At 42.8% G+C, this 72,089-nt stretch overlaps 1 protein-coding gene across 1 annotated transcript; it reads right to left on the reverse strand.

Moving 5' to 3' along the window:
* Positions 1-43,972: 43,972 nt before the first annotated feature.
* On the reverse strand, positions 43,973-60,290 carry LOC146358900 (cysteine-rich venom protein-like). The gene is made up of 8 exons (XM_084808718.1): positions 60,129-60,290; positions 57,902-57,952; positions 55,888-56,010; positions 54,393-54,483; positions 53,592-53,740; positions 49,468-49,562; positions 46,703-46,794; positions 43,973-44,557 (listed from the first exon to the last, which is right to left on the reverse strand). Exons 1-8 carry the CDS (start codon positions 60,288-60,290, stop codon positions 44,430-44,432), a joined length of 891 nt encoding a protein of 296 aa, XP_084664844.1. The 3' UTR covers positions 43,973-44,429.
* Between the last annotated feature and the right edge of the window lie 11,799 nt (positions 60,291-72,089).

Here is a 72,089-nt window from a genome sequence, read left to right on the forward strand (position 1 = left end):
AACCTGGATTTGTTACACCTTCACCCACCCCAGCATCTTAATCCTCCTCACTACCCTAGGGACCAAAATGTAATTACCACCCAAAATAACTCTGTTGAATGAAACTGAACTGATGCAATGAAGACAGAGAAAAAAGATTTCTTAAAAAAATTGCTGTCCCCACTGCAGAAAAATAATAATTTAGGAATAAGCCCTAAAATTAAGGATGTATGAAACTCTTACCTGGCTCTGCACCGGGCAATCCGCAGTGGGGGGAGGCACTCCATCCCTCCCCCCATAATCCTCCATGGCCAACTCTGCGGAGCTGCCAGCCGGGGCCACCTGCAGCCAGACATCCAGCCGCTGGGCTGCACAGGGACGCAAATGGTGGCCGCCATAGCTGCTGCCATTTGCGTCCGTGTCTTTAGCCGTGATAGGCTATGTATATATTTACGCAGCCTAGCATGGCAAAAGACAGGGGCACAAATGGTGTAGCGGCCACCATTTGAGCCCCTGTCTTTTGCTGTGCTAGGCTATGTAAATATATACGTAGCCTATCACGCTGGCATTTGGCCTCCCTGGAATCCATGGCAGAATTCTCCAACATCCCTACCTAAAATAGGCTCTAACCTATGTTAGGTCAGATTTGTCTTGGATTTTTCTCTGCTGTTGTTCTAAATGTCTGCCAAGGCACGTCATTGCCCTAAGCTCTTGGAAAACTGGGGAACTTGTGCCTTGTACCGAGCTGAGGATGTTTAGGAGTGATCAGGTCAACCATCTGGATCATTTCATCATTCCACAACTCAAGCAGGGCTTCAACAGGATCACCACAGTGGGATCTTCACAACAAAGGAATGAGCAGCATGTTTGAGTATCACCCGGATTTTCATGGATTCCGCTTTGGTCCATCAGGGACACACAAAGCAAGAGTGTAGCATACCCTTAAAATCCAGTTTTCAGGGGTCACACAGCACTTGAAAGGAACATACTTCTGGGTGGGGTGGAGGGTGTGTAGAACTGAATGTCATCAAACTGGCATGGGCTGCTCAGCCAATTAGAGCGACTTGTTTCCCACCCCACCCCCCTGTCCAGGCTCTCCCCTACTACTACATTATTATGAATGGAGAGCAACAGATTTTCCCCATGTGTGCAGATTTCCTTGAAGAAACCAAAATCCCCAGTTCTCGAGTGCAACACCTGAAGGCTCCCCCTGAGCGCTTCCCCCCACCCCAATTTCACCGCATTCCAGCAATCTGCCATGGAGTTATTGCTCCCATTCCATTTTTCCCCATGTGGGCACTTTTGCCTATTATTGCTTCCACATACAGCCCTTTCTCCTTCTCCCTGCTCGCAGTGAGAAGCTCCTGTAAACCCAAAAGATCATTACTGCGGTAAAGTGGAGAAGGGACTTTACATAACAACAGAGAAATGATTTTACATCAGAGAAACTACAGAATATCAAAGAAGCACAGCATCGCACTAGTGATTTTTGAGAGCATTGGAGAAGTGAAAGAGCACTTTTGGGCAAGTTACTAAAGTTAGTCTTTAACCTTTTCACTGCAGGGGAGCAAGATTTATTTCTTACATCTGAGTAAACATGCACAGAAGGGGGGAATATGTTAAGTATTAAAAGAAGGCTACCTAAGCTGAATGAGTGTCCCCAGTATTGCAGTAATGTGAGGAGTTGCTGCTGCATTCCTGGGGATTGTCTCAATGGAAAAAACTGCTTCCATTGGGGAACCAAGAGGGAGTGGGTCATCCCATTCCCTTGACCATGTCACTGCCAGGTTACAGACACACACCCAGGATTTAATGCGGGGTGGTGGTGGTGGCATGGCACATTGGTAAAAGAGGGAAGCAGCTGGCTGGCAGTGGATTGGTGATGACGTCATCTATCATGAAGGAACTCAGACTGCTCTAACTTCACACTAAATTGTTTGTGAAGACAGCCCCCAGCTCTAGTGACTAGAAAATCCCCCACCACATTCACAAATCCCTCAGGTTCTATTAGTCTCTGATGACAGATCACTTTAATAGGTCCCCCAGTCCTGCAGGGGTTAAGAGTCCCAGTGAATCTAAATCCTATTAGGTAGTGGTCTGTCCATAACAACAGAATTTTCTCAAATAATACCCCTACCAGAGTGAGAGTAAACACCTGATCAAGTGTGTACTCTGCCACATGTGTAGAGCCAGACATTAACTGAGACAGGCCCATGGTTGTCATGGAAGCCATGAAATCCTGAGCCACTCCAGAGTGTGCATCAACATGAATGTTGAAATCCCCCAACACAATCAGTTTTGGGGAATTCAGCACACCCCTAAGACCACCTTTACCAACAGCATTCCTATCCTGAGCATATGACACAGCCCAAAACTTAATCTCTGCGCAGTGATAGTAACTCTGTGTGTCTTCTTTTTCTGTTTAGGCCCATTTCTAGTTGTATTCTCACCACTGAAGATATCTGTTTGTATGGATATGCTGGGACAACTCTTACACCTGCAAAACAGGAGGCATTGATTTATGTGAACCTATTCACAGGAAGCTCTGGCGTAGGCTGGTCCATGAAGTCATGAAGAGTCAGAAGCAACTGACCGAATAAACAACAACAATTCACATCCTATTATGTGAACCAAGCCCTAAAGATTAAGACTTATACTTCTTAAATATTATACCAGAATTGTTTTGATCCAATGCAATCCTAGGAATGTACGAGAATTTCATTTTGATCAGAACTTGCCCCATTCACACCCCAAACATGAGCACATTTTTTTGGGCAAAGCTCACATATTCACAAGATTGCAATCGCATTTACAAAATGTGTTTGATAGAAAAATGTGCACCTTAAAAAGGCGCATTTTGAAAACACACACATTCTCATGCCTTAGTCAATGGGGGAAAGTACACATCTTTGTTGTTCAGTCGTTCAGTCGTGTCCGACGCTTCATGACCCCATGGACCATAGCACGCCAAGCCTTCCTGTCCTCCACTCTCACCCAGAGCATGCTCAAGTGCTTTAAAACATTTACGCCCAAATGAGCAACAACAACAAAAGCTCGCATTTGGGAACAATTCAGCTTAGATTCATGCACTGGACCTCAACATTATATGCAAGCTACTTTTAACAATTTGGTTCCAATTCAAGAGTTTCAACTATTGTGTCTTTACATGCACCATGAGAATATACTTGTTTGCATATAACTCTTAAAATCAGATTCTGCATGTGAAATGGCAATATGCTTTCTTAAGTGTGTTACAGGGTGTTCCATGAAAATTCCATGAAAAATAATATTCCATGAACCCCATGCTGGTTATCGTTTGATAGGTCATCACAGAAGATGTAAATTCAGCTAAGGGATATCATTACATAATGTAGAAAGAGGGGTTGCAAACATTATTACAAAGTCTGTGTTAAGCCAGCAGGCAAGCATGGCTGCCATATACATAGTAACAATATGAGCACCAATTCAGGACTGAAACCTTTTGCTTCCTTTAATGAAAAGATGTGACATTACAGAGCTAGTAAATTGGCTGAACTGGGTTATCCACTATTCCACTGTGAATGGGTTTGAGAAATAAACCTACAAACTTCATGCTTATAAGTAAGTCACTCACCATACCTCAAAATACGGGGGTAAGCCCTACTGAATTCAGTTGGGACTTGCTTCTGAGTAGACATGCATAGGATTGTGCCCACACAGCTCAGAACATTCGACAGAAGTTCAACATTCACTTCAGTGTTCATTTATGACCAGATTCTCCATCCTGTTACCAAAAGCAACGTTTGCCTTCTTTTGGGTTAGGGTTAGGTAGTGGTTATGGGTTGTAATCAAAGAATTATATTATGTATCCAGAAAGGCCTATTTATGAACCAAAATTCCCATGGGAAGCATGTTTTCCTCGTTTCTTGTGCCTTAGGCAGGAGAACGTGAGTTTCCACAAAATACAATTATGGTTATACTTCTTCGCCAACTTTCTAACATGGACATGTCAAATCATTGCACAGTAGTAAATTTCTATGTTTCGACCAACAGAGGTATTAGTATGGTTCTGTCTCATAGGGATGTGGTAAGGTGCCATGTTAACAGAGAATACATGGCACATAACTTAATAGACAGGGGGATTCAGTCCGCTTTTAAAACTTCCTTCAAGCAGTCAGGTAGAAACTTCAGCACTGCATTCTAATTCACAGCTAAAATCTTATGAGACTTCGTAATTCCCCAAACACTTTTGTGTAACTCATATAACTATTGCCACTGATTGGATCTCAAATGCTATATTTGACATGTCAATCTTTTTTTTCTGTGTTTTCCATGCCATATGAAATCTGTCCCGTTTAGCTGGTCCTTTAATAGATGATTTGGGCCGTAATCCTATACCCACTTATCCGGGAGAAAGTCCCATTGAACTCAATGGAAATTACTCCTGAGTGGACATGTATAGAATTGCACTGTTAATTTATAGTGTTTCATTTTGTCTTCATTTCACCTGTTCACTTGATTCGTTTTATTAGTTTGGCTTTCCACAGCTGGAATTATTTAACTGCTGTTTTATTTGTTTGCAACACTGTGTTCTTTTGTTTTATATGCTGTTTTATGTTTGTCATGATTGTTTTGATATTTCATGAAATGCTGGGAAACTGCCTTGTTTTTCAGTAGATCTAATTGAGTGCTATTCATGGCAGGAAGGTGGCAAATAATTTTTTAGAGATACAATACATCAGAGTAAGAGAAATACTTTATAGTACTTTTGAAAAGTCTTTGTGACAGGTACATTTAATAGGACATAGTTCCTTGAATTGGACACCCTAAGGAAAAAAAAAATTGGACATCTGTACTTTTCATGACAAAAAGCAGTGCAGTTTCTGGAACTTAATACAAATAAACAGAAAGAATCATTTAACATTAGCTGTATACAGTCAGACATCAGGTTAGCATTGCCATACTGAAATGCTAACAACAGCTATGTTCTGACATAGTATTTGGGGGAAATTAGCATTTACGAAATATTCAAAATAATTAGATCCTCCGAAAACAAACACACAAACATTTTGATGTTAAATAACTTAGTATAAAGTTGTTTCCTGCCTAATAAATAACTTGGCATGTAGTAGGTGGATGGAGGAGGAAATTCAGAATGCAGCTTCTTTTCTTACAGTAGACCGCTGTTTTAAAAGGCTTACAGAAACGATGCACTCAAAACACCAGAAACGATGCACTCAAAACACCAGCAACAATTACTAGATAACTTACCCTCCCTCGGCTACGCTTTACTGTCTTGGTTTAACCATTTCTCAGGGGGTTTGAAAAAAATCATTTCTGCAAGAATGCAATCATGCTACTTACAAAGAACAGAAAGAGCTAAATATTATTACTTTTAACATATGATTAAGACATGAAAACCATATTGAATGTAGCCTTTGATGGCAATGATTTATATTTATTTCAGGAAAATGTGAAAAGAAAACCATCTATATGACAATATAATTCTATAAATAGACCTACAGTTATCAGCTTTAAAAAGTGCAAAAGTTAGTTCCTGCAGAAAACTGCCAGGCTGTGTACGATGGAATCTGGAATAGCAATACCAGAGAGCTGTCAGTCAGCCATCCATCCATCTAATTGCCTTCTTACCATCTTTCCATCATGTTTTTTTTATAACTGGTCGCCTCTGGCTAAAATGCAAATCATGAAGAAGAGCCGTCTAGAAAAGCTGCTGCTTTCTTAATTATCTGTCAGCGTATGGACCAGTGGACCCTGGGCCACAGGGTACAGTTATGCTAAGCAGAAAAGCATCATGGGAATTGGAGTGACAGCTCATTTTCCTCCTGTGTTTTTTTCCGCGTTCGAATGACAATGCAGAAATGTGGATTTTTCCCACACTTTCTCTGAACACCTGGGCCAATGCTCAGGGGAACACAAAGCCAAAACTGTCACATTTCCAGACATGGTCTTATTGCTGTCACTGTGACAGGATTGTTGACAAATGCCAGCAGTCATCTCAGCATCTTGGGAAATGTCTGCCGTGGTTGTGTCAACAGCCTGACAGAAATTGTTAATGTTTAAATTTCTTCCACTGACAGAACCCTGTCTTGCTGACAGTATTTGTCATATGAAAATCAATCTTTGTCAAACTTGCTTAAAAATTAACACTTCCTCTATTTCCTTTGCAGCAAACTGCCTAGCAGTACTCCCCCACCCCCACCCCGCTTTTGAAATAATATCTTAGAAGGGTAATATTTTCCAATAACCAAAGTCTGCAAGGAATCCAGATGCCCCACCACATGAGGAACTTAAGCCCAGCTTGTCCTTTTGACCTCTGCTGCAGTGATCATTACGTGCTTATTTCTTGCCCATTTTTTGCCTTAGGAATCAGTGTTCTGAATTATTCAAGAGCTATAAAAATCCTATTTCTCAGTGTACAGCATGGAAAAAATCAATTAAACAGAGTTAGCTTCGGACTTATATAAAAACCATGCTGTAAGTTTGTAGGCAACATTAACTAAGTTCTTTCCAAACTTTGGGTTTTGAAGGTCAGTCTAGTTGGACAGCAAAACAACAACAAAATCATCCATACTAGACAGCATGATGGATTATTTTTTGCCCATGTGCTCAGAGGTTATACTAAGCAATAGCTAGCAATAAGGGCCTTACTACTAAGGCTGCAATCATGGGTGCAGCTGCCTAAAAGAATATCAAAATTATTACAATAGGATTTTGAGTGTTCACTTTATGCTTCAAAGTCCACAGTTCTTACTGTATGTTTTTCCTGCTATGGATTAAAGTGCAGAACACTCTGCTGTAATTTTCTTAACAGTTAACAGAAACATAGTTACTCTGTTTAAAAATAAATATATAAATTACATGGTGTTGTATCTTTAATTATTGTTATTGGAAATAATTGCAATTAAGCATCTTTGCATATATACCTGTATACAAAGAATAGCTCACTTTACCCTATAAAGTAAATATGCAAACTGTTGGGTTGATTCATAAACCTTGTTTCTGTCTGACCTTATTCAGCTCCAGGCCTAATAAAGCTATTGCTGAATATGCCAAAACAAAACCCCAAACAAAGCAACCCCCCTATAATTTTCTTCCCACTCCATTCCTGGCAATGTGTGAGCACCTTATTTAGCCTCCACCATTTTTTCCCCAATCTCAAACAATCTACAAGTGCTCGTTGCCACCATTTTGAAACAAACAACTTTGTGCAATTGCACAGGGAACCAATCCACCCTGTACTCTGGCAAACCAAGCTTCACTTCGGGGCCATGCACAATAGATGGGAAAGGCAAGAGTGGACACAGCGGTAATCTCTACACAATGAACTGACAGCGGTTTTACTGCCATGGCTAGCCCCAGTGAATTCTGGGAACTATAGTCTGAAGAGGGTTCTAAGAGTTCTGCTACATAAGTGTATGCCCCCTCACAGAACTACCATTTCCAGGTTTCAGTGAGGAGAGGGGTTGATTATTAAACCAAGGTTATGCCTGTCATGTAGGTGTCCTAAGGATAAACCAGTTTATCCATCAGGGATGCCCATGTCTGGGGTTTCTGAAGAATTCCTGTGCCCATATATTTGTTGGTCATGTTAAGTTTTAGGGGAAACATTTGCTTCTCTTCAGAGCAGCACAAATTGAACCATGCAGGCACTGCTTCAAATAGTGCGAACACCAATTTAAAAACTTCTTGAGTGTAGACAATGTATATCAACTGCTGTCAGGTTTCCAAGCAACCAGAAAAAATACATTTTCCTGCTTTCAAGTCAACTGCCAGAAAACAAGGGGCATGGTTGTTCCTCCTCAGCCTCCTTTTACAATTTTAGCTGTACATCTTAGGTTAAAGGGAAGGAAAAAAAAAAAAAGCTTTTGTTGACCCCAACAAAAAGTACAGGTTTTGTGGACCCAAGGCAAAGAAACTGGCCCATGATAAAATGATTTGGTTGGCTAGGTCAGCAGGACCCTAAGAAACCGTATTATTTCTGGAGGCTAGACTAGTCTGAGCGCATGACATGTAGTTTCCAAGCACTAGACTCTGGAAGCTCTGCAAAATTATATACTAGAAATCCTAAACCAGTGTTCCATGACACACAACTCCAACCATGCAGACCTTTGGTCAATCATCCAGAATATTTTGAAACATCTGGAGGGGGGGAGAGAGAGAGAGAAAGAGAGAGAGAGAGAGAGAGAGATAGATTTTAACTTCCTAGAGAAATCCTTTTTCAAGTATGAATATAGCCCAAATAATTCAGACATGAAGCCTAACTTAATCATTTGAAAATGTTGCAGGCTAAATTGGACCAATATTCTGTTAATGATTCCAAGTCTAATTTCTGGATGTTCTTTTTAAAAAAAATATTGACTGCTCCCCACCCAGCCCCATGCTAGCAGTTTCATCTCTTACTGTTCTTCAAGTCTCCTCATCATACCGTAGTCTCTTGAAGACTCTTGTTTCTTGTATGACACAGAAGAAGAAGACATAACCCCCTATGTGCTTCTTCTGGATAACCTGGAAGGGATTCATTCATGTGACCTCCCAACAGAAAACCTGTGCCTTAGACACCCTTTACATATTGACCAGGATGTGGATGTGGAGAGACAAAGCAGGAGAAGACATTGGTGATCTCAAGCCATTCTTGGATTGGGTGTAACCTGAAGGTTTTCATTTTCCTCTCAGTCCCCTATCTAAGGATGGTCAACCGGCAGCCTGCAGACCAGAAAGAGCCCCAAGGCCCTACCAAATATTAATCAAGGTGTGGTAAATCTTGCTCACCACCACGTCTAGGGAAAAGAAGCAATGAAATATGATGTGCATTTACCATAAATGTTATTGTATTACTATCATGAACATTTTGGAAAGGAAAAGGACACTGCTTATCTGCCTCTTGAGAGGACTTTTCAGGAAACACATCCATTCCATGGACAACCCCTCCCATCACCAGATTCAAACCAAAGAAGAACCTGTGCTTTTTACGAAGCAATGCCAACGTAATTTAGTTTATTTTAAACATTTCTTAGCCTTTTTTCTATTGAACTGTATTCAAACATCTTGTAAAAACAATATAGTTGGTTTGCTAGAAATGGCTGTTTTGTGGGTGGGGTTTGAAAAAGTACCTCTTAGATACAGGGTTTGAAAATGCCAGTCCTAAATCAGCTAATACATAATGTTTCAAATGAAGTGCCAACTATTTTTTTTAATTATGTGCCTATTTGTATTTGGCAGAGCTTGAAAAAACTAGAACATTATGAAAGTCATCTCTCAAGTAGCCTTCATGGCGTAACATCAAATTATACCAGGTGTTTCCCATTTATTCTCATTTTGTTTTGTTTTGTTTCCAATGTTTGAGCCCCTTCCATCTTTCCTTCCTTCTTTACCAGTTCTTCAAAGGCAACAAGAGGAATTATCTTCTGAGGGACAGAGCAGTGGTTGTTACATTCTATCTTCTTAGAGTTTTCAGCCAGACACAAAGCTGAAGCTCTCCTCTTTTTATAGAGCTTGATCATATATGAGGTGGTAGCATTGTTTTGATCAAGCACAGGGGGAGTACAGTGGGCCCTGAAGAAACAGAGAAGTTAGTCATCCCTGCACTATCAGGCTTTTGTTTTTGGTACTCCAGGTACTCTATTGTGCGTTCTGGTGACCTGCGCACAGAAAGACAGAGATGCAACAGAGGAGTGTATATGGGTCATTTTCACAGATGACATTTCAGATCTGTGGATTGGATCCAGACTTAAAGTAGACCCATTTAAACCAACGGGACAAGTAAGTGGGGACTTACTTAAGTCTCAGTGGGTTGCATCCAATGGTGTCATTCTTCTAGCACAACGTTTCTACCACTTGCAGAAATCCCATTTCCATCTTTGCATGTATGTCAAATCCAATACTTTGATTCTGCTTGTTCAAGCCACTGCACAAGCCATTGCACAAAGTAATGTGCAAGTTATTTTGCAAGTCACTGCACAAGGTATTCTGCAAGCAGTTCCACAAAGTGAGGAACAGTTTGCAGAATGCCTTGTGGAACATCTTGTGCCACTGCTAGCAGAACAATGGCAACTCTTCTATTTTTTCTGCTGGCATAACACTGGCTATAACCCAGTGATTTCTATGGATCTACTCTAAGCATGATTACAACTGGCTCCAGCCATGCATCTCAATTTCCCAACCTGGAAGTTATATCCTAGAGCTACATTGACTAAAATGTACAATCAACTTTTTTAATTACTTCTATTCTTGCTTTGCTTCACACATAACATTCAACAAGTGATGCATTCGAGGCTAAACAATATTCTCAACGTCATGTAAAAAACAAAGCACCCGTGTGCAATTATTCCCTCATATAAGGACATGTGATGAAAGGTAAGCTGGTAGCAATAGAAATATTTTTTTGAATAAAAGGAAATAGACTATGTGTAAGTGCATAGATGTTCAGCATACGGGAAGGACCCATTGCTAAAGGATATGATCTAGATAAGGTATTCTTCTCCCCAGCTGTGCAAGACAAAAAAAACCCTCTCTCTAGTATACAAAAGTCTCTCCAGCTGCTGGCCTGGAGAATTTAAAAAAAATGCTGGACATCCATACACATTTCCTAGTTATTTCACTCATAGGCAGAATCTTAAGACTAGATCCGGATGCTCCTTATCCACCTTTTAAAACCTGATATACATTCTCAAACCGGCAGCCCATCCATGTACTTGGCCTCCTTGGGGATCACCTACCTGGAACTAAGTGGAAAATCCTTCATTCACCTTGACAGTGCTCAGATAATACAAAAGGGGGGAAGGATATAAAAACCTACAAGAGCAGGAAGGGTGCAGCTGTAGTTTCCCGAAAAATAATTATCTCCGGGTATTGTATTATTTGCATAATTAAAAAGTTTGGTTGAGTTTCTGACATGCTGTCTCCCGCATTAGGGATGTAGTGGGGGCGTGCTAATCAGCAGAGGAAAGTGAAGGTTAATGAATTGTTATTCAGATGGTACAGGCCCTGTGAGATTTGTGGATAATTGACACCATTTGGGAGTTAAAGCAGAGTGGAAGAGGAGAAAGAGGAGCTGTGGCGGCAGTAGCTGAACTATGAGGGGAGGGGAGAGTGAACAAATGAGAGGTTAGCGCCAATTATAATTTTGATGGACTTATTCTCCCCCCGCCCCCCAAAAAAAAATTAGCTGGAAGAAGCTCACGTAGAAGCGAAAGAACCCCTGAAAAGTCAAACAGCTAATAAAAGTCAATATATATGACCAGTGAAAGGGAAAAGGACCACATGCTAACATTGTGGCTGGCAAAAATGTATGGTATGCCTCTCAGTCATTCAACCTGGCTGGCCCAAGGCGTTTTGCTGCCTAAGGTGACACAGCAAATCCACCACCCACCTCTCAAATCCAGGTACCTAGTACTCAAGGCTGGCCAAGTTGGCGCTAGAGGCAAAACCCCCCAATCCTACAAGTGCCTCTCCCTGCCAGTAAAAACACAACAATAAGTTAAAAAAACTAACAATTTGCTGCTCCTACATGTGGCCACTTCACTCTGCCTAATGGTAAGGCCATTGACTGAGGATAGAAGCAGGACAGACCAAAGGAAATAATACTTCTTCACACAAGACATGATTAATATAGAGAACTCAGTATCACATTTGGTGATGACCATTAGGTGTAGGCTTGTTTAAAAAGGGAAAACTGGTCAGCAATGTTTATTAGCCATGATAAGTTCAGAGGTGGCCCATCTATATAGGCGAACTAGGTAGTCACCTAGGTTGCCAAGTTAAGTGGGGCACCAAATTCGGAGGGGAGGGAATACCAATTTAAAAAATACAAAAAAAATAACAAAGATGTTGTTGTTTCAACTCCCATGCATGTACAGAGGGAATATGACCGAGGTTGTGGAGGTGAGCAAGGGACCAACCAGGATTGATAGGGGTAAGCCAGGCCGCCCGCCTGCCTTTGGGACCTGGTCCTCCCTCAGGTGATGCAGGACATCCTCTTGCTCCGCTGCTGCTCTCAGTTGGAGGCAGGGAGTGAGATGCTCCCCTGAAAGCAGCCTCTTCCTTTGCCTTGGGAGGGCTGAGTCTAGGGGCTGGCAACACTTTGTTGGACATGTCACCCTGAGGATGCAACCGGGACCCTTCTTCCAGGGACCTCCCTTGGGTGTTGTGAATGGGACTTCTGTCCCTTTGCAGAGGCAGGGATGGGCGAACCCTTTGACAGCCAGTTTCGGGGGCAGGTCCACCACAGGGAAATCCAGGGCATTTGGAACTTATCAGATTCCCGTGGAGCCCTCCTGTGTCTGCCAGATTGTAAAGCACTTACTTCTTTGTAAATTCCAGCTGTAAGCAATTTACATCAAAGTAAGTGCTTTATGGTCACAAATGCACTAAAATATGTAAATTATGGCTGTAATTTTCCCATGATAGGTTAATGGCATCCCCCATTAGTGTATCTTGCCTTTTTCAAAGCTGGAAAGATGCCCAGGTGAAATCTGGAGATTGCGCAGGTAAGGGGAGGGCAGTCCGCTGTGGGATCCGCAGGTCAGACTCTTGGGAATCTGGCCTCACTGGAGTCCACAGCGGATTTCTCCAGCATCCCTATGCAGAGTGGATGGCTGTGCTCATCTCCTTTGTTGTTTTTATCAGGCCCTCTGTGCTGATACAGTGCTTAGTAAAAATACCATGTGGGGTACGTTTCATTATAAAAGCTCATATTTCTGCTTCTGAAGACGTGTTTGTGGGGTGCCTCTTCATTAAATGGAAAATAGGGGCAAAATGTTACTCCGTTTACCAAAAACCTCAGCCTAGATCTGCCCTTGGGGCTTGGGGGTGGCACGTCGATTGCATGGTTAACCTAGGCCACCAGTTGCTGGCAGCTAGTATAGGGCCAGTCCTGGTTAAGTCTAATAGAGCCTCAATGATCAAAGGCAGTGCACCTCTGATTGCTGGATGCTGGAGGCAAATGACAGAGTATGGCTAGTGCATCATTAACTGCATATAAACATCTCGTATCATCATGTGACTGGAAGCAGAATGCTATACTAGATCGGCTCCTGGCCTGATCTATCAAGGTAACATTTCTATTCTTCTGTTATGTATACATCTGCATGACCACTTCTCTCTTCCACTTATTTTTCTGAAGTGGTGGGTTTCAGAACTAGTCCTTATGGCCGCCAGTAAGTGATCCAATCTTACCTGGAGATGTTTCTATATTGCTTCCCACTCCTAGTTATCGTGATATTGCTGTATTAATTGTTCTATCCCTGCCCCAATTGGGGGGGGGGTAAAAAAGCCCCCACTGACTTTAATGAAGGCTTCCCCCCCTTTTTCTTTTGGATTATGCTCTCCCTCCCCTTCTTTATTTCCTGCATATGACAGCATATGGTGCCTCAAAATATTCTAGAAGTTTCTTAAATAAAGTATTTTTTTTAATGAGTAGCAGACTTACGGTGCCCCTTCCTGCTTCCCCGAAATATAACTGTGTTGTTGTTTTCCAGCCCACTGGCACTACTGTGTAAAACTGGCAAAAGTGCATTATTTTGGCTGGCATGGACCAAGCAGAAGAATGCTAGCTCTTGGCTCGGAGGGTCTGGCTAGCTGTGTGAATGATCTCTCCAACAGGCCTGCAAAGGAGAATGAGACCTTGGGGAAGACAGCAGTTATTTAGAAGCCCATAACAAGAAAGCAGGGAGAAGAGATAACATATTGCCTGTGACTGATCCATGGCTTGAGGCAGGGCGAGGAATGGCACAGTACATAGCTGTGCTGAGGCTGTGTTCCTAGAACAAAACAGTTCCCTGTTTTATTGGGAAAACCAGCTACCTAGCATAAAACAGCCTTCGAAGAGAATCGTGGCAGAGAATGTCTAAGAAATGGTGCCTTTTGCAAAATAAAGCTATGCCCTCTCTCCTTTCATTATTGATGAAATTGATATTATTGATATTAATGACAATTCATCATTAATTGATTTACATTAGTTTGATGAATTAATTGATTTGGTTTCATTTTATTGTGCTTTGAATGTGTATTTTGTTGATTGCTTCAACATTTTGGGGGGATGAGCCAATCCAAAATTGACCAACAGAAATGAAATTTTCACAAATATATGCAAGTTATAAAATTCAGCTTGCATTTTGGACAATCCTGTCTGCTAACTGGAAATGCCACCAACCCTCCTCGCCCATTGAGTCAAGTTTATGAAGGAGCAAGAGAATTCCAGAGCCCCACATTGTATCCCACATGTGATTTGACTTGCATTGTGCTAGAGTACTTCCCTCTATTATGAGATAAAGCTCATGTCCTGTGCTTCAGCTATTAGATATTAAAATCCCCACCCCCATCCCTGGCTTCACAAGTTATCACAGCTGAAATTACACATTGGGCTTTCCGAAATATTTTTTTTTAGCCCAAAGAAACCTGGGCATATTGATATCAGTAGAAGATAGGAGCGTGGGAGAGAGGCTAATTAAACCTTTCCCCACTGATGCTTTTCAAGCTTAAATCACCTCTCCAAGCTGCTTTTTATCTATGGAAAAAGGAATGATGTTTTGTGTTTTTAACATATTGTTTTTATGTTATGTTTTAATGAAGTTATTATTTTTAATCTGGGTTTTTATTCTTAGCTGCTTCGAGCACCATTTTTTGGGAGAAAGATGGGATAGATGATAGATAGATAGATAGATAGATAGATAGATAAGATGGATGATATGGGGTCCCCGTATCTTTCTCCTGTACATATGAAAAAGTAGCTTGCTTTGGGGAGGGTGATTTTGAGCTGGAAAAGGACCAGAGGGGAAAGGGTTAAGCAACTTCTTCCCACTTTATTGTAACCTGCCTTGTGAAGAGTTAGCACTAGAAGTTTGGGTAGAAACTGAGGAGGAGGAGGAGGAGGAGGAGGAGGAGGAGGAGGAGGAGGAGGAGGAGGAGGAGGAGGAGAAGAAGAAGAAGAAGAAGAAGAAGAAGAAGAAGAAGAAGAAGAAGAAGAAGAAGAAGAAGAAGAAGAAGAAGAAATTGTCACCTTTACGACCTGATCCTTTACTCACAGCAGAGGCCTCTGACTACAGAAAATATCAGTTAAATACGCTGTGGGGGATCAGCAATATATTGCCCCTTCTGATGAGGAGGCAGTTTTGATCCTGGAAGACAACAGTTCAGGTCTAATAAAATCATGAATATAGAGTGTGTTTGATTTGTTATATTTTATATGTTGTCCTTTTTTTCTTTGCTATTAAACTGTATGAAAATATTGTCCTTTTCAATAAAAACATAGTTAAAAATTAATATGGATTTTGTAAAGTTATTGGTCTTCCATTGGGATGTGCATCAGAGCCAGACAACGCCCAAAGTCCAGGCCAAATCAGGCAGCTTTGGACTGTTTCTGGTGCTTCCAGGGGCAATGTGACGTTCCCTCCAAAGGGACAACCTGAAGCTGGACCCCGGACGAGGCTTCATTCACAATTCGGCTTTGGAAAGGCAGGCAGCATGTTTCCCAAAACAGCATCCTTTGCTTTTATTTCTCTACATGCAGATGAGGGGAGAGGAGTGGGGTTGAGTGACTTGTGCCCACCTCATAATCATAGGGCACAATTTACCAGCGGCTCTTCAGTCACTGAGAGTGGGCATGTTTGGGACTGTGAGATGGCCATTCTTCTAACACTACAATATTTCACATGGAAAAGGCCTTAAATTGCTTTATAATAATCAAAAACCCATTTCCCTGCACCTATCCTTTTTAAACTATGCAAGTTTCTTGCCTGGACCTCTATGATGTATACCATTTTAATACAAATTTTACCCAAACCATAAGGAAATGAAGGAGAATCATTCACATACACACCACACTTGAGGACTCACTTTCCACATTAAGTGCTGCACCTAGCTGCACAAATGAAAAAATGTTCGTTTTCTTACTTAGGGCCACCTCTGTGCTGTCATTCATTTTTGGAAGACTGGTCCACAAGGAACATAGGGCGATATGCACATCATATATATATATATATATACACACACACACACACACACACACACATACATATACACATACATACATATATGCACACACACACACGCGCACACACACACAATATAAATGCTGCCTTTGCACAAATATCCCCAGACCTATTTATCTGACACTTGGCAAGCATGATCCCCTCAGAAAAGACAACTATACTTGCAAAATTTATCCAGTTCTTCCAAGAAATAAAACTAGTTCCCTTTAAAAAAAAATCAAAATATAAAGGTGCATCGCACAAAAACCGCTGTACCTATTTTTCTGAAATAAAATAATCCCTTCCTGAGGAGCTACTAATCCTGCAAACTCCATCTGCTTCTAATCAACAGGAAAAAGTTATAGCCATTTATTTTTTCCCCATGGTAGTCAACAGGAGGCTTGAAGCCTCGTATTTCTGAATATCATTTTGGGTTCAGTACCCAAGGTGAAATGGATGACCTCTGAATCAGTCTGAGCAGAATCAAGCCATGCACACCTCTGGTTTTTCACCTTCCAAGAACCTGCAGGTTGCTTCACAAATACTACCCTTTTCTGATGTGGTATTTCAATCTGTGGCAGGAAAAAATATTTGAAAATTATGAATGGTGTCACAAGTGACTCTTTGGTCCCTGACTCTTTTTTCTCTATGTAATCAAAGCTCATCACTGGATTTTAATAGCATTGTAATAATTAATTCGGTATTTTGATATTTAGAAAAAAGATTCTATTTGAAACTTCGAAACTTCTGTATCACTATTTGATCTATGTCAGTTTCATTTCCTACATGTCTTTATATGCATTTCTTGTAATAACATTATCAAAACATTTTCTTCTTCAATAACCTAGGAAACTGTCATCACATCTTTCCTGAATTTAATCCTTTTACATTCAATAAAAGCTCATTCCTTTGCATGTCTACTCAGAAGAAATCCCCACAGATTTCAAGTCAGACTTACTCCCAGGTAAATGTGTATAGGATTGCAACCTTTTTATCCATTTTATTTTATTTTTGATATATAAAACTTAAAATGGATATAATTATTTTTAGATTTTGGGGGGTAAAGTAACTTCATGCAGATTTGCAGAGGAGGGGTAGCTGTGTTGCAGCAAAAACAAAGGGTCTTGTGGCACCTTAAAGACCAAGAAATTCTATTACAGCATAAGCTTTCATGGACTAGAGTCTACTTCTCTTGTCCACAAAAGCTTATGTCATAATAAAAATGGTTAGTCTTTAAAATGCAACAAGATTCTTTATTGTTTTAGATGCAGATTGAGAATATTATTCTTATTAGAAGTAAATCCTGACGTGTTGCTGTTTATGCTTTCTAATAACTACATAGCTTCATCTATGCCTGTGTGTGTGTGTGTGTGTGTGTGTTTATTCAGGTTAAAAGGAGTTTCCTATTTATATCAGATATTCCTTTTGTATAAACACATAGTAATGAATTTTAAATCTCTTTCTTTGTTGAGTACTTCCAGGTGCAAATCCAGTAATGCTTCAATCCAATGACAATTAAATGCTTTGCTAACTTACATTTTTCTCAGGATTGTGTCCTTCACCTTAATAAACTTTACAGAGATATCTCGTGTAAGTTCCCTCCTTCTTGAGCAAAGCTTGAATTTACTCATTTCTTTACCTTAATCTACAGTTCCCCCCTAACCCCAAAAAGTGTTTAAAATGTTATTTAAGGAACCCCACTATATCCTGACTCTCTGCTTCTTCTTGCAGCACCCTCAGTTTCAGATTGCTCTGTCTTGTTATAAAATCAAATTCTTCTAGTTTTGCCTGCATCTTTCTTAGGTGGGGTAAATTATACTGCTGAAATGAAGAAAGCACAATGCCTCAATACTGTGCTCAATGCCTAAACAGATACACTTCATTTTTTTGCCTTCCAATTTTCCTTTGAACTTTTATTTTTTACTTACATTTGTATCCTACCTTCCCATAAAATATATTCAAGGTAGCTAACAATAGTAAAATCCACAATAAAAAAGTAACAGAGAAAAAGCCTACAACTCCCAGCATGCCCCAGCCAGCATGGCTAGCTGGGGCATGCTGGGAGTTGTAGGCCTTTTCTCTTTCTAAATATGCATAGGATTGCACCCTAAGGGTGCAATCCTATGCATGTTTAGACAGAAAGAAACATGGCAGGCTGGGGCATACTGGGAATTGTAGGACTTTTTGCCATCTAAATATACATAGGATTGTGCCCTAAGAGTATTGATTCACTGTCTGTAAGTTTGTTCTCAAAGCCTTTAACCTGTTCCATCAACACTACATTGATTTTCCCTTCTATTTCCTCATCTCATTCCTGTATGAACGTCTCAATCCATTTTTCACATACTTTCTAGCTTCAATAAGTTGCTCTACTAACTTGTTTCTTAGATTTTCCATTTATCCTGTTCTAACATTCTATAAAAAATATAGCTTTTAAGTCATCTGCAGGCAATTCTGGCTGCATTACCTCCTTTTCATCTCTGTCCTGCTTTTTGCCTTTTTGGGATCCTAGGGTGAGGTTCTTCCATACATTATTAGAAGACATTCATGCTAATAACTTTCTCCCTTCAATAGTTGCCCAGTAAAGTTACAATTTTGAGCAATAATAAAAGATTACCATTTATTGAGAAATTATGTCAGGAAATTGTTTAGAATGGTTTTAGAAGGTTTCCTCAGGATTCTGTTCTTCACCCTAATAGACTTCACAAAAATATCTCTAGTAAGATATCGCTTGATGCAACAATACATAGTATTCAAGTTAAGAGTACATTCCTATGCATGTTTAGACAGGAAAAGAATGCTACAATCCCAGCATGCCCCAGCCCTAGAAGTCTAGCAAGGCCATGCTGGGAGTTGTAGGACTTTTTCTGTCTAAACATGCATATGATTGCACCCTTAATCACTAATCAATTATTGGCATAGGCAGGGAGAAATGGAGAGGAGAAGGGAGAGAAAGAAATGGAAGTAAATATGATACCAAGATAGAAATAGGAATAAAACAGCAGATCGTAGCGTTTTTGTAAAATACAATTGTGATTCAGTCCTAAACTTCAATTATTAATTAGTTAATCATACCATTGCATTAAATTTCATTTTAAAACCAGTTCAGTTCGAAAATTATCAGGAAAGAACTTTTAACATTGCTGGAAATTCATCAAAAGGTAGCATTCATTCTGATCAGGATGTAAATACTTCCCTGCAGTCTTAATAAACCCAAGTACTTCTCCTCAGGGTGGAGGTGGGGGTTAACTACAACTTCTATAATGGCTGGGGATGATGTGAGTTGTAGTTAACCTCCCATGATTCAAGGTGTAAGCAGGCGCTGTCAGCAGCAAGATATTGCCTGCCATCTCCTTTTGCTTCGGAGAGAAACAGGAACAGGAAGGGAGAAGGCGAGGAAGGACAAACCGGCCTCTTTCATTCAGAGAACTGGCAGCAGCCAGCCAGACTGCCTGCCTGTCCCCCTGGGAAGGGTTAGCTTTGCACCCTGAGGATGTGCAAAAGCAGAACAGGGCAAGAGAGGCCTCCTTCAGTTGGGGGGTTTGAGTTTTTGAGCACCCCAACTTGATATTTGTAACAATGCTGCAAAATAAGCAAGCTGCGTTTTGCCATCTTTTTGATAAATTATCTTTATTCTCGTCATACACTGTGTGCTTTGTATGTGTGTATACATCATGCATGTTAGTTCAGTTGGAACTTAAACAAATTTGAGTAATAATGGCTTGGAGCTGGCAGAACTTGATAAACATACAGACAAGATTCAATACAAAAATGGCCTTTTATCTTCCGTGCAAGTGGGAGACAAATGGACTCCATTTATTACACGTTGGAATAGGGAGATTGTGATTTTATAAGGACTGAACAAAATGTATTTCTATAAAGCTTATCTTTCTTGTTTTCTGTTTCTTTGTATATTTGAAAAAAATAGGTAAAAAAAGTATGGAATTTACATTTTCAGGACGTTTAAAAAATACCTTCATGTGATAAGATTTGAGGGCGCAATCCATCCCCCCACAGGCATCTCTGCATGTGGGGGGAGGGGGAATATTGGTATAGGGCCTCCTCTCTAGTTGGTCTTTACCAGGTGTGCACATATGTGCATTCTGCTATTACTTGCAACAGAAGACCAGGCCTTCCACATACCCATCTGCCAATCCTTCTCCTTCTGAAAGCTTAGCCCACTCATATGGTAAGAGCACTTTGGGCTTGCAAGCAGAGCCCTGGGAAGAAGAGAAACATCTGGAGGGTTATATGGGAAGCATATACAGGACTCCCATTGTGAGTAACAGCTGGTGCACTGTCATGTGCATGCCTAGCACAGAGCTCACCAAAGAGGAGATTGGAGGAAAGACTACTCCATTGCTCCCTGAGGTAAGGAGGATGGAATGTGCCATCATTGGGCTTTTAAAGAAACTTCTCAACGTACAATTTGAAAAGCCAATTTCAACTAAATTCAGAATTTTGAGAATCGAATTCTGAAGAGTTACTGCGTGTTGTGTGAAATTTCGTTTGAGCCTGGATAGGTAGAGATATAGACATAGATACCTAAACAGTGAATGTGTTAAACAAACCTAAGTATGTGTACATCTCTTATACCAGCAGGCTTCCCGCAGATAACTTCAACTTCAGACTGCTCTGGGCACACAGCAGATCTGACAGTAAGGGACAGGCATTAGGCACTATAGAAGAAGGCCTCTGAAGTAGAGCATTCCAGCACCTGTGGTTTAAAAACTGATTTAAAACAGCATTTTGAACAGATACTGTTTGGTCTTTCAGAAAAATAATAAAGAACAAAGGCTATAATCCTATATTTTCTTAAATTGCTGCTATCCCATTGGGTTTAAGCAGCCTGGCTGGTTGTAATCCAATGCTTCGCTGGTTGAAGGTGTTATGGCCATCTGTAATAGACCAGAGTGAAGCCATATTGAGGCGGAGTGAAGGCTGGGGCCTGAGTGTCTCCACTGTGGAATTGTCAAATGTGTACATGACCACCCCACCCTTTATCTCCAAAAAATGCAAGATCTTCACAGTTCTAGGAAGCAGTTTGCAAAATCAGCAGAAGTTTCTAAATAAGCAAGCCAGAGTTGCCTGTATGTCACTATCCCCCAGACAAACCACACAATGGTTTAAGAACTTGTGGTTACGCTAAACTTCCTTATGAGTAAACAAGCATTCTGCATATGATCAGGTGGCTGTGTAATCAATTTGTTAATAAAAGCTAGCTGCATCTAGCATGCTTTGAAGAGTTCTTGCACCTCACAGAAGGTGAGCTGAGCTCTTTCCGCTGCAGCAGTGCGCTCTCTCTCTCTCTCTCTCTCTCTCTTGCAGTAAAGGCATATTGTACCTGAAAGTGTCTTTGAGTGTTGGGTCAGGACAAAGTCAGAAGTATTACTTCACATTTCAAGAAAGTAAAACCTTAAAAAAAGAAGCTTTATTCAGTAGTGGATTCGCAGAAGCCAGCTGAATATAGACAGCGGGATATCATTTAAGATGCTAAGGGTGCAATCCTATGCATGTTGAGATAGAAAAAAAGCCCTAGAACTCCCAGCATGCCCCTGCCAACATAGCTGGAAGTTGCAGGACTTTCTTCTGACTCAGCATTCATAGGATTGTGCTCTAAATATCATAAATATCATTTAGAAACAGGTGTGGAACATAAGCAGAAGCTAAATTGGTTACAATCATATGTATACACACACACACACACACAGAGAGAGAGAGAGAGAGAGAGAGAGAGTAAAATGTACTTCTCAAGCTCAGACCTAAAATCCTAAGTTTCAACAAGGACTGAATTTTTATGGCCAAATTGTAAGGCCCTGAAAGTAGAAGTTTATAATGGAAAACACTGATAAACCCATAACTATGGCATTGCAATTGCATCACTATGAGAAAATTGGTTTGGGTAATATCTCCTTCTGGAATGACTGCCGTTCTAAATGATCCTGTATCTCCATAAATCTAAACTAACTCAGTAATTCAGAATTACTAAGATTTAAGCTTAGTACCAATAAACAGTAAACTTATGGCTATTGCTATAATAACCGCTGGTCTGTACTCCTTTATTTCACAGCAGGTGGTCTTTCAGCTGCATTCTTGCTAGAATGAAAATACTTCAAACCATTTCAAAACTAATTCCATAAAGTTGCAAAAAGACAAGCTGCTAAACTTCCTCACAATCATTTCTGCTAGCAATAGGATTATTAAAAAAGCACAAGACTACCATTCCTTTTTACAATGTTTTATTCTAATACCGCTACACTGTGACAGCTGTCTCAACATATTACTGCAATATGTCAGGAGCAATGCACAGAGGGATATGTAACGTAACTCTAAACATACTGTACTTCTTTGTACCTACTTAAAACTTTTTGCAGATTACCCAATTTTTGAAAAGATCTTCTTAACTTTTTTTTCCCCTACAGCAGACAATACCAACTACTTTTTCTTTATGCTTAGGCTTAATGTGTGTGACTACCCACAATGTGGAATTTCATTTTATAATGTTTTAAAATTAAAAGATCATGTTTCCTGTCTAATTATCATTACCCATGCTTGTCCTCCACACTCACATAGACATATAATATTATTCTCTATTAGAAATATAGAAACAAAAGTTCTGAGCAATTTTGCTAATGTTATCAAAATTGAATTGGGTTGGATCCAGGGTCTGCCTTCCATGGGAAAAGGGCTCCACTTGTGGGAGGTTCCTTCATCCGATTTTGGGGGAATCCCCCTCCCCCCACACCACAGTTCACCCCATTCTGCCAGGTCTGCTGACTCTCTGTGTACCCGTTACAGGGGGCTGGAGGGGCTGCTGCAGGAAGGAGAGGGCAGGGAAGTCCGCTTCCATCAGGTCAGTTGATCCAGCATAAATCTGGATCCAGTCCATGATTTTAACTATTATTTTGACTTCCCCTTAAATAAATGCAGATGTTTTAACTAAGCTAACCGCAGGAGCACTAGGTTCCATTGGTTTGGGGTGATATAGAAGAATGCCCTTTCAGATACATTTTGATTCATCAGCTACCCATAAAGTAAAATTAGCACCTAGAGTGTCATGACAGCATACTGATAAGTCATTTCTCAGGAAACAGCAGATGTGTCTAGAAGGCTTACACTCATCTCTTCAAAACCAATACACTTCCCACCCACCTTTGGATGAATGTCCAGGTAAACTGAGGTCATTGAAAACCCTGACTTTAATGAATTTGTACCTGTCTTCCCACCCATCGCCTCTTCATGAAGCCAATAGTGACTTTGGGAGAGCAGTAAGTTAAATCAGGGAAGGGCCAAATGAGGAAAGGGTTTGTTGTTTGTTCATTCAGAATTATGTTTTTATGCCCATTCCCCTTTTAAGTCCATCTACGTTGGTAGCCCTTACCACATCTTGTAGTAATGAATTCCATAGTTTACCTATGCACTGTATGAAGGGCCTTCCTTTTGTCATCCTGAATCTCCCACCATTCAGCTACATTGGAAGACCTCAGTTTCTAGTATTATGAGAGAGAGGTGATTTTTACAGAGGATTAGTATTTCTCTGTGATCTGTCTTTTGATACCATATAGCTCCCACCTTTTTTCATTGATCTATTACCAGATCTATTACCTGGGACAAGTCTAATGCTAGTCTAGTAAATATTCTTGTCCTAGCCAACACATTGTTCTGTTTGGACATTCACTATCAGAACCCCTGATATTACAAGTTAATACCCCTCCCCAAATGAGAAAACACCAGTGCAAATGATAATGAAATTTTTTAAAGTACATGGAGAGAGCAATCCTATCCTCCCTAGACAGTGTCTGGGGGTGGGGAACATAGGATTGTTTGGTTCTGAGATTTGAGGTTGGAAACAGGCCTCCTACTTCAGAGGCCAGAAACTGTGCTCCCTGCCCCCTCCCCTGCCCCCCTCATAGCTGGTGCGGTTCTCTCCGTGCTCAGAAACAGAGTGCGGACTGCGGAGACAGGGAAAAGGGAGCAGTCCCGGGGGCGGGGAGGAGACTGTGGAAGCTGCTTTATGCCACTTCCTATTGGGTCTCCAGGCCCCTTCCTTCCCCCTCCCCCAGATCATGGCTAGACAGGCTAAATCACCTGTCCAGCCAAAATGCAGGATAGCTGGAGCTCAGAGGAGAGGATCCCGCATATGCTCCAGCAGCCCTACATAGGATAGTCAGCAGCCTCCAATTTCAGAGGCTGGAGAGTATCTGGATAGGATTGCACCCTAATTCCTTGTTAGCTAGGCAACAGAAATAGTAAGAGAGTGAGATGGTTTAAACAGATCAGATTACTTAGAAAATGGGTGAGCAGAAAGTAGTTCTCTAGGTATTTGCTGTGGTATAGCAAGGATTTCTGACTCCCAATTGTTTAACAATAGCAGCAACAGAGTGACTCCACCCCAGCCTAAATTATACTGCTGAAATGAAGAAAGCTTGGCTTAATCAGGAGTGGGGGTTTTGCATGGAATGACTCTGAGCTCAGTTGAGGTCTGTCCCAGCTCAGTCCAAACATCCATACTTATTGAATCCTCCTGGCCATCAAAACTCTATGGCAGGGGTAGACAACCTCCAGATGGTTGGACTGCAGCTCCCATAAGATCCAGACAGCATGTCCAATGGTCAGGGTTTATGGGAGTTGTAGTCCAAAACTTCTGGAGGGTACCAGCCTGCCTGCCCCTGCTTTAGGGAATTCAACTGGCCAGGCCACATCACTGCTCAGTAGAAAACAACCAAATCCTCCTCATCTCTTAGGACTGCCATTACAATATTAATCTGCTTACTCTTGGTAAGCAATTTCCCAAACCACTTTTTTATCCCACTAAGAGAAGTAGATTTTAAACTTTTTATAAAGCTATTTCTTTTCAAACAGCATATGTTCCTCCTTCCCTGCATAGTCTTCATTTCCCTCTGCCCAAGCAGTTTGAGACATTAAGTGTTGCATTTCCAAGTATTCATGGCTCTTTCCGTACAAGACTCCTCACACATCACTCATGCCTTATTTCACAAGCGAAGCGGGTAATTAGCATCTTCCACAATTAGACTACATTATTTGCTTTGATGCTAATTTAATTCCATTGTGAAGGTGATAACTTGGCATGAAGCTGTAATGTACTGGTTGATTTATTAGGCACCATCTCTTATGGATGGAAATCATACACTTCGTCTTTATGGGCTGGGAGGAAGAATAGGGGGCATCCATTTGTAAGAAATGGTATTTTGAGAAGTGAAGCTTCTGTGACTGAATGTGAGAATATGCAATCAAGGCAAGTCAGGCACAGTTGTCTTAGCTGTGCATTAATCTTGATATATGTGATCCTTAACGTGCATCTTACCTGTAGTGTCTGCATAAGGCGAAGCTGGTCACCAAGTAGTAATTCAAGAGCTAAACCTGATCATTGATGGAAGATGGGTTAAATTATACCTCTCCAATAATAATAATCCTAATATTCAGTATTTATATGTGACTTACAGTCAGGGCCAGAAATATTGGAACAAGGATAACTGTTTTGACATTTGGCCTCTGTACACCACCACATTGAAGTTGAAAGGAAACACACCCACATGGGAGCCAAGTCAGGACTTTGAGCTGTAATTCAAGGGGTTTGACAAAAGGGCACTAACCATTCAGGAAGGACAGCCAGTGGCATACACACACCCCCATCGTTGGGGGCTCATAAGTAATGGAACAAACCAACATCATTTCAAACTTAAGGATCACCTTTAATACCGGGATGAAAATCCTTTGCAGTCAATGACTGCCTGAAGTCTGGAACCCAAGGACATGACCCAATGCTGAGTTTCCTCCCTCAAGATGCTTTGCCAGGCCTTTACTGCAGCTGCTGGTTGTTTGTGGGTCTTTCTGCCCTCAGTGTTGTCTTCAGTAAGTGAAAAGCATGCTCTATTGGGTTGAGATCAGGTGGCTGACTTGGCCATTGAAGAACATCCCACTTCTTTGCCTTGAGAAACTCTTGGGTAGCTTTTGCTGTATTTTGGGAGTCATTATCCATCTGCAATATGAAGCAGCATCCTATCAGTTTGGCAGCATTCGGCTGAATCTGAGCAGAAGGTATAGCCCTATACACTTCAGAATTCATCCTGCTGCTTTTATCAGCAGTCAGGTCATCAATAAACACCAGTGAACTGGTTCCATTGGCAGCCATACATGCCTATGCCATAACACTGCCTCTACCATGTTTGACAGATGATGTGGTATGCTTTGGATCATGAGCTGTTCCTTTCCTTCTCCATACTTTTCTCTTCCCATCATTCTAGTACAAGTTAATCTTGGTTTCACCAGTCCAAAGAATCTTATTCCAGAACTGGGCAGGCTTTTTTAGGTGTTTGCTGGCAAAGGCTAATCTGGCCTGTCTGTTCTTGAGCATTACCAGTGGTCTGCACCTTGTTGTGAAGCCTCTGTATTTACATTCATAAAGCCATCTCTTGACTGTAGATGTTGACAATCACATGCCTACCTCTGCAAGAGCATTCTTGACCTGGCTAGATGTTGTGAAAGGGTTCCTCTTCACCATGAGCAGCATTCTGCAGTCATCCACTTTAGTGGTCTTCCGTGGTCTGCCAGGCCTTTTGCTGTTGCTGAGCTTGCCAGTTAATTCCTTCTTTTCGGGATGTTCCAAACTGTTGTACTGGCCACTCCCACTGTTTTTGCTATCTCTCTGATGGGTTTATTTTGTTTCCTCAGCCTAATGATGGCCTCCTTCACTTGCATGGATACCTCTTTGGGCCTCATGTTGGGAGTTCCAGTGAACAGCTACCAAATGCAAATGTAACACTCAGAACCACCTCCAGGCCTTTTATCTGCTTGATTGGTCATGGGGTACCCAGGAAACAGGCCACACCTGGCCATGCAGCTGCTTGTCAGCCATTCGTTCTATTACTTATGAGCCACCAACGACGGGTGTGTGTACATGCCACTGGCTGTACTTCCTGAATGGTTAGTGCTCCACTTTTGTCATGACCTGTCCATCTTAGGTGGCCCTGCATGGCATAGCTTATGGCTTCACTGAGTTACGCAAGCCCCTTCACCACAACAAGGCAGTGATCCATGAAGGGGAGAGCTAGCATACCTGAGGTCAATGCGGGGGTTGGGGCACACAGCAACTGTACCAGGGAGAACCCAACTTAAGGAAAAGAATCGGACTTTAACCAGTCTCAGGAAATCCGGTTTTTCCCTGATAAGGGGTACAATGTCATATATCCCTAGCGACCTCAACACGCAGCCAGCTTGGAGTAAATCACTGCTGGAAACACCCCCCAGGAGAGGACGATTAAACTTTTCCCCACAGCCACTGTTCACTTCCTGAAATTCCCCCTCTCCCCAAGGGGTAAACAAAAGAAAATGTCTCTGTTGGTGTCAATGAAGAATGTTCTTTGTTAACATGCCCCACGGGGGTGGGGGAGGATTTAAGTAAAAAACCCTGTATGGGTGAAAGGTTTCATCCTCCTCTCCCAGCGTGCAGCAGTCCCAATCCAAATCAGGGTCACATGCACTTACACTAGAGTAAAAAATAATCCTGAGCTACACACTACATGATTAGTGTAACGTTCAGTCTGGTTCTGAGCGGGATAAAGATGGGTAATAAAGGAAGATCAGCACTGTTCAGGAGTTAACTGTATTATTGGTAAGCTCAACACATGAGCAGGGAGCAGGGCTGTGGCTAGTAACTGCACCCCTGATGTCATGCACATTACATAGCCCCTTCTTCTGGCATACATGCGCACCGTGCTTCCGTCAGCAGAGAGGGGACCTTGATGCATTCAGCTACTTAATGTGTATGACCTTGATGGTAGAGCTACTAAGCAAGGCCCGGCTCATGTGTTGAGCTTACTGGTAAGATTAATGCCTAAAGAGTGTGTGTGTGTGTGTGTGTGTGTGAGAGAGAGAGAGAGAGAGAGAGGAGAAAACATGCCACTGCAATCACTGGAGCCCAGACATTGTAGCCACCTAGTAAGGATGTTTGGGGGTCCATAGGTAGGAGATGAGATGAAGCTCACAGGGCAGATTTCATGGAGGATCATAAGCTATCGGTGGTTACTAGTAATGATGGCTATATACTACCTCCAGTACTGGTGGCAGTATGTACACCAGTTGCTGGGGAACATGGGCGGGAGGGTGCTGTTGCACTCATGTCCTGCTTATGGGCTTCCCATGAGCATCTGGTTGGTCACTGTATGCAGAGAATGCTGGACTAGATAGGCCTTTGGTCTGATCCAGCACAGCTCTTCCTACGTCCATATGTTTTTTGTTGGCTCAGGTATGTCTTCCAGGTTGCTCTGTGACTGTATGAAAGCTGGCAGGAGTTCATTAATGCACATTCAGTTTTTTGAGAATAACTGCATAAAATTAAAAATGAATTAGAACAAATGAAATAAACTATTGCTTGTACTGTATGTGTATATTTGTATGCATGAAAGAGAACATCAGGTCCAACATGGCTGCTTGCTGAAATAATGAATAATAAAAAGTTCTAGGGTAAAAACAAAAAATTAAACATTTAAAAAAGAAGGGATACTGGAATAAAATAATAATGCCCCATCTAAGCTGGTACCCTGGAATTCAAATGTGCACTCCCAAATGACGGTGAGCTAGAATACTAAAGTAAAAATAATTTTAAAGGCAGTCTCCTAAAGACTACATGGATTGTTCTGCTAATGTGGCTGACTGCCTATTCTGCAGGGCTGGCACCAACATTAAGTAATTTGAGGCAGTTGCCTCAGGCAGCAGATGCTAGGAGGTGGCAGCAAGATGTTGGAGGAGAGAGTTGTGTGCCACGTGGCGTGCCTTGCATCCCCTAAGATAGCCTGCTGCTTAAGGTGCAGTGTAGGACACAGTTCAACTGTCAGTCTTGAAGAAAGATTCAACTGCCAGTCCAGTCCAGCTTTTGTACGTAGAGTGGGAGTAGGCACCATCTCATTCTTTGCCTCAGGCAGGGACATATCTTGGGCCAGCCCTGCTATTCTGTCAGTCAAGACTCACATTTCTCTACTATCTAATTTATCCTTTTTCCTTAGACTGCTGTAACCTTAATATACTCCTTCTCCTTAATCAAAAAGTTTGCTGTTATAATAACATGCATCAAAGTTCTAGAGAAGGCAAGGAATTTTTAAAATCGCAGTACTGCCCAAGATGTAAAAGGAGATTTAATATGACAAAAGTTCTGAAAACAGTTGCTGTGGCGATTCCACTTGTACAATAGGTAAATAGTAAAAACTTGTATATACAGTCAGGGCCAGAAATATTGGAACAAGGATAACTATTTTGGCAGTCGGCCTCTGTACACCACCACAGTGGCATACACACACACCCATCGTTGGTGACTCATAAGTAATGGAACAAATGGCTGATAAGCAGCTGCATGGCCAGGTGTGACCTGTTTCCTGGGTGCCCCATGACCAATCAAGCAGATAAAAGGCCTGGAGGTGGTTCTGAGTGTTACATTTGCATTTGGTAGCTGTTCACTGGAATTCCCAACATGAGGTCCAAACAGGTGGCCATGCGAGTGAAGGAGGCTATCATTAGGCTGAGGAAACAACATAAACCCATCAGAGATAGCAAAAACAGTGGGAGTGGCCAATATAACAGTTTAGAACATCCTGAAAAAGAAGGAATTAACTGGCAAGCTCAGCAACAGCAAAAGGCCTGGAAGGCCATGAAGACAACTAAAGTGGATGACTGCAGAATTCTGCTCATGTTGAAGAGGAACCCTTTCACAGCATCTAACCAGGTCAAGAATGCTCTTGCGGAGGTAGGCATGTCATTGTCAACATCTACAGTCAAGAGACAGATGTATTTATTTATGAAATAAATACAGAGGCTTCACATCAAGGTGCAAACCACTGGTAATGCTCAAGAACCGACAGGCCAGATTAGCCTTTGCCAGCAAACACCTAAAAAAGCCTGCCCAGTTCTGGAATAAGATTCTTTGGACTGGTGAAACCAAGATTAACTTGTACTAGAATGATGGGAAGAGAAAAGTATGGAGAAGGAAAGGAACAGCTCATGATCCAAAGCATACCACATCATCTGTCAAACATGGTGGAGGCAGTGTTATGGCACGGGCATGTATGGCTGCCAATGGAACCGGGTCACTGGTGTTTATTGATGACCTGACTGCTGATAAAAGCAGCGGGATGAATTCTGAAGTGTATAGGGCTATACCTTCTGCTCAGATTCAGCCGAATGCTGCCAAACTGATAGGACGCTGCTTCATACTGCAGATGGATAATGACTCCCAAAATACAGCAAAAGCTACCCAAGAGTTTCTGAAGGCAAAGAAGTGGGTTGTTCTTCAATGGCCAAGTCAGCCACCTGATCTCAACCCAATAGAACTTTGTTGTTGTTGTTGTTGTTCAGTCGTTCAGTCGTGTCCGACTCTTCGTGACCCCATGGACCATAGCACGCCAGGCCTTCCTGTCCTGCGCTCTCTCCCGGAGCGTGCTCAAGTTCATATTCATTGCATCCGTGATGCTATCTAGCCATCTCATCCTCTGCCATCCCCTTCTCCTTTTGCCTTCAGTCTTTCCCAGCATCAGGGTCTTTTCCAGAGAGTTTTCTCTTCGCACTAGGTGGCCAAAATACTGGAGCTTCAGCTTCATTATCTGTCCTTCCAATGAGCACTCAGGGTTGATTTCCTTTAGGATGGACTGATTTGACCTCCTTGCAGTCCAGGGGACTCGTAAGAGTCTTCTCCAGCACCACAGTTCGAAAGCATCAATTCTTCGGCGCTCAGCCTTCCTTATAGTCCAGCTCTCACAGCCATACATTACTACTGGGAAAACCATAGCTTTGATTAGACGGACCTTTGTCGGCAAGGTGATGTCTCTGCTTCTTACTATGCTGTCTAGGTTGGCCATAGCTTTCCTCCCCAGGAGCAAGCGTCTTTTAATTTCATGGCTACAGTCACCGTCTGCGGTGATCTTGGAGCCCAAGAAAGTAAAATCTGTCACTGCTTCCATTTCTTCCCCTTCTATATGCCAGGAAGTGATGGGGCCAGATGCCATGATCTTCGTTTTTTTAATGTTGAGTTTCAAACCAGCTTTTGCACTCTCCTCTTTCACCCTCAACAAGAGGCTCTTGAGATCCTCTTCGCTTTCTGCCATTAGGGTGGTATCGTCTGCATATCGGAGGTTGTTGATAATTCTCCCAGCATTCTTAATTCCGACCTGTGATTCATCCAACCCGGCATTTCTCATGATGTACTCTGCATATAAGTTAAATAAGCAGGGTGACAATATGCAGCCTTGTCGTACTCCTTTCCCAATTTTGAACCAATCGGTTGTTCCATGTCTGGTTCTTACTGTTGCTTCTTGACCCTCGTACAGGTTTCTCAGGAGACAGGTAAGGTGGTCTGGTACTCCCATCACTTTAAGAATTTGCCACAGTTTGTTGTGATCCACACAATCAAAGGCTTTAGCGTAGTCAATGAAGCAGAAATAGACGTTTTTCTGGAATTCTCTTGCTTTCTCCATGATGCAGCGAATGTTGGCGATTTGATCTCTAGTTCCTCTGCCTCTTCGAAACCCAGCTTGTACTTCCGGTAGTTCTCGGTTCGCATACTGCTGAAGCCTAGCTTGTAGGATTTTGAGCATCACCTTGCTGGCATGTGAAATGAGCGCAATGGTGCGGTAGTTTGAACACTCTTTGGCGTTGCCCTTCTTTGGAATTGGAATGTAAACTGACCTTTTCCAGTCTTGTGGCCACTGTTGAGTGTTCCAGATTTGTTGACATATTGAATGCAGCACTTTAACAGCATCATCTTTTAGGATTTTAAATAGCTCGGCTGGAATACTGTCATCTCCGCTAGCTTTGTTGTTACTAATGCTTCCTAAGGCCCACTTGACTTCACTCTCGAGGATGTCCGGCTCAAATTCAGTGACCGCACTATCATGGCTATCAGGGACATTCAGATCTTTCCTGTATAGTTCTTCTGTGTATTCTTTCCACCTCTTCTTAATCTCATCTGCTTCTGTTAGGTCCCTGCCTTCTTTGTCCTTTATCATGCCCGTCTTTGCACAAAACGTTCCCTTGAGATCTCCAATTTTCTTGAAGAGATCGCTAGTCTTTCCCATTCTGTTGTTTTCCTCGATTTCTTTGCATTGTTCATTTAAGAAGGCCTTCTTGTCTCTCCTTGCTATTCTCTGGAACTCTGCGTTCAGTTGGGTATATCTTCCCCTTTCTCCCTTGCTTTTCGCTTCCCTTCTTTCGTGAGCTACTTGTAAAGCCTCATCAGACAGCCACTTTGCTTTCTTGCATTTCTTTTTCTTTGGGATGGATTGAGTTGCTGCCTCCTGAACAATGTTACGGACCTCCTTCCATAGTTCCTCAGGCACTCTGTCTATCAGGTCTAATCCCTGAAATCTATTCCTCACCTCCACTGTATATATTCATCAGGGATATGATTTAGGTCATACCTGAACGGTTTAGGGGTTTTCCCGACGTTCTTCAATTTAAGACAAAATTTTGCAAGCAGCAGCTCATGATCTGAGCCACAGTCAGCTCCAGGTCTTGTTTTTACTGACTGTATGGAGCTTCTCCATCTTTGGCTGCAAAGGACATAATCAATCTGATTTCGATATTGACCATCTGGTGACGTCCATGTGTAGAGTCGCCTCTTGTGCTGTTGGAAAAGAGTGTTTGCTATGATCAGCATGTTCTCTTGGCAAAACTCTATTAGCTTTTGTCCTGCTTCATTTTGTACACCAAGGCCATGCCTGCCTGTTATCCCGGTGATTTCTTGACTTCCTACTTTAGCATTCCAATCCCCTATGATGAAGAGGACATCTTTTTTGGTGTTAGTTCTAGAAGGTGTTGTAGGTCTTCATAGAACCGATCAACCTCAGCTTCTTTGGCCTCAGTGGTTGGGGCATAGACTTGAATTACTGTGATGTTGAATGGTTTGCCTTGGATTCGTACTGAGATCATTCTATCATTTTTAAGATTGTACCCCAGTACTGCTTTTCCCACCCTTTTGTTGACTATGAGTGCTACTCCATTTCTTCTAAGGGATTCTTGCCCACAATAGTAGATATGATGGTCACCTGAATTAAATTCGCCCATGCCTGTCCATTTTAGTTCGCTGATTCCCAAGATGTCGATGTTCAATCTTGCCATCTCATGTTTGACCACCTCCAGCTTACCTTGATTCATTGATCTGACATTCCAGGTTCCTAAACAATATTGTTCTTTACAGCATCGGATTTTCTTTTAACCACCAGACACATCCACAGCAGAGTGTCCTTTCGGGTTTGGCCCAGCCGCTTCACTCTTTCTGGCGCTACTTGGAAATACCCTCTGCTCTTCCCCAGTAGCATATTGGACACCTTCGGACCTGAGGGGCTCATCTTCCGGCGTCATCTCTTTTAGCCTTGTGATACGTTCCATGGGTTTTTCTTGGCAAGAATACTGGAGTGGGTTGCCATTTCCTTCTCCAGTGGACCACATTTTGTCAGAACTCTCTGCCATGACCTGTCCGTCTTGGGTGGCCCTGCACGGCATAGCTTATGGCTTCACTGAGTTACGCAAGCCCCTTCGCCACAACAAGGCAGTGATCCATGAAGGGGCCAATAGAACTTGCTTTTCACTTACCGAAGACAAGACTGAGGGCAGAAAGCCCCACAAACAAGCAGCAGCTGAAGGCAGCTGCAGTAAAGGCCTGGCAAAGCATCTTGAGGGAGGAAACTCAGCATTGGGTCATGTCCATGGATTCCAGACGTCAGGCAGTCATTGACTGCAAAGGATTTTCATCCCGGTATTAAAGGTGATCCTTAAGTTTGAAATGATGTTGGTTTGTTCCATTACTTATGAGCCACCAACGACAGGTGTGTGTGTATGCCACTGGCTGTCCTTCCTGAATGGTTAGTGCCCCACTTTTGTCAAACCCCTTGAATTACAGCTGGAAGTCCTGACTTCGCTCCCACCTGGGTGTGTTTCCTTTCAACTTCAATGTGGTGGTGGTGTACAGAGGCCAACTGTCAAAACAGTTATCCTTGTTCCAATATTTCTGGCCCTGACTGTATGTATTGTGGCTGGCCTGTATGTGGAAAGATTGACAGGTGAGTGTGAGGTGGGGTTTGGCAGAGTTTGGGCAGAATGACAGTTTGGCAAGTGGAAGGAAGGGGGAGTGGCTGAGTGAGAATTGAATGCAATGTGATTGGAGGAGAGCTTGGGCATAAAAGGTGGGGTGATTGCTTCTGTGAGAAAGATCAGTCTGGGAGTAAAATAGACTGGGAACAGCTAGATAAATCTGGGATTAGATTGGGAGATAAGAGTGAGAACAACCAGTGCGATAGTCTGTGGGGTAGAGAGAGTGTGTCAGATAGTGCAAGAGAAGGTGTGAAGGGTTTTGAATATAGAGCTACAAGCAAGCGTTATACTTTGCAGTTGATAGTGTTGCCTTATGTTAATCATCATCCCTGATATCCTTTCCTCATCCCAACCCAGTTCCTGTTTCCAATCCTGTTGTACCAAATAAACCTTCTTCGTTTTTGGTTTTAAAAGACAGTTTCCTTTTCTAGTGATTAGGGGGGGGGGGTTCGTGGAATAACCCCCACGTGCTGGCTGCTTGGCCTGTGCTCCCAAAAAGGAAGAAAGCGGCTCTGAAAGGGTTATTGGTGGCAGCGACTGACAGAGTGGTGAAGCATCACAATACACCACAGAGGGCTGTGGGTGAGATCCTAAAGGTGGCAGTGTGAGGGGAGACACTGGCCAAAGCACCTGACCTGGTGACTAGGAAATGCAGACCCGGTGGCAAGGAGTTCTGTAGTCATCCAGGGGTGTGTGGAAAACAAGGATTTGCAGGAGAACTTCACCAGTGCAGGAGCATAGGTACTGGTTAGAAGAAGGGAGGGAGAGAGACCCCTCCCCCCTCAGGTAAAGGGAACCCCACAAGTGGTAACTGGAAGTGGGATCATGAGGTTAAAAAAAAGGCCTCAGGACTCTACAGTTGCACCACACAAATATCTTGCAGATAGCTGCAAATTATATTTAGGACAAGCAGTTGTTTTCTGATGCTCATGCCATGCAGACAGGTGACAGAAAGGGCCTGAAGGTTGATGTTATCTGACCTAAGATCACAGATCTGCGAGTCTAGAAAGGAAGAAAAAAAGAGAAATAAATTAGTCCCATACAGGCCTGGCCCACCCATGAAGCAGGGCAAGGTGCCCGCATCAGGCAGCAGAGTGGGAGGAGCGGTGAATTGCACCACTCTGGTGTGTTCCACTCTGCTCTGCTCCCCCAACCCCAAACCCTGAGGGCCTGCCCCCCACAGCCTTCAGTGAATGCTCTGGAGAGATCTTCCAGCTGCTCTCCCACCATGGCATTTGCCACAGCAAAAGTGTGTTCGGCAGGGCTCTCTAGAAAAGCTGCCTGACCTCTCCTTCTCTCATCACATGCTGAGAGGTGTCGTGAGATCCACGTGAGCTCCCTGGAGAGCCCCGGGAGAGCCCCACGGCTGCTGCTTCTTGCTGCGTAGCTCTCCATAGAGCCAGTGTGGTGGTAGTGGCAAAGGCAAGGGCTCCCTAGGATGGGGGAAGGGGTTGGGGTTGCATGTGGTGGCACGTCGTCCTTCTCGCCTAAGGCACTGAGAGACCTTGCACCAGTTGAGAGTGATAAATGTGACAAAGGAGAAGGGGGGCTGGAGTGCTCCTTCTCCTCACACATTCATTTTAACCCCTTTCTGAACGCCTGAACAAGGCTACTGTTCTGGAATGCTTTTCCTTACTACATGCCTACACTTCTTGAGGCAGAATCTTCACATTTTAAAGCTCAGATCCCTTCCAAAGCCTGCAGATTTACAGTGAGATTCTAAAATCATCACTAATGAAACACTAATGCAGCCTTCCCCAGCCTGGCACCCTCCAAATATGTTAGAGTACAACTCCCAGCACTCCCACCCAGCATTTTGGGAGTTGTAATCTGCACATCTAGAGGGCACCAAGCTGGGGAAGGCTGCTCTAACCAATCTCCTGCACATCACACACCAAGTATACAATACTCATTGCAAATACACTTTGCATCTATATACCGATTCTGGAGTGTTCAAAGCACTTCCTATACATTACCCTGCTGTAAGCTTTAGAACTGCTCTGTAAGGAGACCAGTATAGTCTTGCAGATGTGGGGCTGAGAGAAGCGTTATTTGCCTAAAGCCACTCAATGAACTCCTAGATAAGGTAAGACTTGAACTGGGGACTTCTTGATACATAGCTGACAGTGCAACCCTAGAAGTCATCTCAGGGCCAGCCCTAGGATAAATAGCGCCCTGGGCGAGGGGTGCCTTTGGTCCCCACCCCCCATCAGTTTTGCAGGACCACCCAGAGAACTGATGAGGCCTGATGCAGGTGTGATGTCCATCAAGAATGACACTGTTCAAAACCTTGATCTCTCAGCCACTGTGCTTCAGTTTGCACAGGCCAAAGTTTGAAAAGCCACATTCTGAGCAGTGGCAGTGCACTATGCAACACAGGAGAACTATCAGAGGTTTTACTTCTAATATTTTGTTTTGTTTTGTAGCAGGTCCTATCTTTTGGCAAGCATTCTTTATTTTAGAATATCCATTATTTTTATCTTTAAAAATAATCAAGAAAAGTTCTAAATAAAAAAGGCATCCAGCTGACCTCTTACAGCTTACGGCTTTATTTTATTATTATTTATATAGTGCTTATAGTGTTTACAGTATTTGAAACGCTAAGTGCTCGGTGGCATTGCCTCAAATAAGGCTGTGTTCCACTGATCTTTACCTAGCACAAATGATGTTGAAGTGGAAATCGAAAAAGAAACTGACTTTAAAGCTAATGAAAGGAAGATGGTTTTTGTAGTTAGTACCCAAAGAACCTGTAGAACCTTGAAAGAAAGGTTACAGACACTTGCTTGTTGAGACCCTCGCTCTCTGCAGAGTGCATTAAAAAAAACACAGCCACTGAGCTTAGTTTTGGCACCCACCTCAGCTCACCTTGGCACCCCCCCCCCCTCAGCTCAGCATCCCAGGCAACCACCCAGCTCGCCCAGCTTTAAGGCTAGGCCTGTGTCAGTCCTACTGAGTTCCATGAGGCATACTTCCATATAAGTGAGCATAAGACTGTAGCTTTAGTCACTATTCTACACCAAAAACACACACCAGAAAACAGGAGGTATAGGGCTTTTTTTCTGTCTAAACATGCATAGGATTGTGCCCTTAATTACTGAATTTTTTTCCAGATTTCCCACTTTCCCATCACTTTCCTGCATGTTCTGTTCTTTACAACATTTCAGGGTAAAATCCTGAAAAGTTGAAGCATGATGGTACCGAAACTTGCATTGGTCTTTCATTCAGTACAAGAATATGAAAACTGACTGTAAATCCACTAGATGGCACCTCATCATTTTTCTTACAGTTTCTTGAAGTACAATTGCAGAAAAAATAGAGAGGTAAGATATTTTACAAGGCCATGTGGAGATCAGAACTTGTACCAAACCATCCTCTTTCATGTCAGCATTCCTGAAAACATAATGTTTACTCAGAAGCCCCACTGTAATCTGCCCCAGTGTAAGTGTGTGCGGGATTGCAGCCTAAGGCTTTCTAATGAGAGATGGAGGTAAGGATGGAAGATACCAGAAAAAGGGGATGTGAAGAGGAGGGGGCTTATTTATTTCAGAGCGCACAGATTTCCGTTGCTTGAATGTAAGCAGGAGATGGCATGCCCAACAAGCACAAAACAACCCCATGCTTATATTCAGCAAGACCCTTTTACAGTGTGCAAGTGTAAACTATTATTATATCCATTCTTGTACTGAAGATATACTGTGAACAGTTTCCCAGAAAAAGATTTTTTAAATCTGTTCCAAGTTCTCTCTTTCTCTCTCTCTCTCTCTCTCTCTCTCATCTTTTAAGGCTGCTTCTTTGAGAAAATCTCCATTGCTAAGATCAGTCATTCACTGATACTTCTCATTTTACAGTACCTAAATCAGAAAAAAAGCTCCTTGAAGCACTTCAGTTCCTACTATGAAAATTATCAAATATTCCAATTCATTCTGAACATTCATTTCAGCTGTGTGCATTATGTATACACAGATAATTTATGCTCAGTGGATCAAGAAAGCTAAGGATAATACAGCACTCTATTGATTTAAAAGCTGTTGCTAGCTACATGGTTAGGACTGAGAAATTCTATACACAAACCTGTAAGTCCGGCCGTGTTTAGTGAATGTATTTTTGAATATATGTGCACAGAATCAGGCTGCATAAAAATATGGTTTTGTTTAAAATATTTAAAGGACTACAACATCATTGCAACAATCACCTTTTCTCAACCCAGAGTTCTTATCCCTATGTGCCATATTGGCTGCACCGAGTTCAGGTGTCTGTGCTCAGAATTGCAGAGTTTGATTACAGATTCCATGCAGAGATGAATTTTGCCACTAGAGGGTGCATCTGCATTAATATGGAGAAAAATCATTCTTGGAACTTTCCAGTCACTCAGTTCAATGTGGCAAAGTAATATAGAGCTGCTACATATTTATAGCATTGCATCCAAACATTTTCCCTCAAAAATACTCCTTTTTCACCTTTCTGCTGAGCTCAAACTACAACATTTTATCCCTACCCAGGCCATTATGGTTTGGTGGAGAAAAGCGGGGGGAGAACCTATGACCATCCAGATGGTGCCTTTATTTTATTTGTTTGTTTGTTTATATCCTGCCTTTCCACGAAACATGGTGCTCAAGGCAGCTTGTTGAACTCCAGTATCCATTAGCCACAGTCAGCATGGCCAAGGTTCAGGAATGATGGAGTTGTAGTAGTTCAACAAGATCTGTAGGGCTTTAGGTCCCCCCACCCTAGTGTAGACAGTTTCACAGCCATAGGGCACAATCCTACGAGGATAGTCGGGCACCTCAAAACTCGGAGGCAACCGAATATCCAGTGCAGGGTGGGCAGAGCATGGAGAGGATCTTCTCCTCTGCACCCTGGCCACCCTGCATTTGCAGCTAGATGGCTGAATTTGGCTGTCTAGCCACAGTGCCTTGGAGCAGGTCGGGGGGAGGCCAGACAGCACATAGGAAGCGTCATAATGTGGGTCCAAAGGAGCCAAAATGTGGGTCCAAAGGAGAGCTTTTCAGGATTGTTGTGTGAATCAACCCCTCCCCCCACCCAACCTTCTGCTTTGCACACATGATCTACTCCTACCCATGGCTCCACCTACCATTAGCTGCCCTGCCCTCCATCCCACCAGCTCAAATAGACACCAGCCACCACTGTGACTGTCAACTGTTTAAAGTGTTGGCCCCTGTGTGAGGGGCACCATTTGGGCTTCAGGCAGCAAAATGTCTTGTGCTGGCACTGTTTCCCATAAACAGTGATCTACACTATGACAGGAGAAGTTAGAACTGGTGTAGTTGTCTTCCCCAGGTACCACTAACAGTGCCATCCTATGCATGTTTATTCCAAAATAAGTCCTACTGTGTTCACTGGGGCTTATTCCCACATATGTTTGCAGAGGACTGGAACCTTTGAAAGGTAAAACATCTTTGACTAAAATGGCAGCCTTCATTTAGAAGAGGTTCGGAAACAGACTGTTTTTTGCAAATAGTAATTATAAGTGTACATAAGGAGTATATACGTAATGTGGCATAAAATTAGTGAGATATTGTTTTATTGAGCAGGCTACTATAAAACATTGCAAATTTTCACATTCACACTTTCATAATTGGACATCACTTAACTTAAGCAACTGGTTGGTTACAAAACAGAACACAGCAAAACAAAAATAGGCAAGGCCTCAAGCAGGTGCTCAAATATGGACATCAATTTGGTGTAATATATTCAATCCATTTTGACTTACAGTCTTCCTCAGGGGCAAAAAATTATAGCCTTATTCTAGTGGCAGCCGCTACAGCCTTCCATTTAGAGCACAGGTGAGCAACTCTCATGGGCCTTCACCATTGGCTATGCTGGCTTGGGCTGACCACAGGAGTTGTAGGCCAAAACTTCTGGAGGGCCACAAGTTGTCCACTGCTGACTTAAAAGCATGTTTTATTAGTGGTCTAAAATGGACAGTGTACTGTTTCTTAACTAAAAGAGAAGAACTGTCATTCCTTACTTGTAAAAAAATTCTAAAGGTGGGGTGCAAAGAGTTTGCCTGTGTGTGTGTGTGTAAAGAAGGTAAAATACTTGCTGATGTAGAAAGTATATAATGTTCTTTGAGGAAACTCTCCTCATGCTATTTGCTCAGTTAAGCATGGGACAGCAAACAAATGAATTCCAGCAGTTGTAAATGTTTGATGTTCTTGCATATTAAAAGAACTGGGATGTCTGATCTGATGAGATTACTGGGGCAGGGGTGGGGTTGTTACTTGGATTGCGCCGTAGGTAAAGTGATAGTTTAACTCCCAACAGGGGTCTCTATGTGGCAGTGTTTCTAAAACTTTTTGAACTCAGCATCCTCTACTTCTGGCAGTGGTGGTGGCAGCGGGGTGGGAGGGGCAGAACAATTTAGGACAGGTTCTGCACACAGAGCTCGACCCCCCACCTCGAAGGACCTCTCTTCCCCCCGTAGCTTCTCAGGCCTCACTAAAAGCTGCTCAGGAAAGTTGGGTAAGTTGCTGCCTCTGAATCGATTTCCGCCAAGCTCTCCCTATTTGCTTTATGGTACCAAACCGGAGTCTGAGAAAGAGATGGCTGGAAATTTGGTTCCACTAATTTTTGATAAGAATTTATCCAAATTCACATTTTTTCATATTTGGGACAGAAGGAACTTGAGAGTTGAACGTGGGAGAAACTGAAACTGACAGATTCATCCATCCAGGCCCAGGGCTCTGAGTGTTTAGCTTTTAAAAGTCTGGGTTTGAAGCCTTGTATATTCAGTCATGTTTGCGGTGTTGAATTAGGGTGCCAACCTCATTTTTCTGACAGGCTCCCTTCTTTAACAGCTACATGGAAGGCAGGTATAACATCATCCTCTCCATGCTGTACCTATAGCCATACCTACTGAATTTAGCCAGTGCAGATGGGTGGAAATTTTGTTTCAGTTTATTTTTTATAAGAATTTACCAATGTTCACAAAGTTCTTCACATTCAGGAGAGAAAGAACTTGAAATTAAAAAATTTGGATGCGAGAGAAAGCAAAACTGACAAATGCATCCATCCCTAGTCTGAGGACAGAGGACAGGCAACCACACGGAAGAGGACCTGACTGCGAGTGATGGCTTGGGATTCATGGAGGAGAGGTCTACCAATGTTTATTACCCAGGACAGCTAAATCTGGAGGCTCCAGGTTCAGAGGCAGTGTATCTTCAAAAACCAGTTGCAGGAGAGCAAACAACAGAAGGCCTTTGAGCCCCGCTGGTGAGCTTTGCAAAGGCACTGGCAGGAAACTGAATGAGATGGACTATTGGTCTGGTCCAGCAGGGCTCTTCTTTTGTTCTTACAGGCAGAAGAATTTGTCCCCTTCCCGTGGCTCCCCAGCAGGAAAACCTGCTAACCCGTTACCTAAGGAAAGCTGCAACTACTCAGTCACTCATGACCAAGCTGGCAGTTCTTTCTACACACACTTCAGGGCATCACGCATGCATGCATACCCACAAACCACAGACTGCCAGAACCACCGTTTGAGAGATAAGGTTGTTGACAGCTCTTTCCTCCTGGCATGCTTCCAGTTCCAGCAGCCTTCAACAGCTGCGTTATGGGGATGAAGAGACTGGTACTTGAGGAAGGGCCCCAGGAGATGATCTAAAGTTTCAGGAAGAGTCATATGGGAGGAGGTGCTCCTGAAATATACAGGATCCAGACTCAAGCGCTTTAAAAATCAAAACCACACCTCGAACTGGAATTGGGTAAACAATCAGTGACCAATGCTGATGCCTCAGTACAGGTGTAAGATGACTTCTACCTGTCACCGCTTGTTCTGTGGCATTCTTTACCGTCTGAAGTTTCTAAACCATCTTCATAGCCAGCCCCATTTAGAGTGCAGAGCAGCAGTCTAATCTGGAGGCCACCACCAAGGCATGAGCAACAGTGGGCAAGTATCTTTCTGCCAGATGGTACCGTCAACATACCTGTCAAAGCTGGGAAAGGGCACCCCAGTCCAGAGCGACTAGCTGAGAACACAGGAGCTGATGCTGGGTCCAGAATTGCCCCAGGCCATGTAGCTGACCCATTAGGGAGCATATGATTCTATCCAGAACAGGCTTTTCCCCATCCATCAAGTCCCCCACTATCATTCCATCTTGCCTTAGGTATATGGACCCTTACGCGATCCCTTGCTGATCCAGGCCCGCATCTTGTTTACAGGCTGAATCACACTCTGGGGAGGCACGCAGTCATTTGCATTCACCCTGAGTGGCAGCACAATAATGGGCTTTCCTTTCCATACATAATGGTCAGAGGATCCTGTTGTAGCTAAGCTACCACAAGGGGCTCATTACACCGTTGCAGTTATAGCTATGGGCCAAACTGCACATATGGGAGATTCATAATCAGATCTCCTGACTTTTTATATACTCCAAAGCTGCCCTGGGACCAAACTGGATTGGGACTATGGTGCTTGGAGGCATTTCCCCTTTTTCCCTGGGCCAAAAGGGCCATCCAGCAAGGTCTGTTTGGCCCCAACATTGTCATCTTTTCGGTGCCAGGTTAAGACTATCCTCTATTCCCATGCATTTGAGAGTATATGATGGGGTGTTTTAGTTTTTTATCAGGTCCTGATTGTTTTATTGTTAATTGTTTTTAACTTGTTTTCAAAGTATTTAAATTCTTGAACGTTAAAGGTTTTATATCGTGTTTTATCATGCTGTGAACGGCCCAGAGAGTTTTGGCTATGGGGGTATAGAAATGTAATAAATTGAATGAATGAAATTAAATCCATCCCCTGCTTTTGGCCATGGGGACAGGTATAACATTAGTTACACTTCTCTTCCCCCGCCCCTTAATAGTTAACTAACTCAACTAACAGTGGTTCAGAGGGTGATTCAAATCAGGCAAATGGCATGGAGGGACGGGGGAAGTTCCCTTTCCCCAGCATTGGAACTCTGATCACATTTGTCCCCAGGCCTAAAAATATAGCTGCCTTTAAAACAGCAGGGCCACCATCTAGTTCCCAGGGGTAGCCCCTCTCTCCCCCTCAACTGTCACCAGAAGGGCTTTTGAGAAAACATCTTGTCCTGAGGGAATGGGAGAACACACATATTAATCTTGAATTCAAAAGAAGAGAAACTGCAGAAGAGAAGGAAGAACAGGCCAGCCCAGAAGGACAACAGAGGCAGTGCAAACCTGAGTGCAATTGATCCCAGAACAGGTATATTCCCATCCATCTGGGCAAATGAATCAAGCATTACCATCATGCTTTTTTCCTCCTCCCTCCCAATCCCTTTCCTTGTCTGGCATGTCTCTTTAGATTGTAACCCTGAGGGAAGGGACTGTCCATTGACTGATTCTTCTAAACTGCTCTGGAAGCCTTTTGACTGTAGGGAAGGATAAAAATGCTTTGAATGAATAAATAAAATGATAACAACATAGGAGTTCCAATCAGAGTTCTCTGACATGCGTAATTTGGCCATCAGTCACGGTACTTTGTCCCCAGTGTTTTTGGGGTTTTGGAATATGCAGCTGCAGAGTGGTGCAGCAGAAGAGTAATGTCTTGAGGGGTGGGGTAGGGTGGGGGGCTTTTAACCCTTTCTTCTTATGCCATTTTTCTGATAAATATCCCCCAGCTCTTTTTTGCCCCAGATAGGAAAAGATGTTGGCATCTGTATATTTTGCCTAGAGGATCAAAAAGCAGTTAAGGGTATTTTTAGTGGCTGGGGGTGGGGGGCAATGGCATAAGGGAAAAGATCAAGAACCAACAACGAACTGCCTTTATTTCGGTTTAGTATACAGCTCCACGGGTTCATTTTGTATAACAAAATGGGAACAAACTAGGGGTATCTTGAGTATCACACGTCATTTCACCCTAAGTAAACTGCTTTGAAAGCAGAAGTTTTAAAAGTGGCATATAACTTTAGTATATTAATAAACAAACAAATAAATGTTCAGTTTGTGAATCTGTTGATAAGATCATATTTTTATGCAAAATTTCACATATTTGCAAAATTTCAGATACAGGGTGTGTGCTTATTTCTTTACCAAGTAAAAAAGCATTTATTGATTCTTTTCATTAGTATATTTTGTATAGATTTCTTAAGACAGTTACCCCTATGAGCCGATAATTAAGAAAGTATTTCAGGGGGACACTTGGCCAAGTACAGAAACCATTTTTCATACTAGACTGAAGGTAATAAATGCTTGCTGTTCTCTAAGAAAGGGGGATGATCAATTAAAAGATAACAGCATACAATGCAGAAGCCCTGTTTTAATCTGCAACTAACAGTACGTGTGTGTGTGTGTGTGTGTGTGTATATATATATATATATATATATATATATATGCATTTTTCATTCATTTTATCTCTAAACTGTCTTCTTCCTCTTCCATGGATTTCCAGGATCCTTTGGAAAAAATCAGATATTATTGTATTTCAGAAGTGCACTGACAGCATCCTCGACAACTGGCTTTCATTACTGGATGATTGCACGTATGTCTCTTCTTCAGATAGGCACAGTTGGCGTATAAATCTTCATATAGGCAAGGATTGGCTGCAATTAAAGATATGCAAATGCTGAGTGAAAATAGTCTCAAACTGACAGTGGCCAGAGATGGGCTGTTGCCGACGTGTCCTGCTCGTGTGCTTCCCAGGGGCATGATGCCCAGAAGCCGCCAGCTTTGCTTTGCCACTGCCAAACAGAAGGCTGGACTAGTCCAGCCTTCCCCCACCTGGTGCCCTCCAAGTCTGTTGGACTGCAACCCCCAACATCCCCAGCCTACATGAGTAAGGGCCATGCTGGCTGGGAATTATTGGAGTTGCAGTCCAACTCATCTGGAGGGCACCAGGTGGGGGAAGGCTGGAATAGATGGACCATTCATCTGATCCACTAAGTTGTTCCTCTATTCTTGTAAAAGGAAAAGAAAGGGAATCACGACATGCACAGACCAGTGGAGGCTGGTGGCTCCAGTTTCAGTGGGGCTGTGAACGCATTCTGGGTTTCAGTCAGAACCAGCCAGACCTCTAAATGAGCTATCCAATGTGCTGAACCCATTTTGGGAATAGGGCTCAGCACCTTGGATGGCCCTTTTAGCGCTCTGGCTGGTTCTGACTGAAACCCAGAATGGAATCTCGTTCCCCACTGAAATTGGAGCCACCATCCTCCACTGGCACAAACTTTTAAGGAGTTCACAAGTAAGGAAGCTTATAGTCTATGAAAAACAGTGATGTCTTTCAGGCTCTGACAACCATCAGTCAACACAAGAGCACAACATCACAGGAAACCATGGGGCAGAGGTGGCTCTCTTTTGCTCAGCAGAGTGCCAGGTGCAAGGAGCCCTGGGACACATTGTTTCCAGGGTGCCTAGCATCCATAGTAAGGGATGATATTTGCCAGGGTCTCTGGTGCCTTGAACACTGTTGTAGCACAGTTGGGAGGCACCCTGGCTCAGTTTCCGATCGAATGCAGAGAAGAAAGACTTTCAAATAAATGAGGCGAGCATTTCAACACAGGCAAGCATGACACACTGGCCAAGTTCACACTCCAAGTATATACTTCAGCAACATCAGTACCATGAGCAAATAGAAATGACCAAACTCTCTGGAGTGCCCACTTCCATCCTGGGGTAATGTGGTCCTCTGTATACATCAAGTACTGATATACAGTAAAATGGTCATCTGTAACCAGCAACTCAGCACTTCCTAGGCTTCTGCAAGGCCACTGGAAATGTAGAGCCGGGAGTTATCGCTAGCCACTCCCTTCTTCTTGTCACTCTGGGCATGTCACAGGATCACATGAAAGGAGTGGCACAACAGCACTGAAGACTGCTGCACTAGCTCTTGGGGTTGTGTCTGGACACAGTGCCTTCACAAGCCAGATCACATAGGACAAGGATGGGGAAACTCTGGCATGTTTGCAGGACACAACCCCTAGGGTTGTCCCCATCTGACCTGCCAGCTTCTCCCCAAAGGCCTGAGCCCTCTCCCTAGGACCTGACCCCTGACCCCCAGGCAGGGAGATCTTCTTATGTCCAATCAGAAATGAATTTCTAAAGCCTAACTGCAGCACCAATGGAAGCTTTATAAAAGCCTATTTGAGCAGGGGGCATTTGCGGGGGAGGGGGTGCTGTTGCTGCTGCTGCTAGCAAGGAAGAGCTAACCTTCCCCTACCCCATGCTGTGACAACCCCGCCCCACTCGTAAAATTGCACACACCCTCACTGCAATTCTATTGGCGCCAACAGAGGCTTTTAAAACACCTAAGTGCCAACCGGGGAGAGGGGCATTTCATGAATTTGTGTGTTGTGTGTATAGACATGTGTGTGTGTGGCTGTATATGAGTGTGTATAGATCTGGCAAGTGTATCTCCAGCCAAATGTCACAGGGGTGGGCAACTTCTGCCCCACCAGATGTTTTGGCCTACAATTCTCATGATTCCTCACCACTGGCTATGCTGGCTAGGGCTGATGGAAGTCAAAGGCCAAACCATCTGAAGGGCCACAAGTTGCCCACCCCTGTTGTAGACATTTGGCAAGAGATGCCAGCAATTGCATGTGCTAAGTTAATCCTTCCTGTGACCATCCACCTAGCATTTATTGCCATTAAGCGAATCACTTAAGCATAACTTCTTGAATATTATCCACTGATTGAACCTTGCAAATTATGTCAAAAGTAAATTAAGTAGTACCAGTTGTACTTACTGCACAGGCCATCATCACAATTCCTAGGACAATCACCACATTGTTCTCCTTCCTTGTAAGGTGTATAGTAATTAATTCCCTTTACATTACCCCTGAAATTTTTAAATAGCATATAATAGCATTAGCAAACTTCCAAAGTGCATACAACAAGGAATTTTTGACGCTTTGATCCTGCAGCTCTGACTTCATATCTGATGTACCATTGCTTTCGCATAAACTTTTCAGGGGAAGCAGTGCATCTCAGGTAGGGAAGGCACAAGAGTTCATGCAATTCTGACAAGGAATCAAACCCCAGAGGTGCAGAGTCCAAACTGGATGCAAGCCCTCCAACCCCTAAACTTCCTTTCCTGGGTGCTCAAAAGCTGAGCACTTGGAAGAAGGCATTTCATGCCAACCTAACACCCTCAGCACCAACCCTCCCCCTTTCCCTCCCCTTCCGCCCTTACCAGCTCAGCTGCAGGAGCAACGAAAGGCAAATGGATAGCTTTTCCCCTCCCTCTGCCTTTCTTTCCCCCTCCACTATTATCCAGAGCCAGAAACCATGGGCACAATGGATCTTGGGAGGATAGTTTGTTAAACAAACTATAACTCCCAAAAGTCTTCACACTGCATCTAAGCCAAGACCTGTCCATGCAAACCTTCAAAATGAATGGGTGTTGGTTGGGGGGTAGGGAGGGACTGCCACTTCAATCCCTCTCCCCACTCTCACCAGCCATTTTCAGTGAATATCCCATAGCAATTAAAAACTTGGCTCATCAAGTAGTGAGAAATTAAGCAACAGTCATGCATCTGTGAGCAGTTATTATTGGTATGCAGAAGTCGCAGTTAGGCAATGATTGCAGACACAACATAACCTCAGAAGAGGAGAAATAGTTTAATCTTTAAAATATCAAATTTCAAGGATCATTCTAAATGCTGCTGGCTATGTCTTTAAAGTAACATGTGGCCCATTGGCCCTGTCACTGAAGGACAGCAATTTTTCATTTGTTTCATTTTTAATGGATTGGATCCTGACAGGGCGCGATCCTATGGGGATAGTCAGCTGCCTCCACACTCGGAGGAGACCGACTTTCCAATGCAGGGTGGGCAAAGCATGGAGGGGAACTTCTCATTTGTCCAGCATTTGTGGCTAGACAGCTGATTTCGGCTGTCTAGCCAGGGCACCTCAGAGCAGGGGGGTGAGGCCAGATGGCACATAGGAAGCGCTTCTGTCATCCCCGCCCCCAGGAACACCCCCCTTTTGGCCGCTCCACGCTGCTTTTATGAGCACAGAGCCAGGGACGAACCACGCCGCCTACAAGGCAGTGGGGAAGGGGGCAGGGAGTTGGTTTTCTTGGAACTGTGCTCGGAGCACTGGCTCCGAGTTTGGTTCCCAGAAAACAAAAAATCCTATGGCCATCTAGCCACTGTCTGGCAGCCATAAGATTGTGTCCTCAGTTAAGCTTAGGACCCAATGAAATCCATGGAGGAAGTCAGTCATGACTTAGTCATGCTTAGAGTAAACCTATTCAAAACAATTGGACATGTTAGCCATGACTAACTTGCCCCATTTATTTCAATGGATCTACTCTAATCCTGACTAAGTCTGGATCTAACCCAGTAATTACATTTTTTTGTGGCCTGGGAGGGGCATCATTTGGATTTTCCACCTCAGGTACTACAAAGTTTTGCAGTATCCTTGCCCCCAGCATTCAATTTAGGCTCCACACTGCGTCCCCTACCCTGAAGATCAATGCTGTCAGGCGCCGAGCATGATAATCATATATGATGCGGAAAGGAAGAGTCACTAAGTGTATTTGAACTAGTCTGTTAGCTTGAATCAGTTCTTGTGGTAGGAGAATACTCACACAAAAGATTCAACTTCAAGCATTTTAAAAAATTAAGAAATCCTACTTGCTTCAGAAAGGAAATTATTTGTTTTATAGCTGTATCCGCCTGCTCCAAGATATATCAGAGGATTGCTGGGACTCAACTTCCTGCACCGATGTACGGGGGTGGGGTTGCCAATGCAGTGTGATGGGACAACTTGTGGATCATGCACCATGTTTTAAAACAAATGTTTTAATCCATGCTTTGTCCATCTGATGATAGTTGATGAAATAGGAAAAACTTTAGGCTGCCCGTACTTAACCTCAAAAAAGCATAGTTAGGACTCTAGATTATGACCTATACTGTCTTATAAAGGCTACAAGTACCCTTTATACAATTGTAGAGTTGCTTTTCAGCTTTATGCAAATAAATTCGTGAGGTTCCTATAAAGTTTATAAAAACCTCAGGAATATATTTGCATAAAGTTAAAACCAACTTTACAATCAATTCATCTGATAATTCATTTCTTAAGATGTATTTTCTATAGACTGAAAAGTTTTCTATACTAAATATACCATTTCTTTTCTACTCTTTTCCCCATCTACCCCTATTTCACCCCAAAACAGAATACTGACTGGTTTTGATTATGCTATTTTGAGGTTGTCTCCTGCTGTGTTTTGTTGTTGTTGTTGTTGCTGTTTTATTATCTTTATAGCTTTGATTGTGGAGGTGCTTCAAATATTGTGCTTATATTATCACCTTGGGAGCCCTAATAGTTGAAAAGACACAGTATTAATTTACAAAATAATATTAATTGCTGTAAGCTGTTCAGCAGTTCCCCCTACACCATCTTTCTCTAAGCCACAACTACAAATTCAGTATGATCATACTTTAGAACAATGACTTTAGGATTTTAGGAAATTTATAAAATGAATAATATCTGTTGTTATACATACCCAGGACAGTAATGGCAAACATAGAAATACTTATATATGCTATGTTGACACTTAGAAATTGCACATGCAATCATGTAGGATTTATACCAAACCAGCTGTAAATAAAAAAGTAAATAAATTAGATTAGGATTCCCCATACTTTAAAAAAAAACACCCAAAAAGAAAGTCACATTCCCAGTTAGCTCTTTCTGCTAAATGTTATTATCTGTTGTCTCCATGTCAGGCAAAGATATTAGTTTACTCTTACATTCTTTCCCAACTTCATTATTCTAATTTCCTTCTCTCTGACTTGTCTCTTTCTTACCTTCATCCTCTTATCTAGGGATGTACGAAAGTCACTTACCTTTCCGCGGATTATGTTGATGGGGGGTGAGGCGTTCCATCCCTCCCCCCAGAATCCTTGACGGGGGGGAGAGGCGATCCGTTCCTCCCCTCCGGAATCCTCGAACGGCCAGCTGTGCTCCACGGCGGCTCCACGGAGCAGCTGGCCAGGCCCAGGCCAGAGCCGTCTGCAGCCGGATTTCCAGCTGCGGAGGGCTCTGGATAAAAAACAACAACAAAAAACCGCATACGCAAATGGAACATTTGTGTTCCTTATTTTTGGCCATCTTAGTCCACGTAAATATTTACGTAGACTATTACGGTGAAAATAAAGGGGAACACAAATAGCGCCTGCTACGCTATTTGCGTGCCCCTTTATTTTCTCCGTAATAGTCTACGTAAATATTTACGTAGACTAAGACGGCCAAAAATAAGGAATGCAAGTGGCAGCGGCCGTAGCCGCCGCTGTTTGCGTACGCATTTTTTTTTTAACCCAGCCATGATAGGCTACGTAAATCTTTACATAGCCTATCACGTCTCTGTAAAAAAAAAAAAATAACCTCCAGACTGCAAATGGCGGCGGCAGCCGCCAGTCGGAAGACCAGCCGCCGCCGCCATCGAAGCCGCAGCCGCCGCCGCCCGGAACATCCGCCCCAGGTAAGTCTCGTCCCAGGGGCGATCCGCGGGGGGGCGGCAGGCCATTCCGCCACAGATTTCGGGGGGCTGAATGCACTGGCATTCAGCCTCACCGAGATCCGTGGTGGAATTCTCTGACATCCCTACTCTTATCTTCCATTTTAAATCGACTGCCCATTTGTTATTTATTTTGCTGTATCTTATAGTAAATATCAAATCCTCTTCAGTCTTTGGCTCCATATCATCTATCGTCTCTTCTTTCTCTTTATTGTCCTTCTCACTGTCTACAGAGACTTCCCACTTGCATAACCTTTGGTCATGGGTTCTGTTTCACGTCTCTGCCCATTCTCTCTTGCTATCACTTTTCTCTGGAATTTACTGCTTTCTGACCTCCATACCACTTCCTCCTTGCATCTATTTTAAATTTTGTTTGAAAAACACACCCCTTCTCCCAGGCCTTTGATCGCTAATCTCTGCCTCTTCTTTCCCTTTTCTTCTGTTGCTCTTCCCCTTTTTCATTGATTCAGCTTTCAAGTCTTTGTACCTGCGGGAAGGGTATGTTCATTTTTAAATTCAGTTACTGTACATTCTTGAGGCACTTGTTTATTTCTTGTTGTGAATGGTATAATAGGATTTTGCCCATTCAGCCAGGGTTAGAGTCTGCTGCCTTCCACATCTACATTTCTCCCTTTGATTTTTCAGATAATTCTGGACAATTTTGTGGTTCTGCAGGAAAGCCCAGCAGCTACATAGCTCCCAATTTTTCCCAAAATCAGAGAGACTCTTTCCGTGTCATTGGAAGCCTGCATATTAGCAAGCCAGGCAAATGCCAGTCATGATGGGTCCATCAAGGGAGGAAGGGTTGTCATGTTGTGCTCCCTTTCAGACTCTTTGGCTGTGGGTGCCAGTTCACCCAATATCCAGGCTAAAGGTCAGATTTTCCCTTATTGCAACAGAGTCTGCAAGAGCAGTGCTTACTTTTTTTCCCCACAGGAATGGATGAAAACCATTTATATGGAACCAAGTCAAGGGGTGCACTTGGGGACACCGCTGCACTGTGGGGTAAACATCCCTATTGACTCCAAAGTCTGGAGCAAGGGGAAGGCTTTGACCCACCCACCCGCCTCAGTTGTGTCCCAGATTCCAGCTCATTTCCAATAGTCCTTAATGGAAACAGTTGAGAATCTAGCCTACCCTGCCTTTACAGATTCAAATAATATCTTACAACTGCTCTTTCATTTGCATACCCCCATCCTAGGTTTTTGTTTCTTGATGACACTAGATTCCTAGAAGATGGAACTTTGGAAACTAACTTTTATACCATTTATCATTCCCTCTAATAGTGAACTTAGGTGTTTGGATGCCTATCAATTTGGAAGGGAAATGGGCGGACCCAAATCCTAGGTCTGCTGAACTATGCTTGTACATTAAAAGAAATGTATATATTTGTTTTTTGGTTTGTTTTTAAAGAAGAAGAAAAGAAAGCAAAGATGGCTTGCCAAGTGCCATATGTGAACTTCCAGGATGTGCACCAGCTGATAGGGAACAAAAAGGAAACTGAAAGGGGCAGGGAGGGAAGAGGGAATTGGCTATTTGAACCTCTAACACCTTGTAGTATGTATCCTGGAAGAGGGATTAGGGTTGGGAGATGCATGTCTTGAAGTAATACAAGTCTCCTTCCTGCACTATACAGTGTTGTTTCAGAAGGAAGGGAAAGAAAAGGACACAGTTTCGCTTTCCCCCATTCAGAACCCCTTTCCCCTAGCTATATGGCTACAAAATGCTCAGGTTTGGAGCTTACAGCCAGCCCCAAACCTGAGACCCCTTGCACTACATAATGAAGCAGGCAGAGGAAAGCCTCATGTGTCTTTTTCCCTTCCCCCCCTTCATAACTCCCACCACAAAAGGCCTGAAGAACACTACAAGGCTCTTGATCTAGGCTGGCAAGGGCCCTGAACAGAACAGATGTCTTAGGGACTAGGGACACACCACAACATTTTGACAACAACGATGGCACGTTTTTGGTGATAAAAGAATTGAATAGGGAAGTGAAAGTCACAAAATATATTGAAATGTCTGATCATTTGAAAACCGTTGGGGCACAGACTTTTCATTTAAAAGGTCCCGAGTTCAGTCCCTGTCATCTCCAGGTAAAAGAATTTCAGGATATGCTCTGGGTAAGATCTCTGCCTAAGACTCCAGAAAGCTGCAGTTGTCAGAGTAGACAATACCAAGCTAGATAGATTAATGACTGGACTCAGTATAAGGCAGCTTCATATCTTCATGTGTCAAAGAAATACTTTCAACTAAATGTTATTTGTGGGTTTTAAAAAATATCAAGTTCGCCAATTTTCTTTCTTTCTGAAACATTATACAATCCCAGTTTAACACCACACCAGCAGATCCAGATATGGGCAGCCCAATTCAATCATGACACTTGTGGATTTGGAAACAAAAATCTTTTTTGGTCCCCAGGTTTCGGTTGGTACAGGAGAACATTGTGTCCAAATGCATACATCTGTTTGCATGGAAAGGCAGTTTCATGTTATAATCTTGGTGCCACAGAAGCTTATTCAGAAGACATAATTTCTGTTGAATGAATGCATGGGGTGGGGGTGAGGAGAGTGTGGGATTCTGCATACTGCCCCTTCCTCCCTCAGTCTCTGCATGTCCAGCTTAACCTGCGCAGTACGTACATACAGAAACTGCACATATGTAGGCAGTTTTGATGTGAAAATCCCATGAAAATCCCGGGTCCAGGCTACACGGAAACTTATGTGCACAGATTTGATGCACACAGCTTCAGGACCAGCTTCAGCTGAACATGTGGAGGTCAAAGAATGGAGCCAGTGGACATGCTCCCACCCTCCATGCATTCATTGAACAGAGGCTGCGTGGTTCAGGAGACGAGCGGCTGCTTTGCTCGCAGAAGGTTCCGGTTTCAACCCCGGACATCTCCAGCCAGGGCTAGGAAAGAATCCTGCCTGTAATCCTGGAGAGCCACTGCTGCTAGTCAGTGCTGCCAACGTGGGGCTAGATGGCCCAAGGGTCTGGCTCAGTGTAAGAGAGCTCCCTGTGTTCCTAACATGAATGTGTTTTCTGAAGAGGGTGACACTTAGAGATCGCTTAGTGAAAGGTAGCTTGCCGTATTCGATTCTTCTACATACCTGAGTATAATGACCAATTATCACTTTCTGAGTCTTTGGCCCCTTCCTATATATGAAGTCTGCCCTCTCATTAAACCATGCTTGGATCACATCTGACCACGATTTTGGGACGCTTGAATAAAAGAGATTTTCACCGCACACTATGCCATCTGAAAAAAAGAGATTAATTTAGATAATATAGGATCAAAAGTAGCCCAGTCCATTCACATTTGACATCAAGCATGATCAGAGCTGATTTAATTAGATCCGTATCTGTCAGTCGTTCAGATCTGAGTTCCAGCAAGTACCAGGAGCAGACAGACCGGGAAGTGGTGGATGAGCAGCCACTTGCCCTTATTCATTTATTACCTGCATATCCTCCCTATCCCCCAAGGGGCTCAAGGCCACATACAAGGCCTACACCATTTCAGTCTTGTGAGGAAGGTTAGGCTGAGAGATGGTGACCAATTGGCCCAGGGTCAAGCAGAGAGCTTCAGGGCTGGTAGGGATTTGAACCTGGGTCTCCCCAGTCCTAAGCCAATACTTTAACCACTACATCACCCTGGCTGTCCTTATGCCTCAGCCCTTTTCAATGACACATGTTGCCCATGACCCAGAAACTCCGATCGATGTGTATTCTCTTTGATGGATCAGAGTATACCAGGTGGTGTAGTGGATATCCCAGTGAACATGGGGCATGTTTTTTTCATTAAAGATCATGGGAAACAACTGCTCTCACAAGGTGTTTGACTGCACCTGTTTTTCACCAAGGTGAAGGTAAAGATTTATGGAGAGATTATGCATTCTTCCCATTCAACTTACTTTCAATTGTTCTTTGACTTTTGGAGCTGTGCTTATATATGCACTGATTAGCCCAGTGTTTGGCATTGTTTGCAGCTGTCCCATTCCATTCCTTGGGGGAAAAAAACAAGAGAAGTGTGGAGTTCTGTAGTGACAGGATGCAAGGTTTCATGCAAACCATTTGAGGGGTGGCAACTACAGACACACACTGGATATTGCCCATAAAATAATTTTATCTGGCCCCTTAAAGTCCAACCACATTTTAATGACTTGCAAGAAAACTAATTTTTGCAAAGGAAATGAAAGATCATAATATATCGATATTTTAATGTTACATGTTTCTTGGAGTTTCATATGTGATGCCCCAGGCTCCATGTCTTTGTTCATAAGAGTTTCAGAGTAAGTTGGAGAGTGAAGGCCTTACTTCTAGGTGGTGCTGACAGATCACTCATGAAGGAGGTTAGTTGTGTGGCAAAATACATGCCCAGTCCCTGAACCGGGCCGATAGCCAGCCCAAAAGTTGGGGAGGGGAGGGGAGCAGTTCATCTGGTTTGCAGGCCTTTTAAAGACAAAATTGTAAACTGTTTTCTAATTATTTGTTTGTACAAAAAAATTAGGGGACATAGAAAATTTACACCCCCACCCCCACCCCCACCCCACAACCCTGTCCTGAACCTTGGTCTGGAGAATGAAATGTCCCCTGAAAATACAGAAGTTGTTCATCCCTCTGCAGTCTGTCATTGCTGACTGATGGTCTTAGACATCTAGAAGCTTTATTGCAGATGCATAATCATATCTGAAGCAGTGGGAGCATGATGAAATAGATGCTGTGATCTTGGATCTGTTTCAGCATTTCCAGAAGATTTCAAGAGAAGGCAATAAAAGCAATCCTGTCGTCCTGTAGCTCCTCTTCACCTTGGTTTAGATTTGGAACATGTAGGAAAAAGTGGCTTGCAATGCAGAAAACTAATCCATAAGATACCCTTGTGTACAGTAATGACAAAAAGTTACAAAGAGGACGTTCCTGTGCTGAATCTCACTTCTGCAATGATGGCCTTAGGCAAGCCATGATTTTATAGCCTCAGACAAGAATCTGGAGATAAATGGTACTGGGTATAGACATGTTGGGGATTACATCAGAATAGTGTGTACTAAGTGCTTTGATCACTATAAAGCACTGTATAATTTTTCTTCTTCACCATCCTCATCCTTATCAAATGCTGAGCTCAAGAACCTTCTTCCTGACATACCAGCTTTCCATGTTCAGTGGGGTGGGGGGGTTTATATAAGAGATGGAATCCCCAACCTGCACTCTGAAGTGAGACAGTTCCAAGAGGACTGTACCACATATTTTTTTCTTGAGGTTTGGTTCAGCTCATCAGAGTCACATATTGCTTAATGGGAATAGGATCCTGTTTGGAACTGAGAGGATACTCACAGTTCCTGCCTTGGAAAACAAAGCAAGTTGTTAGCAGCGCTGAGTGAAGCTCCAGCAAAATCTTGTACAGATTCTTACCATCTTCAGCATGTTGGAAGCACTTGGCTCCACCTGTTTCCTTAGATCATTGTGCTTGTCAACAATTTCATTCCGTATGTTCAGAAAATTGGTCGACAGCGCAGCAAAAGCTGCAGCATGTTTCTGTCATGAAAACACACACATTTTCCCCTTTTATAAGAATAATATATATTTCCAAAGAGAACATTAAATAATCACCAACAGATTATGAAAACCCTTGATCTATACACATTTCACTTAGACCTGTGCCATCCAGCTGAAGCATTTGTTTTTAAATAATAAAGGTATTTAAAAGCAAAGCCAAAGAGGAAACCCTACAACAAAGCAAACATTGTCATGCCTTCCTGGAATCTGAAATCTGACACGGACTTTTATGGAAGGTTGCATCCATCAGTTAATGCTGCCAAGCAGCCTGTGCCTCGCCTGTCACAGCAATGCAACAATGATCTTCCGGCTGATCATCAGGAAAAACGTCCTGACTGTTAGAGCAATACGACAATGGAACCAATTCCCTAGGGAGGTAGTGGGCTCTCCCATGCTGGAGGCATTCAAGATGAGGCTGGACAGCCATCTGCCAGGGATGCTCTGACTTGGATTCCTGCACTGAGCAGGGGGTTGATGGTCTTACAGGCCCCTTCCAACCCCACTATTCTATGATTCTATATCAGCTTCAGCTATAGTTGTTGAGGCTCAATACAGTCCACTAGCCAGGAGGAGGACATGACGGGGGGAGCTGAAGTATGAAGAGAGGCATTCATCAAAAATATAGTGCTTTGAACTGGTAATCCTCACTCTGTCCACTATTCCAAGCTCTGGCCACCTGGGCTTCTCTGTTGCACTTTGCTTTGTCACCCTAGCACATCTCCAGATTTCAGAGCATGCTGAGAGATTTCACTAGCAGGGATGGCAAGGGACAGCAAGGCTGAAACACTGACTCTTGGATACTTTTAAAACCCGTTCAAGTGGATTTTGAGAGCTGGTATTATTTTTGATTGATATTAACTATAGCAATGTTACCAGCATGGGACAAATTTATTTTTCTTTCTATTTTTAAGCAAAGACATTTGAGTAATTAGCATGATGCAAATCTAGTATAGAGCCCGAATTTATTTACAAGAGCCAGCAGTGGGTAAAACATGGGAAATAGAACTTGAGATGGCCAATGATATAAGTGCTCCCTCAGGATCAATGACTAACCATGCTTTTTAAAAGTGTGCTTAGAACCGGCCACTTTCTTTTCTTTTTTTTCAAAAACAGCTGCACGTGGGGAGGTGGTTAACTGTTTCCTCCCCATACTGTTTGCCTGCCGAAAGTCCTCTCCCCAGTTGCTATATGCCCCTGAAGCTGCTATTTGCCCCTGAAGTTGATATTCACAGTAAACAGCACTCTCAGGGGATATAGAGGGTGAAATGGAACAAGCAGACTCCTGCTCATGCTACTGAAATTTATTCTTCCTCTCCTCTGCCCTGCAGCCCCTCATGTTCCCACCAAATCTGCTCTAAAGGGTCCCAAAAAAACTTTGAGGATGCATGGGAGGGTGCAGGGGAAGAGAGAATAACCCCCCTGCCAATTCCACTGATGGTAGCCATTCCAATTCTGAGAAAGACTAAATGGAAAAATCCCTATAGCTAAAGGCTTCTCGCAGTGGTTGGCACTGGAATACAGACTGCCACGGGATACAGAGGACACATATGGTAGGGGGTATTATTCATTACTTTCTCCCCACTCGCACCAAGCAGACACTGCCATCTTTTTTTCATGTGAGGCCCTCATATGTTACTGGGCCTTGCATTGCTACTATCAGTATGATTAGGCCTCTAAAGGACGTATATTCAGCACCCACAGCATGAACATACCTAATTCCAGTAGAGAGGGTCAGTGAAAAGGATGAGAATATTTTAGTCCTACATATTATCCTATAATCCAAGGCTACTGTCTTGAAGGTGCAGCAGTGAAATGCTGATCTATTGAAGATATTGAATGCTTCTTTTCAAATAGATTTCAGATTTCATACACAAGACTCATACCTCATTTCCAACACATTGATGTAGACCAGCAGCCAGGGCTAAAAGTGTCAGTAGAAGAGACATCACTGGAAAAATAAGCAGATCATTTAGTTTCCCTATGAAAGTATTCTTGTTATTACAAAGTTTCCATCTATTGTAACCCACTGCTATATTTTTCTTTAAGACTTTTAAGTGGGAATATTCCTGACATGCTCAGTAAATGAGTGAGATAGGGAGTGGCCACCACATTAGGCAGTTACCAAAATGCAGTGTGAAAGAAGCTTTTTTCTCCTTCCTGTAAGACCCTGAACCTTTGAGACAGCTTAGTAGGGAAGTTTCCTTTTGAACTTTTTTTTAAAAGAGTCATGATTTTTTTTCAAACACTATGAGTTCCTTGTTGTTTAAGTTCTTTTGTATAAAGGGCTGTTTGCAAAGTTTGCTCCTGTGTTATTGGACTCATCCACCTTGAGAAGATTGCCATGGAGCTGGAGTGAACTGAGTAGAGACTGTTTTCCTTCTTTGGCCAGCTGAAAAATCAAGCTTCAGAGATAAATTTTATTTATATTTTTGTTGTTGTGGTCTCAAACTGAAAGACAGAACTTTGGGAGGGCTGTGCTCTGTTTTTTCTTTTCTTTTCTTTTCTTTTTTTGATGAAAATAGAAGTTACAAATTAATTAATATCCCACCTTTCCCACTAAAAATAGTACTGTTCCACAAACACACAAGAGTTTGCACAGGAGGGATATTAATAGATAAGTTCCATAGGTGTTCTCATTCTTCTTCTACAAGAGGGCCAGATCTACACCTTGTGTCATATCATTACGATCCCATCATGGTAATGCTATATCCCTCTTGCGCAATTATACCTCCTAGGACACACAATGACATTTGTTGCGGTATATTGGATAATGTGGAATAAACAGCAGGAAATAACACTATGATAGTGATATATCGCATGTGTAATGTGCCCCAACAGTTACCCGTGCACTTCAACACTGCTATAAAGCAGTAGTGTAGACCTAGCCGAGGTTGTGCATGCTCTTGTGCAAGTGGAAGAATATCTTTGGATTTACCTTCACTTTTCTCACACAACAGTGTAGCATAAAAAAACAACAACCAAAAGACCAGTTGAGTAGAAACCTCTGCATGCACAAGAGCACTTTTAGATCCAATCCACTGAACATAATTGCTACATTTTCTTTTAAAATGTTACAATAACATAAGGCCAAGAAAGCAGCCTTTACATTTTTAACATTGGATGAATTAATTCAAAGCTGGAGATGGGCAATAATTTTTGGACTGAAGGTGGCTTGTCAGAGGGACTATAAAGAGCCTATGAAAAAAACCTGGGGCTTATTCTCAAGAACATCTCTGTACTAATTACTCCAGATAGACCTATTTATTACATTTCTGTACCACCCACTAGCCAAAGCTCTCTTGGCAGTTTACTTTTTGGTAAACACCATGAGAACTCACATATGGTCAATTAATGAATGGCCATCAAATAGAACAGGTTAAATTCATCCATGTGAAAGGGGCTCTACATCTTGTAGGGGCAGTGGGGACATACTACTAGCCCCACCCCTGACCTTGCACAGCTCCTCAGCTTCACTTCCCCATGTAACACAGGGCTGGGAAGCCACATCATGTCAGGGCCAGAGGAACAGCCCTGCTGCTTCCCCTTAATATGTGGAACCCCCTTCACATGGATAATGCATGAAGGGGGCTTTTCTAGTGGCTTAGAGTTCTACTGAACTGGCAGTTATGACGTTGTTGCAGACCATACTCAATTAATACCACACCAAGGAAAAGAATTTGCAGAAATCAAGGTTTTGGGGGACTTCTAGGGAGAAGGCACAAATGTGTATGGAGAAGAGGTTTCAGTTGTGAGGTATTAAGATGTTGGAGACACTCAAAGATCAATTTCTGAGGGCCTCATTAGCCCTGCTGCTGTTGGACAGATGTCTCCTAAAGATATGTTTTGTGGAACCCATGTTTACTGGAGGTTGGGCCAGACAGTCTCACTTCATTCCACATTCCATTTCTCTTGAGACATATATATTCTTGTTCTCTCAGTTTTCAAGATGGCATACCTCTTTCAAAAGTAACATATTTTTCAACTTCCCCTCACTAATAGAGGCCTTTACAAGCCTAAGGTTTCAGATGATGCCATTGGCCTCATCTAAGGTTTCAGATTACTCTTCGATCCCTCAGAGCCAGACATTTGCATCTGACCAGCTCTCTGAAGAGTCCACCTGCCCTCTGGCTTGTGCTGAGAGGATCCTCGGAGTGAGCCAGAGGGCAGGTTGTGGCGATGGGTGGGTAGGTGTGGAGGTAGCAATTTGGTGGTAATGGGGGTGACACAATGGCATGAGTGTGCGCCAGCGCTGAGCACATGAATAGAAGATGATGACCTAAGAACCTAAGAAAGCAAAATTAAAATTTACAGACCTTTCCTGCAGGCTTGCAATTTTAAAAAAACCTGAGACACTTTCTTTGCAAATACAAATAACGACGTACAACCGACAATTACTTAGAAGCATTCAAACTGTGTCCTTAAGTTAATAAATCATATTATCCCTGGAAGAGGAACCAGCTTTTAAATAATGGATTTAAGTAATTCTGGCAAAGGTGATAGTGCCAAGTATCTGTTCAGCAGATTTGTGTGCATGCATCTACATGCAGATCTGTGGATTACGATCACTGCTAGAAAATTTCATAGCTAAAGCATTGTAAGAAAGCAACAGAAGAGTTGAAATCCATTTAATTTATGTTAGCTAGTTCTCATAGAAATAACATGAAGAAACAAAAAACAGATCAGTAGCCATCATCTTTTTGCGACTCAGGATCCATAACTGACAACGTGCAACCACGTTGCACCCACTAATTCTTTAATGGTGTATGCCCATCTCTCTCCTTTCCTTCCACTACTTTTTCTCTTTTTTCCACCTTTTCCCTGCTCTCGCCTACCTATTCCCCTGCCTTTCTTCTACTCTTAAGAAAATATAAATTACTACCAATAAAAAAGAAAATGATGGTAGGGGCAGTTCTGTGACAGGGCATGGCATGTCCCGAACCACCATAGAAAGACAGCCAAACTATTTGCTCCCTCCATGTGCACATTGGATTTTCCCAATGCAAGTGCTGGACGAAGTTACCCGGCTAGCTACACTATGACTATGGATTCCAGAGCTACAGCTGTCCAAAGCAATACAAACAACACTTGAGTGTTATTATGAATTTTCATAGCAGCTCCCATCAATGAACCACAAAATTGCTTCTTTATACCCAGATGTTGAAGGAAGCGGTTTGTTAGTTCTTCACTGGGAGCTGCTGGCAAGAGCTCATGCAAAGAGCTTGTATCTTGCAATACAAGAATTTGTATTAACAACACTCCCATCATCCCCAGCCAGTACAACCAGTGGGAGTTATACTACAACACATTTGGAGGGCACCAAGATGGGGAAGGCTGACTTAAATGCTTATTACAGCTGCAATCCTATTCCCACTTAGAGTAAGCTCCATTGCACTCAGCAGGGCTTACTTCTGAGTAGAAATGCATAGGATTGCTCTCTAAGGGTGCAATCTTATGCATGTGAAGACAGAAAAAAGTCCTACAGCTCCCAGCATGCCTGAGTTGCAGGGCTTTCTTCTGTATAAGCACACATAGGATTGTGCTCTAAGAGTCTTACTTTATCAAATTTCATTCATTAATTGTTAAAAGAGAGTGTCTATCAAATGTAATTAAAAGGAGACTATAACGTCTAGCCTTCTTCACCTACACTGTGGAAGGCAGAAAATATATCCTCAGTAACAGACATTCTGTAGATAGGCAACTGTACCTTATGAGGGAACAAGGCTAATGTAGGATATTGTCAGGAAATAACTTGTAATAGTCCACCGAAAGGAGGTCGATGATCGCAGCAAGAGGACAGCCAGAGGAAGAAGCCAGCAAATGGACTGAGCAGTCCTTTATGTTTTGGCGTGAGTAAACTTTCGTGTCAAACAACAGCCTTGTTTCTACCATTGTATGGGTGGCATTTGTTTACATTCATGGTCATGGAGCTCCTGTTGACTTACTATGAACAAAGTAAAGAATAAACATTCCAAATTGTGCTCATCTGTTCTTCTAGGTTTCTGGATCCATAATATTTATATTATGATAAAGAGGGAGTGGGAATTCCCAAACTACTAGTTTTATCTTCACTATGCATTTGACCTTCATAAAGCTTGGGTTTACCGAATAATTTACCTGCTTTAGGTTCAATAACATCCTTTCAACACACACAGTATTTTTGAAAGGAGTGAGGAGTCTGAAGGAAACATAGGTACAGACCCGCCTCTGATCCAGCTGCGCATAGATCCCCTCATATCTCACACTCCTGCTCCTCTTCCCACTAGTTGCAGGTATTCATCATCAGCACTCAAAGATCCTGTAGGATGTTGTCTAGGGAACTAGCAAAGGGCTGGAAAGGGGAAAGAAGGGAAATAGTAAGACAAGCAAAACAGAGAGACCACAGCTGCACCTTCACAGGAACAAGCTTTCAGTCAATTATATTACAGTTAGAACATGATAGCATTTAGAAACATTAGAAAGTAGTGAAAAAGAAGCATTAAGAATCATGATGACATACACACATATACAAAAAGTTAAATTTTGGATTTCCAGATGTATATTTGTAGCAGCCATATCGGGGGTCAGACTAAGTAGCCTCATGCAGTCTCATGCTTCATGTTCTTGCTGAGCTCTTTCTCCCTTGAATATATTGTTGTAAGCTGAGGAGACACAGGAATTCCTTATCTTGTCAAAGGTCATACAGTTGTATATCTTGTTCTCTGCTGTTCTCTTCTGTTCTCTCCTTATCATGGCTACCCTATAACCCAGTTCTTGTATTATAAACAATAGTGCTAAGAGAAGAAATGTTGAGGATTGCAACCCCATGCGGGAGGGGGAGGAGGAGCCGTTTCATATGTGTCACAATGTCTATAAAACCAATGTGCTAATGTAAATCGGGGCTTCTGGCTCTTTGGAAACGATTCCAGCCTTAAGCCCGCGCGTTAAATAAAGAATCTCTTTTTCCTTCACTCCGTGGTCTCTCTGACTCTGGGTTCTGCAACATAAATGGTGCCGTGACTCGGATGTGGCAGGCTCTGAGCCAGACAGGTGGCAGTTGCCTGCTCTTGATCGCCGCACCGGGAAGACGAGCTCGGCGCATGCCTCCCTTTCTTGGCGCCACCGACCTTTTTGTCGAGTGAATGGGAGAAAGCCTGCACCGGGATCGCCCAAACGGCAGCGAGCAGCAAGAGAACCTTGGGAAGCGGAGGAAGGAACTTGAGCCCTGCCTATATCGCAGCTGCAATTGAGTTGAAACCCACATTGGAAGCCTTCAGGAGAAAGGCAAGTATATGGGAAAAAGAGGGCCCCGCCTTTAGGGAGAAAGGCCACTGGGCAAAAAAAAAGAGGGCCCCACCTTATGAAGAAGGTCAGTGTTGGTGGTATACGTATACAAAAGAACCTACTCCTTGCGGGTAGAAGGGGGGCCTGATCACACCCCCGAGTGGGCGCCAGTACCTAGCACGCCAGTACTCAGTAGGAAGCTGAGGAAGCTGGGGAAGCCGTTTTCCGCTCTGGTAAAAAGTGGGAAAAGTGGGTGGCAGGGACATATGGATGCAGTGGAGAGAATGATGATTGTGCGAGTGGCTACTGCGGTTTCTGAAGCATACCGTTGACCGTCCGGGTGCCCAGGCCAGTAGCAAAGTGCGTGGTGTGAAAAATCCTCTTGTGTCGGCCAGTGAGACCCCTTACTCACTGACCAATTCCCATTCCCTAATTGTGTCTGTCTTCAATTTAGGAGGGAGGCTATGGGTGGTGGGGGAAGCAAACCTTGCACCCCCTTGAGATGTATGTCAAACAAAGAAGGAAAAAGGTTTTTTTTTTAAAAAAGATTCAGAATAGAGAGAGAAAACAGCAAAAAGCTCAAGGTCGAGCTGAGAGGAAAAAAAGAACAAGATCTGAGGCTGTTTATTAGAAAAATGTTGCAGGACAGTCTGGCTTTTAACAAAGCGTGGGAGCGTGAGAGTGTAAGGCCGAAAAGTAGCTGTTAGCCTAGCGCACCGAGAGAGGGGGGCAGGAAAATTGCCCACAACATTCTGAGTTGTGCAACATCATCACCTTGCCTAATTGAGATAAAATCCCTAAGAAATGGAAACTGAAAATGAAGACCCAGAAGATGAAGGCAAAATAGAAAATAAAGATGAAGAATCAGCCCCCAGAGCACAGGCTAGACCCCTCTTCTAGTGAAAAGTGTGCCATAAGACTGTCCCAAAGCAGAATGAAGCGGAAAGACCATGTTGAAGATCTCTGTCAAGGTAACCATGTTTAGCTTTGAACTGTGTTAAAATTGCATAGAGCCTGTAGCTACTGACCATCAGCTATATGATTTCTGAAGAGCGTAACCATTAAGCTTTTGCCGTGGGATTCCCTGCAATGAAGAAATCTCACTGATTTGAGTGTCCAGTGTTACACTGCCTAAGTGTGTGTGCTAAAGAGACCGAGAAACCAGACAGCATGTTCCTGGCCAAGCCAAAATCACACTACTCCCATGCTCCTGAAAGCTGCAATAAACTGTGTAAGCTGGGAGACCCAACCTGATTGAGAAGAAAAGAAGATATTGGAGCAACTGTCTTAAAAAAAAACAATGAGATCTGTGTAGCTGGCTAGCTGACGCTGTCAGTGATGTTACAACTTTAAATTAAGACTGTTTTCCTGTTTGAGACCCCAGTGAAGAAAGCTGAACCGAGTTATTTGTTGCCCGTGCCAAAGCAAGAATTTGGTGGCCCTGTACCTCATCGTGTCCTGTTTTGAGCTTGGGATTTACAAATACAAACAAACTGAGAAGCTTGCCTTTGAAGTCCTGCAAATCACCCCACCGCCTCCCCGAAGATTAATGGCTGCTTGAAAAATGCAAGTATAAGGCGATGCCCATCACCCCCCAGCGTCCTGAGTTTCGGCACTCAGTGTTTCAGTGCTTTCGTGTACCAGGTTAGAAGAAAAAAAAAAAAGACTAAGTTTTTAAAATGTCTGTGAGAGAACCTGACAGAAGTAAAATAAAATTTACAGAGGAGTTGCTCAAGTTAAAGTGTCACGGCTAGAGAGCTGAGCTGTGCCGCTCTGTTTAGACAGAGGCCTTGCTAAAAAGTTAAAGGCCCTTGTCTGTCAAAAGGGGTGTAGGGCCACACTTTCCCTTTTTAAACTCATGCAAAAGTAGAGAGCCTTTGCTGGAAACATCACATCTTCATTGCCCAGAGCCGTCTCTGTTTGCTTCCATCAATGTCTGGGCTTTTTAGAGACACTCTGCACATGAACTAAAATTTTAAATTGTCACAAACTTGCCATGGACAGTGCTATGAAGCTTTTGATAAACTTGAACTCTCATCGCTGTGGACCGTGTGTCTATGTTTGTAGTCAGCTCAGTGTACAGCAGGCTGAGTTTGATTTATAACTTTTAAATTTCCTTCTGCCAGAACTCATGCAGCATAGAGTTGCCAATGCAAAAATGGTGACCTAGAACTCTGCGTGTGTGGGTATGCCCGTCCCTTGATTTTAATGGGCCCTAAGCTTTCAGCCAGAAGAGCAGTATGATTGCTGGATCTGCTCCATCATGCCTTACCATGCAAAAAGTGTTTTCCATTCATTGTGTTAAATTGCAGAAAAAGTTTGTTGTGTATATTTTATGATTTCTTAAATATCATAAAATATATGTGATATTTGCAGATTAGTGTTAGTTGCAACTCCAAATGATACTAAGTGTGGTTCCCAATGGATGACAAGGAGAAAAGACAAAGTCAAGTAGAGAAAGTAGAAGACAGATAGAGATAGAGAAAAAGAAAAGGCAAAAGGCAAAGAAAAAACATTTGTAGAAAAGAAGCGTGGCCATAGTTGCCCCCAGGGTAAATTAAAAGCAGCTGATTGTGCCTGGAGCTTATTACCTGGGGTAAAGTAGCCACAATAATGTAATAGTTCTTTAAGATGAAGAAAATGTAACTAGAAGGAGAAGAAGGGCCTATCCCAAATGTGTGTCAGTGGGACTAGTGTAAGGCAGAAAAGTTTAAGTAAGTTTAACTTGAAAAAGACAAATAAAGAGACAAGGCTGGTGCATGGAGCAGAAAGTTTTATATAAAAAGTTTGAAACATGATCTGCAATACAGGCAGATCAGCAAAGAAAAAGAAAGCAAAAGAAAGAGAAAAAATTTGTCTTCCCATACTAATAAATAAAAAGTGTTATCAAGCACTTTGGGAAGCGAAGTTGTTTACAAGAAGCTGTGCCTGAGAACCAAACACTTCTAGCCTATGCTGAAAATGCTTGCTAGTGTTATGGGTAACATGTATAGTATAAAAACCCATTTAGTGCAATAGCTCGTGGTTCAGAGAAGCTGTCTGATCCAACCATTAAGTACTCCTGTGTGCTGTAAGTTACCCAATAAAGTCTCCTTGTAAGTAAATCCCCCCCTCGCTGGAATCCCAAAACACAAGTGGGGCTAGAGCGCCTCACCCAGTATCAAACCCTGCTGTTAAAAGCCATGAAAGCAGGTATGAAGAAGTCAATTAATATGACCAAAGTGTCTAAAGTGCTGCAAGGTGCCACCGAGGCCCCAGAGCGTACTTGGAGCGTCTTTCAAATGCCTATCGCCAGTATACCTCCCTCAACCCAGAGGCCCAAGAAGACATGGATGAAAGAAGAAAAGAAGAAGACCCGGCAGAGGCAGAAGATTCTTAAAAAAGAACCAGTGTACCCAGTGTGGACAAGATGGACATTAGTGGCATGAATGCCCAAATAAAATAAATCAAATACACAAAGGAAAAAACCAAAGGGGCCAGAATGGGCAAAAAGGGAGACAGCTTGAGAAGGGCCGTGACATTGACTGTGAGGGGCCGTGACACTGACTTCATAATTGACACTGGAGCAGCATCAAAAGCAAGCAAACGTTAGCCTTAAACAAGAAGTTCAAACACTGAGCAAAGTTCTTCAAGCCCAGCGTCGCTTTGTCTTAGAAAATAAGCCATTCCCATCACAGAAGTTCATCCTTTCCAACCAAGAGTTAAAGTATGAGTTAAAGAGGGAAAAAAACCCTTTGACTCCCAGATAGAGAAGACTGAAAACTGTCATACTTTCCACCCCCACAGCTATGAAAGCAGCTGGAGTTAAACCCTGGATACATTGGACACGAGTCAAGAGAGCGAGAGGGGAGAATAGACGGTAAACAGAAATCCTGAAAATCCTTTAAAAATCATTCTGAAAAAGCAGTAAGAAGACTCAGGCTAGACCTTACTGTGGACACACCGGGAGACTGTCCCCCTGCGTACGGTCAGACCTGCAACTGGAGAATTGAAGAAGGGGACTAGACCCTACTGCAGCTTGCCAGGTGAATAGCTGCCCAGCATACGGTCAGATCCCAAAGAAGATCAAACATGTGTGTTGTAGTGTTAGTAGTGTTGCATTGTGTTTCCTTAATAAGGTGCAAAAAGGGGGGCCAGCCCCTAGAAAGAGAAGTTTGTCCCAGTGATTTGCTGATAATTACTGGCTTCACCTGGCTAACATCACGAGAGTAAAACATTTTTGTTTGCCAAGAGGTATACCTGCAAACAGGCTTATTAGCTCTTGCCTAATACCTGTCTGTAGACATCCTGGAAACATTCAAAAAGATACCATGTTAAGAGTTTATGGTGTAAGTTTAACTTATTCCCAAAATGCTAATTGGGGCGTAGTTGCAAAGATCCTACCCCCTACAGAGTTCACTCTATGCACCCCCATCGTTGCTGAAACAAATGCTACGTGTGCACGAATGCTTAATTGTCAAAAATTTTCCAGAAAATATAAAGCTATCCCTGGCCCCCTTCCACTGTAATAAAATTCAAAACATATCTTTTAATAATGCCCACATACTTTTGCCTCATGGATGGTTTTAGACATGTAGTTCCCGCACTTGGTCATTCATTCCTGCCAACTTGTCTAATAACCACCCATGTTGCCTCAGCTGCCAATTAAATTGGTGCCAATTCTTCCCCTGTAGCCCGAGAAAATCCGTCAACGGCAGCCTCGAGCACTCCAACTAACTAAAAATTGTAATAGTCATGTGCAGTTATATTTTGACTCAGAAAAATTGGCCTTAGCAATGTCACTGGTTAAGGTTCCAGGTTTAGCCTTGGCTGATGGTCTGGAAATCAACCGGTTAGCTTGCAGCTTAGCCAAAAGCATAAATGCCACCTCACAAGCATTGTCATTGTTAAATAAAAAGCTGCGTGATCTAAAAGGTGCAGTTCTAGAAAACAGAGCTGGTATAGATTACCTCTTCCTTCTTCATCATTTAAGTTGTGAGACACACCAAAAGCTCTGTTGTTTTAACTTAACTGATAATGGCAATGCTGTAGATAAACAGATCAACAAGCTGCACAATATAGTAGCTAACAAAACAATAAGACAAAACAATTAGCTAAATTAGTTAACCCCTTGGCTTCCAGATCTTAGCTAGCTTAAAAGCATTGTTCATCCTAATTCTACCAGTATTGTTCATAAAAGTTCTGTTATGTCTCTGCGTTCCTTGTCTTATGCGCTGTTTAACCAATCTGTTTTATGTCTCAGCTAATAAAACTGCTGCCCTCTACGCTCTAATAGCCCAACAAGAGGCTAAGTAATATGTATGTCACAAAAAGCTTTGTATAGTTATCAGAAATGCTATAATTGTAATGAAATTATGCATTTAAGGGGGGAATGTAGCAGCCATATCGGGGGTCAGACTAAGTAGCCTCATGCAGTCTCATGCTTCATGTTCTTGCTGAGCTCTTTCTCCCTTGAATATATTGTTGTAAGCTGACGAGACACAGGAATTCCTTATCTTGTCAAAGGTCATACAGTTGTATATCTTGTTCTCTGCTGTTCTCTTCTGTTCTCTCCTTATCATGGCTACCCTATAACCCAGTTCTTGTATTATAAACAATAGTGCTAAGAGAAGAAATGTTGAGGATTGCAACCCCATGCGGGAGGGGGAGGAGGAGCCGTTTCATATGTGTCACAATGTCTATAAAACCAATGTGCTATTGTAAATCGGGGCTTCTGGCTCTTTGGAAACGATTCCAGCCTTAAGCCCGCGCGTTAAATAAAGAATCTCTTTTTCCTTCACTCCGTGGTCTCTCTGACTCTGGGTTCTGCAACATATTTATTGTTCCTTATGAATCATCATTTTTAGAAGGGAGATGACTCATTACATAAATACGTATTATCTAGGTAATAAAATGGGATCAGACAATCTACTTTGAAATCCGCAAACGAATGCCTGTCTTCTAATAACTGCTAAAGGTCAAAATACTCTTTTTTTCCCTCTCTCCTGTAATATAAAAAGTAATTTCCATGTCCCTGGGTTTAATGAAGGAACACAAAACTAATAAAAGATAAAAAGGAAAGAAGGCAAATGCCCCAATTATATTAAACAAGGAAAAGAATGGGGTTAGAAAGTGTGCTTTAACTGCATACCAAGGGTAAGACGAGGCACAGATCTTTGGGAGCACTTTCCCCCTCCTTGGGATCACCAGATGAGCCTTGCTTTGTATGTCCTTGTTATGAAAAATTAGATTTGTTATTATCCAGAACAATATCACAATTGAGGAATGCACTCTCCAGGGAAAGCCCAGCAGACCATGATTTGAGTATATGCTAGTCAGTCCAGTGGAGGCCAGTGGCTCCTATTTCAGTGGGGTGGGGAATCTGCTCTGGGTTTCAGTCAGAACCAGTCAGAGCTCTAAAGGAGCTATCCAAAGTGCTGACCCCTACCCTCAAATGTCTTCAGCACCTTGGATAACTCCTTGAGTGTTCTGATTGAAATGCAGAATGGATTCCCCGACCCACTGAAATAGGAGCCAGCAGCTTCCACTGAGAAACAAACAAACAAAATAGGAGGTGAATTGGAATGAGGTATTCAAGAGGCATTGTGTCTGCAGTGTGGAGTGGGGTGGGCGGGAGGAGGCAGCAACAAGTATGCATAGATTTGCATGGAGTAAAATGGCCACAATGTTTATAGAGAACAGCTCAAAGAGTTTGGCATGGCATAAGGCAAGGATTTGGACAGTGGGCAACCTGACTGCTGGCCAATCCCATGCTCTGCCTGCATTCTGGGATGATGTTGACGGGAGTGGCAAGAATCTCCTGCCAGCCATAATGTAAACCAATACTGTGGGCCATTCCTACAATGTGTGTGTGTATGGGGGGGAGGGCAGGCATGCCAGCCCCTGGACTAGGGCCTTAAGGTGACACTCCAAGATACCTTAAAGGCATCCCCAGTGAGGAGCAGGGAGCTCCCCACTAACCCCTCCTTTGGATCTGGTTCAGTACTTCCAGCACCTGCAACTAAAGATGTTGAAAATATAAAATAATGCTTTTAAACAACAAACTATTAATATTGCTATGAAGGCAAATTGTTATGAAGGCACTTCTGATTCCAGAGGGCAATCAGAAGTGCAAATAAAATTCCTTTCAAGCCCTGACAACTGGTAGCTAGCCTTCACCTGTAGCAAGATAATGAGAACATAAAACAGAGATTAGTAGGCAGGGTAGTTGGCAACAGCAGTGTTAGAACTGCGGGTCAGGAGGACCTTTATTTATCACCCAAGGTAAATGGTTCCCAGTTAGGTTCACTCCAAGGCCCCACCCCCAAAGTCACCTGGCTGAGGGCTCTCAGGATGGGCCCTGGTGGTCCACACAATTGGTGTGCTTCTGGCTGTGCCTGGAGGAGAATCACTCCCACTCTCCACCCTGCCCCTCATGCAATGGGGACAAAGAGGGGCTCTTGGTAAGCAGGGACCTAGGCACTGTAAAGGTCAGCAGCTCAACCTAAGAGGTAAGAATTCTTAATATATTGCAACTTCAAAGTAATTTATTTGCACTTTTGTTCTAATTATAAAAGTTAAAAATTCAAAGAAACAAAAAGAAATGTGAGGAAAGAATTAAGAATCATACAATAACAGCGCAGTCCTGAGTATGTTTACTTAGAAGTACGTCCCACTGTATTCAGTGGGACGTACTTCTTAGTGTGTTTGGGAAAAAATTGAGCTAAGAAGAAAAAAGCCCAGACAATGTTTCACATGAATCAGTAATGATACTTTTATCTAAAATGAATATTCTTAAAACGAAGAGCTAGAAGGATAGCAGCCTTCAACAAGGACAAGCCTTCAACAAATTCAACAAGGACATAGAAAACTGCCTGATACCAGGACATGTTATTTGTCCATCAAGCCCAATAGTGTCATTGTTGACTAGCAGCTGCTCTCCAGGCTCTCGGGCAAAGAGGTGTTTCCAATCACCTGTTCCTTTTAACTGGAGAGGCCAGGGGCTGAAGCTGGGACCACCTGCATGCGGACCAAGTGGTGTACACTGGGTCCCTCCCCCAGGGTGAGACATTGGGTATGTGGGACATACGTTATAAGGTAAGGGGATCTGTTTAAGTGGGTAGAACGTTTTCAGGTGTAAACAGTTATTATAGCTGAAAGTGTATTAACGATGTGATGCTACAGCACTTAAGGCCAATGACATTTTAGATCGTATCAACAGAAACCATGGCTCCAAGATAAAGGAAGTTATCTTTACTCAGTACTGATAAAGCAACATGTAAGTTGTGGCTGTACATACCACAGTTCAGACACAACAAATGAAAATAATTCAGAGGAGAGCTGCAAAATTCAGAATGGTGCAGTCGGATGAGAAACAACCAAAGGGACTAGGGAGAAGTCCTCCTACTGTAGAAAAGATAAACTGAAGAAAGGATGCTGACAATATTCAAGTATTTTAAACATGGTCAGAAAAAGGACAACTGTTCACCTGATGCACTGAGGCCAAGAACAAGTTCAAAAACAACTTGTTTCCCACATGAGTATTGCCTACCCATCCCCACCCCCCAAACCCCTTTCCACATTGTAGTACTTCTGTGTGGAAACTAATGTGTGTAAACAATTTGCTAACTGTTCAGAGCTGAAACATCTACATGCCAGTACCACACATGCAAGGCTGCTGCTGGTGGCGGCCAGCCAGGGATTCTTCTGCATGGAAGCATCACAATATAGAGGCATTTTGGCAGCAATCACATGAGCGACTGATGAAGTGGACTCTAGTTCACGACAGCTTTTGCTAAAAAAGCATACATTAGTCTTTT

This window comes from Heloderma suspectum, chromosome 1, assembly GCF_057233095.1.
Source record: "Heloderma suspectum isolate Gila_16-S chromosome 1, 16-S_ref, whole genome shotgun sequence".
Lineage (NCBI taxonomy): Eukaryota > Metazoa > Chordata > Lepidosauria > Squamata > Helodermatidae > Heloderma > Heloderma suspectum.

Coding starts and splice junctions, on each gene's coding strand:
- LOC146358900 (XM_084808718.1), bottom strand. CDS start 60,290: ATGTGCTCAGCGCTGGCGCACACTCATGCCATTGTGTCACCCCCATTA. Junction 56,011..57,901: donor AAATGAGGTATGAGTCTTGT/GTATGAAATCTG, acceptor TTTTCATGACAG/AAACATGCTGCAGCTTTTGC. Junction 46,795..49,467: donor GTTTGCCATTACTGTCCTGG/GTATGTATAACA, acceptor TAAAAATTTCAG/GGGTAATGTAAAGGGAATTA.